The 72,089-nt window shown below is 38.2% G+C and overlaps 1 protein-coding gene across 1 annotated transcript; it reads right to left on the reverse strand.

Moving 5' to 3' along the window:
- Positions 1-25,444: 25,444 nt before the first annotated feature.
- Positions 25,445-54,303, reverse strand: LOC145097409 (protein DETOXIFICATION 14-like). The gene is made up of 7 exons (XM_079034959.1): positions 53,951-54,303; positions 26,731-27,275; positions 26,563-26,649; positions 26,407-26,463; positions 26,088-26,326; positions 25,807-26,012; positions 25,445-25,713 (listed from the first exon to the last, which is right to left on the reverse strand). Exons 1-7 carry the CDS (start codon positions 54,182-54,184, stop codon positions 25,660-25,662), a joined length of 1,422 nt encoding a protein of 473 aa, XP_078891085.1. The 5' UTR covers positions 54,185-54,303; the 3' UTR covers positions 25,445-25,659.
- Positions 54,304-72,089: the final 17,786 nt, after the last annotated feature.

Raw genomic sequence — 72,089 nt, forward strand, 5'->3', positions numbered from 1 at the left:
AAACACATAAATCCTGTCTGAACCACGAGGGCATCAAACATACTAACTACTACATCAGATCGAGGTCCGAAGCTGACTGCTAGCTAAACGGGCCGGCATTGTGGCCTTAGACCCGTTCCTACTGGAAGGAAACTCACCTCGTGAACTGGCTGCTGTGCAAATGGCTCTGGAAACTAACTGTTGCTGCTCCGGTATCTCCCCGGCTACAAATCCATAAACACACTCAATCAAATGGTAATCACTGCACTGGGGCAAAATGACTCTTTTACCCTTGGTCAATGTCAACTCTCCCGGTCAAAGTCAACCCACAGTTGACCTGACTCGCCGAGTTGGGCCTCCAACTCGCCGAGTCTCTAGTCTCATTTCACAACCCCACTCGTGGCTACTCGTCGAGTATGGCATCGACTCGACGAGTACCCTCTCGATCCAAGAACTCAGACAATCTGTATCCGACTCGCCGAGTCATATGAACAACTCGACGAGTTGTTCTTGAGCTTAAGAGGATTGCCATGGACTCGCCGAGTTGTATGAACAACTCGTCGAGTCTCTCCATTACTGAGTCTGCCCTCCAACTCACTGAGTCCACTCTATTACTCACAGGCTTCCACTCGACATCACTCAAAAAGGGGAAAAACGGGACTCGCGACTTGACTCGCCGAGTCGTTCTTCCAACTCGCCGAGTCACAACCATGCAACTACACAAAACTCAATTTTGCTTGAATCCAGCGCATACAAATGATAGATTTGAGTCCAATAAGTTGATCTACCACGTAAAGTTTCCAACTTTACGTGTACATACACATGAAAAAGGAGATAAAGGCTAAAAAGGCACTTAGAAGAGTAGATCTGGGGTTCTTATGCAAAGCATCTTCAAAAAGGCAATAGATCCGGGCTCTACAACTCTTAAATGAACAGATCTAGAGATATCTCGACCTGTTAAGGCATCCATACAACTATAAGGCTTGGATAATGCATTAAACTAGCCCTAGAAGAGTTCTAATGGAGGTCTAAAGCATAAAACAGAAGGAATCCGAAAAATACCTCAATGAACTCTGATTTTGCCCTTGGATCTTTGCTCTACACCTCTTCTCCTTGCTCTTTTCTTCTTCTTCTTCTTCAAGCCTTCAAAATCCACACAAAAGCACTTAAAACAAATGAGGGATGGATTAGGGTTTTCTCACAGCTCTCTGAGGGTGAAGGAGGCGAGTTTGGGGCACAAAGCATTGCTTAAATAGTGAGCAACCCGGGGATTTAGGGTTTCTTCCAGACAGGCAGACTCGCTGAGTCCCGAATATGGACTCGCCGAGTCGCCGACTAACACGTGCTCGAAAACTCGACCCTACTCGACGAGTCAGGCCATAGACTCGCCGAGTCCCTCAATAAACTTCTAATTAAATTCCACGGTTACAACATACCAGAGACGGGGCACTACAATTCTCCCCCACTTGTCTCAGACTTCGTCCTCGAAGTCTGCTACGGCTGAATCTGCAAATAATTCCGGGTAGTGCTCCCTCATTTCCTCCTCAGCCTCCCACGTCCACTCAGACCCCTTCCGGTGCTGCCACTGCACCTTCACTAACTGAATTGCCTTGTTCCTCAAGGTCTTTGTCTTCCGGTCCAGAATCGCAACCGGCCTCTCAATATAGTTCAGGCTGCTATCAACCTGAATATCCTCTAAGGGAACAACTGCTGACTCATCCACCAAACACTTCCTCAACTGAGACACATGGAAAGTGTTGTGGATCTGGCTAAGCTCTACAGGAAGATCCAACCGATAAGCAACCCGACCCACCCGGGCCAAAACCCTAAAGGGACCAATGAACCTGGGGCCCAGCTTGCCCCTCTTCCGAAACCTGATGATACCCTTCCAGGGTGAGACCTTTAGGAGGACCATATCGCCCACCCGGAACTCCTAGTCTGAACGCCTCCTGTCGGCATAGCTCTTTTGACGACTCTGCGCAGTCTGCAGTCTACTACGGACCTGTTGAATCAACTCGGTCGTCTTGAGCACCACCTCTGTGCTCCCAACGACTCGCTGACCAACCTCGAACCAACAAATCGGGGTCCTACACTTCCTCCCATAAAGCATCTCAAAGGGAGGGCGATCAATGCTCGCATGATAACTGTTGTTATACGAAAATTCCGCTAACGGAAGATACGTATCCCAACTGCCACCGAAGTCTAGAACACATGCCCTGAGCATGTCCTCAAGAGTCTGAATCGTCCTCTCGCTCTGCCCGTCCGTCTGAGGGTGGAAAGTGGTGTTGAAATGAAGACGAGTACCCATCTCGTCGTGAAACCGCTTCTAGAATCTGGATGTAAAACGGACATCTCGGTCTGACACTACCGATACCGGCACTCCATGACGTGCCACGATCTCACGCACATAGATATCGGCTAACTTTTCTGCTGATATACTCTCCTGAATCAGGATAAAATGAGCACTCTTCGTCAACCGATCCACTACTACCCATATCGAATCTACTCCTCGTGCGGTCCTGGGAAGCTTGGTGACAAAATCCATGGTGATGTCCTCCCATTTCCACACGGGAATGTCTAACGGATGCATCTTTCCGTGAGGCCTCTGGTGCTCCGCATTGACTTTCCTGCAGGTCAGGCACCTCTCAACATACCAAGCGACATCCCGCTTCATGCAGGGCCACCAATAATCGGGTCGAAGATCTCTATACATCTTCGTCACCGCTGGATGGATAGAAAACCGAGACTTATGAGCCTCGTCCATCAACACCTGCCATACCCCACCCCAGTACGGTACCCAAACTCTCCCATGAAGTGTCAGCAATCCCCGACTGTCATAATCAAACGAAGATACTCGTCCCACTATCCTTTCACACTTTTGCCTTTCCTCCTTGAGGCCCTCACCCTGAGCCTCCTTGATCCGCTCCAATAATGGAGTAATCACTGTCATCCTCAAACACAAATCTCTGATAGGGGCTGTCGACACTTTGCGGCTCAGGGCATCGGCCACCACGTTGACCTTCCCTGGATGGTAAAGGATCTCACAATCATAATCCTTCAGCACATCCAACCACCTCATCTGCCTCATGTTCAGACTCGACTGATCTATAAGGTACCTCAAACTCTTGTGATCCGTGTAGATAGTACAACGGACCCCATAAAGATAGTGCCTCCAAATATTGAGGGCAAAGACAACCGCCCCCAGCTCTAAATCATGGGTAGGATAATTAGCCTCGCGAGGCTTCAACTGCCTCGAGGCGTAAGCTATCACATGGCCTCACTGCATCAACACTGCTCCCATACCTGTGATTGAGGCATCAAAGTAGACTACGAAGTCCTCCACTCCCTCTGGCAAGGTAAGGATCGGAGCCTCGCACAATCTCTGTCTGAGGGTCTCGAATGCTGCCTGCTGCTCAGGCCCCCAACAAAATACCACTGACTTCTTGATCAGTCGGGTGAGCGGCACTGCTATCTTGGAGAAATCCTGAATGAACCTCTGGTAATACCCTGCCAACCCTAGGAAGCTCCGAATCTCAGATGGAGACTTCGGGACCTCCCACTGCATCACGGCCTCTATCTTGGCCGGATCCACCAAAATACCCTTCTGGTTGACGAGGTGACCAAGGAACTGCACCTCGCGCAACCAGAACTCGCACTTGGAGAACTTTGCGAAAAGTCTCTCCCTCCTCAAAACTTCCAGCACCTCCCTCAGGTGCTCCTCGTGCTGCTCCTGCGTCTTGGAATACACCAAGATATCATCTATGAATACTATCACTGACCGATCCAGCATCGGCCTGAACACGCGATTCATGAGGTCCATGAACGCGGCTGGAGCATGGGTGAGCCCAAATGGCATCACCACAAACTCATAATGACCATACCTGGTCCTGAAAGCAGTCTTCTGAACATCCTCATCCCTAACCCGCATCTGGTGATACCCGGAGCGTAGATCGATCTTGGAGAACCAAGACGCTCCCTAAAGCTGATCAAACAAATCATCTATCCTCGGAAGTGGGTAACGGTTCTTCACCATTACCTTATTCAACTCTCGGTAATCTACACACATATGATGCGACCCATCCTTCTTCCTCACAAACAGGATCGACGCTCCCCAAGGCGAACTGCTCGGCCGAATGAAACCCTTGTTTAGCAGCTCCTGCAGTTGCGTAGACAACTCCTGCATCTTAGGGGGAGCTAGGCGATACGGTGCCTTGGCTATCGGAGCCGCACCAGGAATCAGGTCGATCCTAAACTCAACCTGCCTCTCAGGAGGTATTCCTGGTAAATCCTCGGGAAATACATCCGGGAAGTCTCTCACTATCGGAACATCAACAAATGACGTCTTGCCCTTCTCTCGGGCATCCAAAACATAAGCTACATAACCAGTGCAACCCTGCTGAAAATAGCGCCTCACCCTTGCGGCGGAACAAAAGGTCGGGCTGCGTTGTGGCCTCTCGCCCTGAATCACTAACTCCCCCCCCCCCACTGGGAGTGCGAACCCTCACTAGCTGAAGCTCACAATCAATCACCGCCCCATTGGGGCTTAGCCAATCCATGCCTACAATAACCTTATTCCCTCGCAGGGGAATAGGAACCAGGTCCACCGAAAACTGCTCGTCAAACAACTGAAGAGAACACCCTCTATGCACTCTGGCGACCCTCACGGTCCGGTCATCTGCTATCTCAACCTCTAGTGGATAATCTAGCTCCCCTGGAGCTCTGCTAAATCTCTTGCTAAGCGCAAGCGATACAAATGATCGGGTAGCCCCCGAATCGAATAATACCATAGCAGAAATGTCGTGCACAGAGAACGAACCTATATAAAACATACAATCATAAGCAATAATTAAACAATAATAATACAGAGATGAAGGGAAGATACATACCCGTCACCACATCAGGAGTCGCTTGCGCCTCCTCTGCTGTCATCTGAAACGCTCTACTCTTCGCCACTGGCGCCTCAGCTCGGCCCTGCCGGCCATCTGTAATCCTCAAGGTAGTAGGGGGCAGGTGCAGCCACCTTCCCTATTGCAGCTAAACTTGGACATTGGGACTTTTTATGTCCCCTCTGATTGCACTGAAAGCAAATCAGATCTGATGCTGCAACAGCAGTAGCAGGGGCCGTACAATCCCTGCTCAAATGTCCAGTCCGACCGCACTTGAAACAGCCGGAACTCCCTGCCTTGCACACCCCATCGTGCATCTTCCCACACCTGCCACATCAACTGTGGCTCGGCTGAGTTCTGGATCTGTGATCTGAAACCTTGGCCTTTTTGCCCGAACCTCCTGAACCCGAAACCGCCTCCAGTTTCCTCTTCTTCTCCATCTCGAGATCAATATCCCTCTCTCGAGCCCTAGCAATCATGTCGTCCAGCGTTTTACAGTTGGACCGGCTCACAAACTGGCGGATATCGCTCCGCAACATCTCATGATAGCAGGCCTTCTTCATCTCCTCATCGACTGTATACTGAGGAATAAGAAGAGCCCTCTCCCTGAACTTGGCGGTGATCTCCGCCACGGTCTCTATAGTCTGGGTGAGGTCCTGAAACTCTCTGGCTAACTGCTGCACCTCAATAACTGGTGCAAACTCTGCCCTGAACCTGGTAGAGAAATCAGCCCAGGTCATGGCATCCAATGCTGCATCATCTCCCATGGTATGTCCGACCTCCTCCCACCAATCCCGTGCCCTGTCCTTCAGAAGACAGGACGCCAATCTGACCTTGTCCCCCTCGGGACACCTGCTAGTGCGGAACGCGTTGGCCACATCCGCCAACCATCTAGTACTCGCTATGGGGTCCCGCGCCCCATGATAGTCTGGAGCTCCACATGCCCTGAACTCCCTGAATGTAAGTGTGTGCGACCCCAACATGGCCGCCACCTCGGTGCGGAAGGTGCCCAATCTCTCATCCATCAGCTCTAGGATTCCCTCCTTGATCGAACCGAAGATCACAGGAGTCTGCTCTAAAATGATACGAGTAATCTCTGAAGAAAGAAACTCTCTGGTCTGCTCATCCATGTGCTCGTTCCCCAAGCCTGATCCTGATCCCTCCCCGGCACCTCCACTGTCGGCTGCTGGCCTTGAACACAAAACCACCATTCTAAAACACATCATAGCAACATCAGAAAACTGAAATATCTCGAGGGATCATTGATACTACTACTAGCTTCCTGGTCTTCTCTCGGCCTTCCTTGATTCGAGTACGGATCCTCTACTTTCAGTAGTACGGGCCCATACTACCTTCCACATCTATTCGTACTTTCCTCAAGAGCTGCCTTGACTCCACCAAGTCACTTCTACTACTAATGATCTCTGCTACTCTCATCATAGGCTTGCCCTAGGGAAATCTCTGACTCCACTCAAACCAGTCCTCAGCTGCTGAAGGCCTCCTTGTAATGCCAATTAGCCACCACCTGAATACCATCACATGTGATGAGGCTCAGATAATCCTTCGAGTAAAAGGCTCGTCCCTACAACGGTTGGACTCAAACAAGAGCTGCGCAATAGGGCCAAACCCAACACTCTGAGATTATTCAACCCTGATCACATGTGACGTGATGTATTCACCTAATGGCTAACTCCCATCACTCAGAGTCCCATAAAGCACAAAGCAAGCAGCATTCGGACACAAGAAACTATTCAAGCAATTCTATCCTCACAACAAGAAAGCTGTACTAGCATACAATGCTAAACTCATACTATCAGGCATAACCTAAACAGGCTATCCTACTGCTGTCTACTCAATACTAGCATGCAATTCTCAATAAGCTGAAACACATATAGTAGGCACATAAGGCATCCTCCTAGATCCTTAGTCCTATACTAGCATGCTGTTCTACTGAAACAGGACTGAAACTGAAACTTGTATGGGTAATTTGGGAGTACTTACTTGAGCTCGGCTGATCGCATGCACCACACCCTTATCTTGTTTAAAAATTCTTTTCTTTCTAAGTGTTTTTCAAAATTTCTTTCGAAAACATTTTCCTTTTGAAAATATTTTTATCTTTCCCTTAGTTTGAGTTCAGATACACCCAGAAGTGTATCCAAATCCCTCAAACCAAGGCTCTGATACCAACTTGAAACGACCCAAAAATACGACCCGAAAATTTCATTTTTCATATAACTATAAATCATAAAACTGAGTATAACATAATACAACCATGCGTTGCGTATCTCAAAACCATGCTAAAATACTGTGAGAAAACTGTGTCACAACTGTATCAAAACATGTCTAAGAAAACTGAATCAACTCCCAGGATAAAACTGAAGCTGTGGTGTGTGCGATGCCATCATCCCGAGCTCTTCCCTTTGCTTGCGGAAGTACCTGAAACCAAAACTGAAACTGTAAGCACGAAGCTTAGTGAGCTCCCCCAAACTACCACATACCACACAATAACATATAAAGCACATACTGGGCCTTGACCACTGCATCGGACCGAAGTCCGGCTAACCGAGGCCTTGCCCCCTACATCGGACTGAAGTCCGAAGCTGACTGGGACCTTCGTCCCCTACATCGAACCGAGTCCGAAGCTAACTAGGACATCGGACCGAAGTCCGAAGCTGACTGAGACATCGGACCGAAGTCCGAAGCTGACTGGGACCTACGTCCCCTACATCGGACCAAGGTCCGAAGCTGACTGGGACCTCTGTCCCCTACATCGGACCGAAGTCCGAAGCTGACTGAACATAGCATAAACATATCAACTAGCATAAACACGTTGTTTTCTGCTGACTGAACATAGCATAAACATATCAACATATCATATGCTTGGGTAGCTCAACCAAAAATACCTTGAGGATAGGAGGTTTTCTGCGGATGGATTCGGAGGGATGCATAAAATAAGCATTGTTCGGGATAAATGGGCGAATGTTTATGAGGATTGTGAGTATTTGGAGTCTGGGGGTATTTAGGAAAATTTTTAGACACAAATGTATGCGTTGCGGTCTTGGCATAATGGTTGGGTTAGATTGGACTTGTCATATGTGATTCTAATGTATTAAAATTCAGTTTTGCTTGGGGGCAAGCAAAAGTCAAGTGTGAGGTATTTTGATATTTGCATATTTAGCCTCATAATAAGTATAGATTTTTACCATTTATTAGCTAATTTATTGCATTTCATGGACAAAAGGTACTTAAAAGTGTTTGAATTATGTTTTCAGTCCAAAAGTGAAGCTCGGAAGAAAAAGGAAGCAGGAGAAGCGGTTGGGAGCTCGGGGATTGATCAAAGAAGAAAAACACCAAAAATAGCACCTACTCGGCGAGTAGGGTCGCCTACTCGACGAGTCCTATCGAATATTCGAGAAGATAAGGACTTAGAGACTCAGAGGCTTATCGCATACGGAGATTAAGAGATGGACTCGGCGAGTCAGAACCTGACTCGACGAGTCGTTTCGTGTATATAAAGATAACTCCTCAGATCGACCGGGGGGAATTCTGGAACCCTCCTGGAGAGATCAGTTGCGATTGAAGAGCCAGAAGAACCCTAGAGAACAAAGATACAACCTAGAATCCAATTCTGAAGGAGATTTGAGGCAAAATTTTCATCATTCTACTTAATCTTTTGTTTTCCATTATGGTTAGACACTTAGAATTCGTTTGTTTGCTGTTATTTACCTCAATCATGAGCTAAAACTCTTAAACTTCTGTTTGGGGATACAAAATTGAGACTATGGTTTGATTATTGGTAGGATTAATTCAATGTTGGTGATTTTTGTTATTTTTAGCTTGCTAAAGAACCTTGTGTGTGAATGATAATTAATTTTATGTTAATAGGAAGGTAATTAAATAGTATGAACATCTTTTGATTATCAACCTCATATGTTTATGTTACCACTTTATCATTCGTCTAGAATTAATGAACATGAAACTAGAATTAATAAGAAAATTAAGTAAATTTATGTGCGAGCTTGTGTGATGACCATCAACAAGAAGTTAACTAAAGGACCAAATTAGTTAACCATTGCAAGTCTAAATTAACCTGAATAATTAATCTAGTGAATTTAATTAAATTAGACAACTGATCACTATTTGAGTTAGTTTATTCACTAAGAATTAGTGTAGCGAACGCGAAATTAATCACTTGAGTCGGTAGCCAACAAAAGAGTTAATCCATTGCACTATTACCATAAAATCAACCATATGATCAATTGAGTTGAACTAAACAGAAGTTCCGTCCCATTATTGAATCTAGTTAATTCTTTGCTTTTCTAGTTTTTAGATTAAGTGATAGTTAGTAAGTTTCTAGTCTTGTAAAACTAGAGAAAACACCCACTTATTAATTAAATTAGATAGAATTAGTTTTTAGTTTTAATTTACCGTTCCCTGTGTTCGATACCCTACTTATTTAGCTATACCATAATTGATAGGTTCACTGCCTTTGTGTGTTCATTTTATAATTAAAAGTAGGTTTAAAACTAAGTTGTTCCGCACACATCACGCGAACTAAATGAGAGTTAAAGATCTCATTAAGAGGAACTCAACGGTAAAAAGATGGACGAAAACGGAGTTCGTATGAAGGAGTTACGAATTCTTCGCGGTCATTTAACAGTCTAAACGCCTCCTACTGTTAAATTTATGATCGGTCGAGAATTAGCCGACGGAGTCAAAATGAAAGTTGTAGATATTGTTTTTAACTACGTATGGATATAAAGAACGTCGAAAACGGAGATAGTATGAGATAGATATGGACGAAGCTTAGTCTCTACTCTTCGAGCGCGATAAATTCGATACAGTTTTATAAATCCGAGATAGAATGAGAATTAACCAACGGGGTCTAAATGAAAGTTGTAGTACTCGTAAATACCAACACGTGGATATAAATAAAGTTAGAAACGGAGCTCGTATGCGAAAGATATGGACGAAGCTTAGTCGCTACTCTTCGAGCGCGATAAATACAATACAGATTTTGTAAATATGAGATAGAAGGAGAATTAGCCGATGGGGTCTAAATGAAAGTTGTAGTACTCGTAAATACCAACGCGTGGATATAAATAACGTAGAAAACGGAGCTCGTATGCGGAAGATACGGACGAAGCTTAGAGACTACTTTACTATAAAAGTCCTATAAATACAAGGGTGAAATCCTCAGATTTTCTTCACACCATAAGCCTCTCTTTCTCTCTCTAACTTCTCTCTAGCCTCCCTAAACCCCTAACAAGTCTAGGGAACCTCCCTAGCATGAGAAGAAATCATCGGAGCGCCTAACGGCTCCGAGAAGAAAAGCTTTTGGCTCGGAAACGCTGCTCTAGCAAAGCCCGATTTTTAATAAAAATCCGTTGTAAGTGAGCTACGCCTATATACTATATTTAATATAGATTTTATTTAATTGTAGTAACATTATTAGGACCTTAGAATAATTATTTCGGCTATTATTATGAGTTATATTGAGTGTTGTTTAACGCTTATATAATAGTAATAATAGCTAGACTATTAATTAGTCGCGGTTAACGTTAAAAACTAAACACTAGTGGTATTGATACTAGGTTTTGTCGAGGAAAATTGTTTTGAGATAACGAAGTGTCGTCTGAGTTCGGAATCACCACCTAATCAGGTGAGTGCATGGTCCCTTTCATCTTACACATAGATATGAAGTATTTAATATATATTACGTGTTCTGAGTGTATGGTCTCTTTCATCTTACACATAGATATGAAGTATTTTAATATAAATTACGTGTTATGTGTGCATATTGTCTGAATACTTGCTGTCTATGCTGGTGAAAGATTTTTATACATGTTATAAATGATGTAAACTGTATAAAGTATTTCATGTCTACAAAATATGTTAGGTAAAAAATGGGTAGATGAATGATGAGGGATAAAAGCTGAAATAGAGGAACATTAGTAGTACGGACCTAGTGCCCTATAGGTATACATTGGCAGCAGTGGACCTAGTACCCTATAGATGTGCACTGGCAGCTGTACCACAACCCGTAGATGATTTAGATCTACGGTAAACATCCTAGCAGTTGCGCTCTAAGGACAATATCGGCAACTGCACCTAATAGGGAGCCTTATGACCATGACAGTAGTGTTTAAAGGTCAATACCGGCAGAAGCGCCTCATAGAAAATGTCCAAATTATGGTAGCTGCGCCTAAGTGACAATATTAGTAGTTGCGCTTGACCAATGTGTCATTGGCAACAATGGACTTCATGTTGTTTCCTTAGGATGATCCTTAGGAATGAATGAATGAGAAATAGCTGATTCTTAAGGTAGATCCTTAAGAATAAAGAAGACAATGGGGATGGGTAATTGGGTTGAGTGTTTGATTGTTTAAACATAATAATTATATTATTGTGGGTTGAAAACCCTATGTACTCACCAGGTTTCCCAACCTGACCCACTCAGTTTATTTATATCACAGGTTTTGATATGAAGTCACAATACACAGAGAGATTTAAAAGAGATATAGATCATTAGTGTAAAGGAATGTAAGTTCTGTTTATGCTTATGTTTCTGTATTGACGATGACATCCCAAATGTTTTAAAAGTGAATAAAAATATATTTCTTTAGAAATGCTTTCATAACCGATTATCATGTTCTTCTGGGAACAAATTCCGCAACCTTTTTTATTAAAAGAGATACTCTGATTTTTATAAAGCATAAACAAAATCGGTATTTTATGGCCGTGAAAATGGGGATGTCACAGTTGGTATCAGAGCATTAGTGTAAGCGAACTAGGAATAATGATTTATTTCTAGACTTAAACTTAGAATGCTAAGCGATGATCGTGAGGAGTGTGGCGAATATATTTTAGGAAGTACACCTGAATAGACACAAGCACTAGATTAATTAGGAAAGATGCGTAAAATGCTTTTATGTGCTAAATGATTTGTGAAGCTTTATGCTATCGTTTGATCGGATCTATGGTCTGTTGCCGACCGGATCTGGAAATTTTATGTGTTCAGATTTCTAAACGTTTAATTACGATATTTGAACTGGCATATAATTTTTCGAGGTAATAAGGAGGAATACGCGTCTAAATCTTCCTTTATCTTTATTCTCGTCTCAATACACCAAACGACTACTCTGGTGTGCAGAACATGATGGTGAAGACTGGTAGTGAATTGAGTAAATGAGGAAATGAGAAGGCTTACGATAGTGAATGATACCTATCAGAAGATATCGTAAGAGTGATATCTTACCTTTAGAATGCGTCTAATAAATAATACGTCTAGTACGGGAGAAGTACATGTTCGATTAGTTGAAAGAAAGATTTTTGGTATAATCCATGAAGTTATCCCATCGTCTGACATTTCCATCACCAACCGAGTTGAAGCAGAATTGATGATTGAAGATACACGTGGAAGAAGTCCTAGTAGAGTCTAGGGAAAATTATATGATTGTTTGGACACATTTGTGTTTATATTGTTTTTGTGATAATAACTTTGAGAACTGTGAGACAATACTTCAGACGAGTATGAGTAGGTGTGAATGGTCGTAGAGGCCTATACTACCGGAAGCACAGGACTCACGCTTGGATCATGGAAAGTCACAAGGTTACCAAGAAGCTAGTAATTGATACTGTTTTATTCAAATATGTCGTTACCATCATTTCGGTAATGACCAAGAGAATGATTGTTATTCCAACCCTAATTGTCATATCGAATTGAGTCCGACTGTGATAAGTATGTTACGTGGTTCAGAGAACCAAGTTTGATGTAGCATCTGACATAAGCCGGAAGATTGAAATAGAAGATAATCAAAGCGACCGGTAGAGGTATCGCAATTGTTGCTTGTAGCTAGAAATGCTACCTTTTAAGATGTAATTAGAACATGGAAATGTATAGTCTGTTGTGGAAGACTCTAAGAGACCTGAGTCTATGCGTGGGAACATACGATGATAAGTCATTAGAATATGACACATCGGTCCATTTTAGTAATAAAATAACTTATCTTATGTTTGCTAAGAAGAAGAAGCAGTCTCCAGTAAGGATCGAGATTGTGACTTGAAGGTCATAATTTGGAATCTAACGTGAGATAGGAAGCAAGTACAAGATCGAGCACCGCCTGCAATCAGGAAGTCTTAGAGTTAGATATTCATTTGAAGAAACATAGAAATTGCAGTTATTACCTAGGACGAAGAGATAACGTATGGAGTCATTATGCTGCCCTTTTTCGTTGATGATTCCGGGACGTAATCATCCTAAGGGGGAAATAATTGTAACGCCCATAGATCCGGGCTAGTCAATTTTTGGGATAATAGGGGTCGAAAACGACTTTTCGGCAAAAGATTATCCAAGTAAGGACGGTATACCCTATTCATTAAGTCCATGAATACTGCGGGTGCATTAGTCAATCCGAATGGCATCACTACAAACTCGTAGTGTTCGTAACGAGTTCGGAAGGCTGTCTACGGAACATCCTCCTCAAGCACTCGTAACTGGTGATACCCGGATCTCAGATCTATCTTTGAAAAGTAATTCGCCTCTTGCAGTTGGTCGAACAAATTGTCTATGCGAGGCAGAAGGTAATGATTCTTAACGGTTAGCTTGTTTAGTTCTCTGTAGTCGATGCACATATGAAACGATCCGTCCTTCTTCTTGATGAACAAGAACGGAGCTCCCCAGAGTGAGAAGCTTGGTCTTATAAATCCCTTGCTGAGCAGTTTGTTAAGTTGACCGGATAGTTCCTACATCTCAGTCGGTGCTAGACGATAGGGCGAATTGGCTACTAGGGTAGCCCCTGGAACAAAGTCGATTCGGAACTCGACTTGACGTTGCAAAGGTAATCCTGGGAGTTCTTCTGGAAAGAGGTCGGGAAAATCGCGTACTACTGGAATGTTCTTTCGGTCTTTCGCTTCTTGGCTCATATCAACAACGTGAGCAAGGAATGCGCGATATTCCTTATGCAAGTACTTCTGAGCTTGAATGCTTGAGATGATACGAATGCTCCTGTCGGGTTTATCGCCATAGACTACTAGAGTTTCGTCATATGGCAGATTAAGGCAAAAAGCTTTTTCATAACACATGATGTCAGCACGTTGCAGACTCAACCAATCCATGTCGATAATGACGTCGAAACTTTTAATTGAGACCGGCATGAGGTCGATTGAAAAAGAATGGCTATCTAGAGTTAGAGTACATCCTATGTATATACGGCTAGTGCTCTCAGTCTTTCTGTTAGCCATTTCTACAATGAACAGTTCTTTAATTGTTTGTGATTTTTGCTTAAGTAAATGACCAAATTTTTGGTTCACGAAACTCCTCTCCGCTCCACTATCAAATAGAATGCATGCATAAGAGTTATCGAGGAGAAACGTACCGGTGACCACTGTGGGGTCGGCAACTGCTTCCCCATGGCCTATAGCCAAAACTCTTCCTACTCCATCGGCATTCCCTGCCTTCGGGCAGTTCCTTTTGTAGTGGCCCACCTCGCCACAACTGTAGCAAGCCTGGCCCACACCAGCGTTGGGGACTTGGTTGATTGGCCTTCCGGAGATTTGCAGAAACGGGCAGTGTGCCCCTTCCTGTTGCAACTAGAACACTGAATTTCCTGGCCGTCTCCAGTATGGTGGAAGCTGCATTTGTTGCACTTCGGCAAACTCCCCACGTACTGCTTTACTAGAGCAACAGCGGCAGGTGCTATCGCAGCATGAACCGCCACGACCTGCTGCTTTTTGGCAGCCTTCTGAGCAACATTCTTCTTCTTCTCGTAATCCCAGAACTTCCGCTTGTTGTCAGCGGCTTTGGAGGGTTCCCAGATGGCTAGGGTTGTTGTTGTTGATGAGGTACAAACCCCATGGTCAATGAGCCGTTGTGCCAATCGCTTGGCACTATTGAAGGTAGCGGGGTATGAAGCGAGTACATTCCCCTGAAATGGAGGCACCGGGCCTCAGATATACCTCTCCACCCTCTTTGCTTTAGAAGGGACCATTCCCGGACATAGCGCTACCAGATCGCTGAACCTGGCAATGTAGGATACTATGTCGGAGCCATTCATGGTTAGGCTCCAGAGTTCCTGTTCAAGTTTCTAAACTTCGTCCCTCGGGCAATATTCTTCGATCATGAGCTCCTTAAGAGCTTCCTAACCGATAGCATTTTCCACTATAAGAGATAGTGACTTGACATGGCTATTGCACCACGTCAAAGCTAGGTCTGCGAAGGTGCAGGCGGCAAACTTAACCTTGCTCCCTTCCGGACAGGAGCAGATCTCAAAGATCGACTCCGTCTTCTCGAACCATTGCGAGAGGGCAATGATTCCACCAATTCTATTGAAGGCCCTGGGTTTGTAGCTGGTGAAGTCCTTGTACGAGCACTCCCTAGCACGTACTAGAGCTTCGACAATAGTGGGAGGCACATAAGTCCCACTCCCACTAGTATCGGTAGTGGTGAATTGTGCTAGAGCTGTTGTAACAGCCGCATTCACATCAGCTTGGATAGCTGCTAGGTTATATGGAGGAGGAGGTGTCGGAGTTTGATTCGGAGTTATTGAAGTAGTGTGTCTCGTTGATCGACGGGGAGGCATCGTGTAGCTATAAGATCACAAATATAAGGATATTGGTAAGAATTCAATATAGAGATTGATGAGAGTGACTCGTAGACTAACTCTCCATAGCCCCACAACACAATTGAATAGTATGATTGAATATAGATCTAGTACTAGAAAGATGAAAGCACTTGGATAATAATTTCCATGAGATTAGATATCTTTCAATAATACTGGTATTACAGATGTAACAAGGTTGGGAAAAATGACCTAGAAGTAGGTCTTACATCAGACCAAGATAGAAAATTTTACAGGGCTACGACCTAACAAGACTTAACAGATTCAAAGTCTTCACATAGATAGGAAATTAAACTAGAGTTTTTACATATTATAAGTTATATCCAAAAAAGAAAGTTGAGTAGGCTCTATCTACGACGAGAACCTCTAGAATGAGTCCTTGATTTTGCCAGACGACGCTCCATATCCCTCATGCGTTTTTCATACGCTGCTTGCTGAGCTCGAAGTTCCCTGACTTCAGCTTGGGTTGCAGCAAGATCTCTCTGTAGAGCCTCATTGGCTCTCGTAGTCCCATCCAGAGCCTCTTCGAGGTGGCAAATATGGACCGTGTTAACGCCCGAATTAGTATCAATTTCCATGACTCGATCGATAGCTGCTCGACCTTGTTCATCATTCCGAGCAATCATGCGGACCATAATGAGCAGGACTCAGTTAGTTGAGCCTCCCTCGCTCAAATTATAGAAGCTTCGATCTCCGTTGTAAGGTAAGGTTTGACACTGTTCGTGGCTCCATCTGTTCAAGTTTGTTGCCCATAGAGGTGTGGGACCTTGAAATGTTGGACGAGGGTTAGCATTAGGGATTTGAGCCACTGAGGGTAGGTTATTGACTTCGGGTTCAGAGTCAGAACTCTCCGAAAAGCCTTCTGTGAGGTGATCATCCAAAGGGATTGGATGATCATCTTCTGGCTCAGCTTCAAGCCATCCAGCATTGCCTTCGCTTGGGAAGTACGGGTCGCCAGGAGGATGGAATCCAACCATGATATCTATGCGAGAAAGGGGTATAAAAATCTTATAAAAATAGACGTACTAATTTAGATAATTATAAGATGATCCTTACTAGTTACTTTAATACTTGCATAGTGCATACCATTCATATGACACCAAAATAGGATAGACCTTCGAATAAGTAACCCTAACTCCAAACGCACAACCAAACAAGGAACAGGAAGTAAAGTAAAGATCACAGATTCTAAGTCTATGACACCTTAGTCACATATAACCTTAGCGTATCCACTTAGCAACTATTGACCTACTAGTAAAGTCCTTTTTAGGTCTCAAATAAGTGATTATAGTAACACAAAATACTCCTATAGTATTTTAGGTTTATGTTCTGTTCTAATGTCCTTATCGTAGTAGTGTTGGTAAGTTTTTAGACTTGTTGCAACCTCACAACCATTCTTAGGCACATGCTAGTCACTCCTTGGAAAAATATAGTTGATCAGGCTATATCACACCCAGATTTGACTATATGTCTCTAAGCCTAATTGTGTTATTCAACAACCGTAATACTTTTGTTCTATCCTAGTGACACTGATTTTAGTATGAATGCAGGTATGTATACTTGGTTAAATATTTTATTATTTAAAAGTAGAAACTCTTGGTCAGAGTATTTTATTCCCGTTGTGCTTATAGTTTGTATATCTTTTATTGGTTGATATACTCGATTCACTATAAACAATGCTCTGATACCAATCTGTCACACCCCAAAACCAGAACGGCGGAAACGTTCTGGGGTGGAGGACGTCATGTAAATTATCACAGCAAAGCATAATAGTAACAAAGAAACAACATCATCCATTGCATTAATAATATAATTTAATACAAGTGTGTTCTGTATAGTTTATAAGACACCAAAAATACGAATCCAAATAAGAGATGAGTCTTGACACCTCCATCTTCTTTGAAACAAGTTATTTTGAAAGAGTTTATCAGCTTTAAAGCTGGTGAGTTCATAAGCATTTTAGTGTCATTGTTTGTATGAAAATGTTTGTATGAGTTTGATGTATAAGTTTGTAAATGTTTGTAGTAAATGTTTGTTGTAAGTGTTTGTATCTCCTAGAAAATCATATATTTTCTACTAAAAGTAGCCTTCTACCAAGGCATCAAATGTTCTGTATGTTTGTTTCTTGTAAAAGTGTGTATTTTCCCAAGTGTGACTACCATTAAGAAAATATAGTTTATACATTACCGTTTATGTGAGAAGATCATAATGTGAATGCAATGGGAAAATAATAAAGTAATGTAGTGTTGTATTATAGTGACTACTGCTATACTAACAACATTAAGACAATTTTTATTTAAGGTACAATGTGATAAGATTGTAACCATACTTGATCGACTAGTAAAACACGACGCTCGAAGACGTCGAAATGGTATGACATTCGTCAAACATAGACCTACATGTCCCGCTGTAGCTAGCAGCAAGGTGTAGGACGGTCAGTCTCGTATAGATCTATACACAAATTTACGCTCTCCCTCCAAGAGACTCTGGTTACAAAACGAGCCATAGAAGTGATGCCATGCCCCGAAGTGGTGACTCACATTTATGTTATAGTATTCTTGTATATGTATTGTATATACTAGTGTTCTCTTTGTCTAGTATGTACTACGTTCTCTTTGTTTCTCATCATAGTATGTTCTCTTGTATAGTGTATAGTATGTATTGTTTCTCGTTATAGTATTCTATATTTGTTTCTCTTATAGTAAGTATTGTTTCTCGTTATAGTATTCTGAATCTATTTCTCTTTATAGTATTTATTTACTTATGTATGAACTAACTCTTTGTATGTTTCATTGAACTAGAACTAGTGAATAGTGACTTCCTAAACTATACCTATTATATTTTACTAGTAGAGTTGTTTGTATAGCTGAGTGTGTTAAACTGAGGAAAAATCTTTTATGCCAATACATATATACATAATATATAACTAAGGATCAAATGACACTTGGACAAACAACAGAGTACTCTAAGTCCATAACCAAACAAGGAAAAGGAAATATAGTCAGTTATCAGTCCTAAGTCCTTCCAACCTTACTTATATAACTATATATGAATTAGACATGGTTTTAACAATATATAAGTTTAATAAAGAGTTTAACATGTAAAAGAGTTTAATAAAAATTTTGAAGTAGTTTGTTCGATAAAGCAGTTAAAAGTATAGCAAATCCATTTGTTTGAAAGTTATTAATCACATGTGATTGATATAATAACTATAATGTTTCAACTTGTATCCCCCCCATAAAAGCATTTAAAAACATTTAAAAGGTAGATTAAGAGGTATGAACTCACCTATAGTGAGTGATGCGAATGAAAGATCGGTATAGGATGCTAAGCGTCAAGTGAAGACTTGAGCACACACGGATCCTATTTAACATATAATGACACATATAAGCATCTAATTAGTGTTTAAAACATCTAATCTTGAAATGGAACAACCTTACGGACTAGGAAACACTTGTTATGAAGTATTAAACCACATAGGGTTGCATATAAGGGGTGTAGCGCCTCACATAGGAGTTTACGGCCCAAATGGCATTACCCACATGAGTTTACGGCCCATGGGTTTATGGCCTAATGAGTTTACGGCCGTAAACTCATGGTAATTTGTACCATTTTGTGTTTTAAGGTCTTATAATTATGATGGAAGTGATCTAGGGTTTAAGGCCAAAGGAGATTGTGTTGGCACCATTGCACCATTAATTAGGGTTTAAGGCCAAAGGAGATTGTGTTGGACGTAAACACCTCATGTTCTTGGGAAATTGCTTGATTTCAAGGAGTAATTCAGTGGTTCTAATAAGATAGTAAGTATATAAGAGGGTACTCACAATGTAGAAGCTAGATGGAGTAGTTTTCAGCCCAAAGAGCAAGTGTGTTCTTGATGTTCTTGAATGATCTTGAAGATGTAGACTCAAAAGATGAAATTAATGGAAGAATTCAAAGGGTTATCAAGGATAAGTGGTTTGTTAACACATAGATGGAAGGATTTGTTTACGTTTTTGAAGATTGGAAGCAAAATCTTATGATCCTTGAGAGAGAATCCGATTTCTAGCCTTGGATATGTGAAAAGTGATTGAAAATGACTAAGTGTCATATATATACCCTAGAGTTTACGACCGTAAAATCTAGTTATGGCCGTAAACTCCAAGAATTGGAGTTTTATGGTTTGAATGATTGGTTAAAACTTCAATTGGCTCTTCCTTTCACTCATTCCTTTGGTGTACTTAAGCTCAGAATGCTCAAACAAACTTTAAACAGTGCTAAAAGTTAGCAAAAACAAGTCTGACTTTGATTGAAGTGAATGGTTTGTACAAGATAGAAATTTCCGGTTGTCACGTAATCACATCAAGAACCTATTTATATAGGTAACACTATTTACCAGTTTTAATCTATATTATACTTCTAGTTCTATCGAGATTCATTAACTTATGTCAATGTCATGTTTAATCCCTACCATGCTCATGTTTTCTCATGACATGGATGTTGTGGATCATGAGCTTGGATGGTAAATCAACCATGCGAAAACCATGTGACATTTAACCTAAGATAGGCTTGACTTATCGTGAGTATTACATCACTTTAAATAAAGTATAACTGACGAATTGGAAAGATGCACTTCCCCATGTAGAAAGACTAAGTAAAGTTTGTGGTTTTTTATGGGTAGCATGTGATTTGAATTTTATAAAAATGGGTTTTTGTTTTCTTTTTTTACTTAAATTTGGAAAACAATTCATTTAAGTTATTCAATCAATTTTATATACTATTAAAAAATCCAATGGTTGATGTACGGTTTAACTTTTTTAGGTTCCAATCTCCATGGTCGTTAGCTAGTACTGGAGGGCCTTTATTTTGTTACATTTTCTATTTTAATAAAAATTTCCTAACAACTAAAAGGAAATTAGTATTACAAAATAAATAACCAAAGTGACAAATAATTCACAAAAAAAGACCAAAATACCAAACAAAACAACACAACATATGTCTAGTTGAGGCAAGGTGTTACTGGATCCATGAAAAATGAATTACACTTATTTTGAACTTACTTTACAAATTTTAGATCATTATGTTAGGCTAATAATCATAAAACTACAAATAAATTTATATACAATAGTTTTTATGATTTAACATGTTTGAAATTATCCAAACAACTATATAGAAATTTCGATACACTTCTGATTTCAAAACACAACATACTTCTAGGCAACTAACTTTTGTAAAACATTTGGTTTACATGAAGCTCAAAACTGTGAGCTTACTTGTAGCTTGGAGGGCCTTTCTTTTAAGTGTTATTAAATCTTTTAAACCCTAGTAGTTTATTATATGCAAACTGTGGCCATGTACACAAAAAACAAGAGTTACTTTGATTACTACAAAGCAACCCTAAAACTCGTGAGTTTTCCTGCCAAAAATCGAAGGTTTTAAGCAAAAAAACTAAAATGTGTTGCAATTTTTATGGAAGCCCTAGATTTTTAGTCCATGCAAGTCGAAGTCATGCACACTCAAAACGTGAGTTTCAAAAAAAATGTTATTTTTCTGCAATTAAAAAAGCCAAGAGCATAAAAAAATATTAAAATCATGGCTTGTTCTTTCAAGTAAAAAATCATGAAAAATAATTTTCACACAACCATTTATATTATTGTACAAAAAGACATGAAACAATGTATGATGGAATATATGTACAGATTAAAACAAAACCGCAAACGCAACGGAAGCGTATAAAGAACATATTCCATACAAAGGATCAATGATCCATGTACCATTTGCTACAAGAACATACAACCCTTGAAGAGTTTGGTTTATTTATTCTTGCTTGGGTAGTTGTGTTCTATGGATGAGATAGAACCCAAACGGAGATTCCTATGATGAATTTGTACCCAAGAAGAAGTGCCTTGCAACTCTTGAAAATCCCAACAGTACGTGTGATCAAACCGTGAACACAAATCCTAGACAATTAGGGTTTTGGATTTTGGGGCTCAAAACCGAGAGGAGCGAAGGAGAGAGAAGAAAAGTTGAGAAAGAGGAGAGATTCAATAGGAGGGACGGATTTTCCTTCTCTTATGACTAGGATAGAATAAATACTAGTTTATCTAGTCATTATCTTGACTAAATAGACAAATTATCTTCAAGTATTTGAAATTTAAAAACTTTCAGTTTAACCACTTAAGATCTACAAGTTTCTCATTAACTTATTGTTGACTAATTAATAAGCTAACAAACTAGATCCTCATTAACTCTATTGCCATTTTATGCTTAGAACTTTTCTTGTGTGTAACTTAAAAAGACTCTACTATTAATAATAATCACAAACTAGGCATGACCATGGGCATGCTTCCAACCAAGGTTGTCAAGATTGCAATGTTGCCTAAGATGATTTTACATTTTACAAGATTGTGGTTGTAATATTGGGTCGGGATAAGAAGATCCTACTAAAATGAACACATATTTAAATTTGCTCAAAAAGGACATCAGTTTGTAATATACATTATAAATCGATGTTAATTAAGACGTTAATAGTGAAATAAATTTAATTTTTTAAGAATTAATGAAAACCGTAAAAATTAAGAAAAAAACATCTCAAGTAGAAAAAGAAAAAATATAATTATGTTTATGTACAACTAAAGGCATAAGATTACAAAGAAAATATCATGGGTATGTTCTACCTAATATGAGATGAATTGATGAAGCGGTGATGCTCTATTAGACTTCTTGCAACTTGAAATGCTTAATTTGAAGTTGAAAACACAATTTAGGCTTGAATTTATACTAAAACTAAAGAGGTGGGATCGGATTGTGTAAGATCTTAAAATCCTAGTCGGGATCTTAAGATCCTAATATAGATCTTGCTTTGAGATAGATCTTGGTGTGACCATAATCGTTTTTTGCTTGTAGGATCTTTAAATGATAAGATCTTAAGATCAAAAACAAAATCTTAATAACCATGCTTCTAATAGTAAATGCACTCGAAGTTGTGGACAATGTGCTCCAGGCTTGTTATATATGATCTACCATGAAGGATGATCCCCTATTACTCATGAATGTGTTGTGTTGATCATGAAGACTCAGGGATGTGTTGGTATGATGTTGAACGCACTCCATGCATGGTGAATATGTTGCCTAGGTGCATGGAAGATGGCCATGCACATTTATAATGCCCGCAAGATGGGTTAGATGATTAAAAAATAATAGGATAATTATTCATCGTGGCAATAAGTCGATGTTTATAACATAAGGTTATTTAGAAAAAATAGTCTAAATGAAAGTCATAGTAGTCGTTAAACCGAGAGCATACATATAGATATCTTCCAAATCTAACTTCATGAGAGGAAGTTATGATTTTTTAAAGTCTCAGCGCAGCAGTGCACAACAAACAAACTAAAATAAAATTCGGTCAATTGTTAAGAAAAGCAATCTAAGCGAGAGTTGAAGATCTCTTCAATACCTATTCGTCGATAAGAAGGCAGTCGAGAATAGACATAGTATAATAGAGTAATGATTTTTATACAGACTTTAATAGTTTAAGCCCATCAAAAACATAGCTTTAAAAATAAAGTAACAATTAGCCGACTGAGCCTAAATGAATGTCGTAGATCTCATCGATAGCTACACGTGGATATAAAGAACATCAAAAATGGAGTTCATATGAAGAAGATATGAATTTTTTTAGGTTTCCCGAGTGCACCTCGCGCAATAGAGGCGCAACACACATCTTCTGGAAGTTGTGTGGCAGGACCAGCCAAAATTCGCCATGTGTCATGTTTTAAGAGGAAGGAGTGTCGAGAACGGTTGGGCGCGGCACAAGCTTGGTTGGGCACAGCGCACACTTGTCATATAAATACTTCAGACCTCTCATTTGATTTCCACACCAACCCAAACATCCTCTCTCGAGTTTCTCTCAATCTAGAGCCCAGATTCCCTTAGTTTTAAGTATTTGGCGAAGCCCTAAGGTCCTTGAGAGCCTAACATCTAGTAGCTAGCAGGCCAGGGTTCTACTGGTATAATTTTCGGACTTTTGTCTAGGAAATCTTTGTAAGTTAAACTACACTCAACTTTATTTTAGTGTAACTTATATTTATATTCATAGTCTTTGCTAAGAATCTATAAATAAGATTTATTAGTGATTCCGAGTCATTATATTAATTGATCTACTTACAGGGATGATTTCTAGGCTAGATTTAGTGAGGTGTCTAAAGTGGTATGCCCAAACAGTATACTCTATATACCAAACGGATGGTACCTCCGATATGATCTTACCTGGTTGTTCTTACTTGATAGATCCTGATGTAGACATTAGGATTAGTGAGGAATGTAGACTATCATTAGTCGCCAGGAATATAAGACTAAGACTTTGTAATATTCGAACGTAGGTCACGTAAGAGGAAAAACTAAAGTACCAAGGCAAAGTTATGCCCAAATTCAGAGGTATCTACATTGATCAAGTGAATGCATAGTTACTTTAATCGTACACATAGATATGAATTATTTAGATAATTAAATGTTATGTGCACTTATTATCTGCATTATATGTTGGGTGAATATGATATAATTTTAGTCGATTTTATTATATAAGTATTTTCATATACAATATACAATATATATATATATATATATATATATATATAGAGAGAGAGAGAGAGAAAGAGAGAGAGAGAGAGGTATAAATGTTCCTCACATCTATTATGTGCTAGAATGCACCAATAGGAATTTAGTATTAATTATATGTATATTAAATGCTCTCCAGAATGCTCTCGTTCTTCATATTCCATACAACTTTATTTTATTTTAAGTGAGTGAGTCCTGAAACAAAATACGAACTCATATAAAAAAACCTAGATGCGAATTCATTCTGAAAAAATGTTATTGCTGACATTAATGATGAATTTAATTAGTTTTCATAAAAGGAGAATTATAATTATGGATATCATTTAATATACATATAATTATGGAAATCATTCAATATCTATATTTATTTAATTAAATAATTATTTAATTTACTAAATTCTTAGTGGTGCATTCTAGCACACAATAAATGTAAGAAATAAAATAACCTAGTCATATATATATATATATATATATATATATATATATATATATATATATATATATATCGGATAGTGATGGGTGATGAGAGATGAGAGATGAAAGATGGGATATGAGAGATGAAAAAAATTATTAGGTGATGCCCAGACCCCCTTACTGGTGATGATTGTGATGATTGTGATGTAGTCATCTACCAGAGTATAGATGTAAACCATAGACTAATCTAAACAGTTCGGTGGAATACCAGCAGGAATGCAACGTGGTAGGTGATTAATTATGAGTTCAAGCGATGTACGAATTGTGTTTTCATGTGATGTACTCTACTGACATATATTGCGGAGGAATCCATGAAGCATTACTGTCAGTGCGATGATAGACAATGAACATTAGGAGAAGCCCTTAGCGATGAAAATATCAAATGCGATGATTAGACGACGAACCTTAGGAAAAGTCCTTAGCGATGAAATCCGATATAGGTGATGATCCTTAAGAGATGTTCTGAGAAATTAATATAGAAGAAAACGAGGATGGATAATTGGGTTAATTGTTTGTTTGATAATTAGACATATTAACTATATTGTTGTGGGTTGAAATCTCTATGTACTTACCAGGTTTCCCAACCTGATTCACTCAACTTCTTTGTATCACAGGTATCGTTACCAAGGTACATGCACGATGAGAGATTCTAGGAGATTTATAGTGTTAGTCTAAAATATTGTAAAGTCTGTTTATACTTATGTTTTGTATCAGTTACGACATCCTAATTTTTTATAAATCAATGAAAAACATGACAAGCAATGCAAATAAGTTGTTTGTAATGGTAGATTATAAGGCTTTTATGACTAGTGCTACCATGTTAAACGAGACAGAGAGCATGTGCAAATTTCTTTAGCTTTTATTAGCACTACTATGACTTTTAATTGGAACATGACTTAATCATTTAAACTATATATAGTGTTTTCTTTTAACATAATACAAAATAAAGAACAATTTTATACATAACAATTAAGTTCTAACTTTTCAGAAATTTATCCTCATTTTATGTTTCCCTTTTCATTTCTTCAAGAATATTTTTAAACATCATAAACAAATATAGAATTTGATAGGTCAAGTGTATGTTGAGTACCCATTTTCTTGAAGTATCATTCCTCATCATTACTGGCCTCATCCAAAATCCGTTCTCTCGCCTTTGTCGCCTGATATATACACACAAAGATCATTCAAATTTATCACTTCATACCTTAGTAAACTTCTAAAATCGAAAGAACTTTATGGGTTGAATCAATAACCTGTTTTTCCCAACTCGTAAAAGATGTCACAAGAGTAAGTAGAACACATTGCACCATTGATCCAACAATTAATCCACTCCACAATCCTTCCCCTTTTAGATTCAACACAAAACCAAGAACCAAAGCCATTGGGATTCCAGCAAGATAATACGATCCAAGATTAATGTAAGCCCCAATATGTTGCCAACCACTCCCTCTAGCAACTCCTGTTTACAAGAAGCAACTTTCATTATCATTTTGAAGACCAAATCTCAGTAGCTTTTGTTAGGGTTTAAGCTTACCCGAAAGAATTGCTTGTATTGTGTCTGTAAATATGGTGAAACAAAGAAGAAAGGTGATGTCTTTCACATAGTCGACTAGTTGTTTCTCTGTACCAAATGCATAACCCAGAATAGAACGTGAGCATAGGAGAGTGGTTATGGCGATGATTGCTTCCACTGCTCCAAGACCTGATGCAGCCATGAGAGCGGTTTTTGCAGCATCTGGGTTCCCAGCTCCTAGTTCATTGGATACTCGTGTGCTGAAAACGATTAGAATTTTAGTCTGGGAATTGGATGTATGTTCACTTTGGCAAAACGTTCGAACAGGTTAAGTGCAAACCTTACAGCAGCTCCGAATGAGTAAGGTATGAAGTAGTGTATGGTGCTAATCGTGAGGCTGTTACAAAAAAGATGATACGAGAGATGTTAAATTTGTATGAAATGTTCAAAAATCGTAAGTTTTATAAGTTTGTGCAGAAGATTGAAAGAAGATTACCAAATTGAAAGCACTGAAGTCTCTAATTGAGGATTTGGCAACAACCCAGATAACAAAATCACAATCTCATATGACCACCATTCAAGACTACAAAAAAAAATATCCATGAATTACATCTTTCAAATGGTGTAAATGTTAGAGTTTTTTGAAGGTTCTTCGAGCTTTTACCAAATCATGACAGCAGATGGAATGGCAAAGCGAAAGAACTCCTTGATGCTTGAAAAAACATCTCCTGAGAACGTTACACGAGTCTGTTCGCATGATTTGGAGTAACACAAGTAAAGCCCAAGAAGAATCGCATTCAAAGTATATGAAGTTCCAATGGCTAACGCGGCTCCAGCTGTCCCAAGTCCGAGCTTAAACACTAGAACCCAACATACGGGTACGTGAAGAACAAGTACTACAACTGACGTCCATAGCATCGGAAAGATGAGACTTTGTGACTGGAGGTAGCGAGTGATAGATTGGAGTATGGCATAGGGGAAAAGCGAAGGGATTAGCCAGACTGAGAATTTACGTGCTTCGATTGAAATTGAAGGGTCTTGGCCCAAAAGGATTAGGAGTCTGTCGATGTAAATCCACAAAATGGAAATGGGGAAACAGATGAAAATGAGTGAAATTATGGCGCCATATGTGTAGGTACCAACCCTCTCGTATTGCTTTGCTCCGTATGCTTGTCCGCATAAAGTTTCAAGGGCACTTGACATTCCAAACTATAAAATTTTGAAGTTTTAAAATTGATATAATATTATATAAAAAAAATATTTTTCTACCTATTTAAAACCGGTAACAAATTATCTTAGAATTATTTTTTAAATTGTTATAAAATATTGAAATTTTCTTGAAAAAATTTATTATTTTATTGATATCGTTGTTGTTGTTGTTGTTGTTATAGTTATAGTAAAAACTTAAATAAACATTGTTTTTAATAATTTTATTATATATATATATATATATATATATATATATATATATATATATATAAGAAAAATAAATAAAAATTTGTCTGTAAGAAAAGAAACGTCACAATATTTCTTTTTATACATGTCTAAAAACATTTAACTAAAAAAATTATTCTTAATTTTTTTAAGGTATATATATATATATATATATATATATATATATATATATATATATATGCGATTTTGAATGTTTATAAAGTCAAAAAAAAATATACCTCAAAGTATTTTTTATGTATTTCTATTGGTTTTCTAGGATTTCTACGTTTCTAGGGTTTTTGTGTTGTAACATCCATTATGCAAGTAACCTTCCATTTATGCCCTTATTATGAAAATTACTCCTTTGGTCCTTAAAGAGAAAACATGTTGGGCAGCCTAGTACATTGGGCATACGTGGTTGATGCCAAAACCCTAATTTGTTTGGACCTTATATAAGCATCATTAACTCCCAAAGATTCATTCCCTCATCACCCTCCAGCTCCATTTCATACCTTGAAACCCTAATCCACCTTTGTAAGCATTTTAATCCTTAGAGTGTATTGTTGGTGTTCTTGAAAGGAGAAGAAGGAAGTGGATTCCCCTTAGAAGCTCAAGACCATCTAGATCCAGAAGTATCTTGCCCTCAGACATCTTTTGGAGGTATAAACTTCAGACTTTGATGTTTATTTGCTTTGGATCTTGTTAGCTCTTAAGATTTATGCTTTTCGTCCTTTGTGCTTGGTGTTCATGAGTATGAATTACTCCAACCCATAAAGGTTGTCCTTCCTTGTGTTTTTAGGTGTTTAGAACCACAAAAATATGATCTTGGTTCCTTTCCTTTCTTCATGCATGAGATATGAGTTGATGGTTTATGCAATAACTTAGGGTTTAGTTATTGGACCCTTTCTAGCCTTGGAAAATCATAAAGTTGGAAACTTTATGACTTAGGACATTATTTTGAACTAGATATGGGTTTTGGACGAAGTGTCCTAACGGATTAAGCACTTACTAGAAATGAAAGTTGGCAGATGCGTACATTGGGCGCACCTGACGGTACATTGTGCAAACGTGGTCAAGACCCTACAATCTGGTCAAGAAGTGTAGTACGTCGGGCGTAGTAGCAGAGTAGACCGAGTGTACTTAGTCTGAGTTGATTCAGTTGACTTTTTGACCTTTTACATTGACCATGATTTTAACCAAGTTGACCTAGGGTATTTTAGGTATTTTCAGCTGTGAATTTAGTCTAGGTCACTGTTTTCTATATAGGTGACACGTAGAGTTGACAATTTGAGGAGCATTCTTTTCTGCTATCTTTTCAGACTGAGGTGAGGTTTCCTCACTATACTTGTGGGTCGATGGTACCAATGTCGGCACAGTAAATTGTGTATTCTAGTTTGAAATATTGCTCTGCTATATTGATATGTTAAGATCTACATGATTATCTAGTTGTTATTATGTGTTTTATCTATTATATATGTCGACATAGTGTGGTGGGGTTGAGATTGTATTGCTTTGTGTGTTAAGTCAACAAACCTGGGCAATCAAACTGACAAATTATGGAACTAGGGTAATCCAACTGGGAGGTTGTGGACCTAATATGTATTAGGCAATCTAACCGAAAGGCTATGGGCTAGGGCAATCCAACCGGAAGGTTCTCGGCCAGGGTTAATCTAACCAGGAGGTTGTGGACCCAGTATATGTTTTATATATGTTATGTTGTGTGGTATATGAGGGAAACACACTAAGCTTTAGCTTACAGTTTAAGTTTTATGTTTCGATTACTTCAGATAATCGGGGACAAGCAAAGGCGAGATCGTGTACATCCTTCTGATTTTATGACATTTGATTTTGGTACACTCTGATATGTGATAATTATCTTCGGAAACAATTTTTTGTAAACAATTAACGTTGCGATTGGCTATTTAAAATGAAATTTTTTTCCTTGATATTTAGGATGCTACAATTTGGTATCACAGTCCTGGTATGACAGAATTAGATGAGCATCCGTGTGAATCCAAACTCAAACTAAGTATCTACAAAAGTTTTCAATTTATTTTCAAAATTGTGTTCAGCTTGTTTTCAAAGTAACCAAGGAAGGATGGTATGTGTACGATCCGTCGGAGCAAGAAAGTACCCCAATTTATCCACATTGTTATTTATTATTAATGATTATGTTAGAACTGCATGCTAGTAGTAGGCTAGGGATCTTCAAGAATTACATGATAGGGTTTCCTGAAAATGTTTCTTATTCCTTGTCTGGTTGTGGGCTTGGGGTAGAATCAAATATTCAACTATCTATAGAATGCAACATTATGTATGATTAGCATGCACGAGCGGTTGCAGGGTTGGTGAAAGTTTCATGAGTGAGAATGTGGGTGTAGAAGGCCACTTGAGGAATGCTTATCCACTCTCGAGAGAGTGATGATAGGATGTATGTGTATCCTAGTTGTGGGTTGTTTTCGAGCAGTTTGTGATGATCCATTGAGACAAATATGGGTAGGTGTGGAATGTAGTATTGGTTGGTACTATTGGAAGCACAGGACCCATATGTGTAGCAAAGAAGTCACAAACTCTGAGGGTTTAGTCTATCTATGATTGTTTGAATTGTGGAATTTTTGATATATTTTGGTTCATTTTCAGTATGGTATTCACGAGAGGATCTGGAGCGGGTGGCCAGGATAGGACAAGGTTGACTAACGACCAGATACCAAAGATTATTGTCGTTGAGGTGGCTACTGTTGTTCTGGGTTCAATTCAGAGCTGTGTGGATCGATAAAGACCATTATGATCAAACTATTTGATAATCGATATGCTGCCCTCACTAAGGTTGTTGCTGCTGCAGCTACCACGCTTGTTACTGCTACGGGGATTTAGGGGGAGAGATCATTCTAGTATCGGGACTTCAACAACATAAATCCCCCAGAGTTTGATGGGGTCAAATAGCCTATTCTGGCGATTAGTTGGTTGTCTGATGCGGAGGTTTTCTTCTTCATATGTTCATGTCTAGATGACCAAAAGGTCAAGTACGCCATGAACCTTCTTTGGCTAGGGGTGAAGCATTGGTGGAGATCGGTGTCTGGTTCTTATACTCCTGAGTAGAGGGTTACTGTTACTTGATAGCAGTTCTCGAAGATGTTTCGTATGAGATATGTTCCCCTTATAGGGAGGGAGATATTGTCTCAGGAGTACCTGGATCTGAGAAAGACTATTGAGACGGTGACAGAGATCACCAAAATGGTCACGGAGAGGGCTCTTTTTGTTGGATTAGGTGTCTAATCCAATAAGTAAAATGATATATACTTGAATTCTTAACAAAGTCCTTGTGGGTTGCTCTCAAACCTACTAATTGAATAAGATAATTTTTAGAGAGAGAGACTGATTAATTGATTTATTATATGATTATTAAATATAAATAAATGAATTTATTAGTATGTTATGAGAATAATATATTAATTAGAAATAGTGTTATTTAATTAAGAATTAACTAGAATTAATTTTGGGATTAGTTAGATTAATTAAAAGTGTGAAGACCTAAGTTATATTGTTCAATAGTTGGACGCGAGAGGATGCTAGAATAGTCCTATGATGGCCGAAAATTAGAGGCTTCCTTAGGGTTCTAGAATATCCCTTGGAGATAATTAGGAAACTAGATAATTACCTGATTTAAGATAATATTATTTTAATCAATTAAGGGTTATCAAGGGTTTTCCTATCAGCTATAAATAAGGATCATTAGCCTCTAAATTTTGCCCATCGCTCCTATTCCTAAGAGCCAACCAAAATTTCCCATCTCCTCTTCTCTCTTCAAGTTTCCTAGTTACTAGGGTTTGGATGTGAACCATGAGAGGCATGAGATTTCTGGTGCTAGCATCCAAGAGTTTTTCAAGAAGGATTGCTTGATTCTTTACTACAATAATAAAAAAGGTATGTAATCCCTAACTTGTTTAGGAATTTTGAAATTAGCTAGTGTATAGGGTTTGTGCTGTTCAATAGAATGTTACTTCAATAGTGTTATGACTAGATCTATTAGGTTGCATGTACCCTTAAGTGTATAAGGATTTATCTACGTTATTGCATCTAAAATCCATCAGTGGTATCAGAGAGTATGGTTATCTAACAATTGATAGTGCATTGCTTTAACTTGATCAAAATCCAACTAGGAGATATTGCAGAATCGTCATTACGCAGTGGCCCCACGTCATGGTCCTCTTCTGCCACGAAGTGTGGATCTTCATATCTGCATTTTTCTTTATTCTACCATAACGTGGTAGTTGATTGCCACAACGTGGTGAACCTTATCAATAGCGAAATTGTTCTTTGCTTAATTCAAAATTGATTACGATAATTACTTTAGATAATATTATTTTAATTGTTTAACACCAAAATATTTATCTTGGTAACCTGATATCCCATATCATGAATTTGTGAATTATCCTTATGGTTTGATTAATTTAATTAATTGTTAATTAAAAGATAAAGACTAAAATCATAATTGGTTTACTTTAAATTATATTAATTTTTATATTAACTTCGAAAATTTAAATTTACAGCTAGTATTTTAAAAAAGTATTTAAAATACACCTTATATGTATAATTAAAAGTTTAATATATAATATGTATAACACAAGTCAGTAAAATTGCAAGTACGCCTCATTTACGAAGGTAGTCTATAAGGGGAGTTTAAGGAAACGACCTAAAAAATGACCGTCATTGGGTATCTACTCTTACCTACTGCTCTCTTGCATGGTGGAGAGTCGTTAGCCGAACAGGTTTGATATGACATAATCTCATTAATAAGTATAATATATAACTATTTTTAAAAAATCTCGCTCTTAGTTACTTTAGGAAAAATGTGAAAAGTACGTTAATCCATAAAATTGCACAATATACTTTATAAGTAGTTAGTGCAGCATTTGTGGTTAACGGGCACACTAATAGTGACTATAAAGAGTAACAATGAGCATCTTGAAAATTATCATTGTTAATTGAGCGCGTGTGGTTAACTGACACATTAATTAGAGATGATAAATTACTTTAAGAGTGGCAAGCATATTTGTATGGTTATTCACATCTTATTTGTGATCCTCGGCATCCCAGTCGCAAATAGACGAGAATAATCAGATATTAAACATGTCATTGATAAGAATCAATGAATCTCAAAAGATCTAAGGATTTCATATTTGAATTTGGTAAATTGCCTTTACCTACTGATAACATCTATTTTATATGTATGTTCATGACGTATTCTGATTATTTTATACTATGTTTTTTATGCTATTTATAGCTAAAAGGTACTTAAAATGTTTAAATTTATATTTTACAAGTATAATTGTTGCTAGAACGGAAACGAAGTGAAAAAGACTGGAATTGGGTTGAATTTCAAAAAGAGAATAAGTCGCTGAAGAGGCTCATTAGGCCCAGCGTAATGGGGGAACGCCAGCATTCGTGGCTGGGTCGCAAAGTCAGAAAACGCGTTGATTTACAATGTACGCCCGTCGTAATTCATGAATTCCCAAAGTTCGTAAGGCGGTTCCAAAACCTATATATTGTGATCTAGGCTGGACTAGAAGGGAGATTACAAAGTTTATACTTCCTTAGTCAATAAAGAACACATATTCTGATGTTTTGAGGGTGTAGAAGGCGGCCGAAAGGTCATTAAGCTGACAGGAGGGAAGATCTGAAGGATTAGGGAGCGGATTCATGCCAAAGATCATGTGGTTTGTTGTTCTAACCATGATTAGCATTCCACTATGATTCCATTTTGTGTTTACTTTCTGATTTAAGTGTTAAAACCTTTTACTTCATTTTAATGATTTGATGAATCATATGAGTTTTTGGTTTAATTGCAATTTGGATTCTTTATTCTTATTTAATTTATTTTGTCAAGTTTGATTGCAAGATCCATATGTGTTAAAGATTGTTACTTTTTTCCCTATTTCTGAATTAATAGAGTCTATATGGCCATTCTGATTGTGTTAATTTGAATCATAGTTGTCCATGACCATTGGTAATTATGAGTAGTGTTGGACCAAAACCTAAGGTTAGGAAATAAAGTAATGAACTTTAATGTGTGTGCGTAAGTAGATGACCATTATATGCATGATTTAACTTCTATGACTATTAGGTTTAATAAACATAAAATATTGCTTAATACGAATTAAATAAAGATTTGCATGATTGTTTGTTCATTTGATCAATGAATTAACAGTTGTGTTAAAATCAAAGGACTAGTAGTCTGAAAATGATGCTAGTCATATTAGGAATCGGTGAAAATGAATAAATATACATTGTATTAGTAGTTAGCCATTATTTTGAGATGTAATTTGCCTAAACCAAAGTACCTAAAGAGATTTGTCTTCCAGTCAGTTTATCGATATGTGATGTTAGGTTGTTATTTTAGTTTTAATTTAACAAAACCCCTTCTTTATAGTTTTTTTTTGTCTTTTGTGTAACCTATAATCATAAATTCCAAATTAGTTCACCATCGTTCCCCTTGTGTTCGACAACCTTGCTTATCAAAATTATATTATGATCGATCAGGTTCACTGCCTGTAAGGTGTGACTATATGTGATAGACTAGGATTTATAAAAAAAAAAAAAAAAAAAAAAAAAAAAAAAAAAAAAAAAAAAAAAAAAAACAAACAAACTAGTGCATTAAAATATACACAACAAGTTTTTTGAGCCATTGTCGGGGAAGGGTTTTCAGTTAATTTATTTTATTTGATTATTCGTTATTTGTTTTTGCATTTTTAGTTTTATTTTATTTGATAACATGTCACTTATCGGGAATATTTTTTTGTTATTTTGTAGGAATTCGTGATCATATGCATTGTTTGGTTTTACTTTTATCATAGGTTTCGAGATTGCAAGCGATTAGAGAATTCTTGAGTTGATTAGTCTACTAATTTGGTGATTTGTCTAACTCAATCCATGAGGCGTAGTATAGCAAGGCATGTACAGGTGGTTAAGTGGAAGAACGAACTCTTGCCACTATTGACTAGTTGATTCAACTCTTGTTCTACTTATTAGTTAATGGTGCAAGCAAAAGAAAGGAAATAGTATGACAGGTCTCAAAAGTTTTTTTTCACAAACCACAACTTGCATGCAAGAGATTTAATCAACAATTGTAGCTTCATTTCGATGAACACGAGTGATTGTGATATCCTTTTTTTTATTTTGGTTTGCTAATTTTTAGTTATTTTAGTGAGTTTTTTTATTTTTATTTTTATTTTGTTTTCCATGTTCATGCTCTTGATGTTTTAGATCTTTGCATAATTTTTGCCCTTTAGATGCCTTCAATAAGTTCAACCGCTAGGTCCGACTACTATTTTATCACAAGAGAAAAATTTGTGTGAGAGTTTGAAGTTGACAATCGTGAGCCATGACTTTCAATAAGTGTGGGGTGCACGGCGATTTCGTTAGGGATTATTTTTCTAAGAATGGTGTTCCTGACCTAATCGAGTCCTATGGTATAGAAGAGTTGTTCCCATGCCATGGAGTTTTATTCCAACACGACTAGGTCTGACTGCCATGACATGGTTGACACTTTTCTATGTCGTGGGGGAGTTTTTCATCGCGAGAGGAAGCTGCCATTCTAGAGACCACGACATGGTCAACACTTACCACGTCCTGGCCAAGCTTTTATTCGCGATTCTGATTTTTCCTCATTCGAAGACACGATGTGGTTGAAACTTCCCAAATTGTGTTCACTGTACATTGCATTAATTTTCAATTCTTTGCACCACAATCCAGAAATCGGTGTTATTGGTCTTATTTTCCAACACGCTCAAAAGCAGTATTCCAGTTTCTAGTCTTCAAGCCAATTTTGGAGCAACTTTTCGAAGCCCCCATTTGTTTCGATCAAGTCACTACAACCCCAGGGGAGCCTGTTCCTTTTTCTCCCTCTTTATTTTTATGTTCTTTAATTGTTTAACTATATAATAGGGACATTGCATCAAATAAGTGTGGGGTAGGGGGCCGAATATAAGAATACAAGCTTATTGATTAAAAATTTGAAAAATGGATAGAATTTATAAAATTTTAGAAAGACTTGTAAAAATAGTCTAATTTTGAAATTCAAGTACATTTAAAAAAATGTATTTTTATATTGACATCTAGATTATTAGTGTTGTGTGCAACGATCCGATGCAAGTCTTGATATTTAATCGAGCCAAAATATGTTATAGTATATATTTGTGGCTTACCTGTCCTAGTGAAATCGTGAGACAAAAACACGACCTTGCCCAGTTTGAGGGATGTAAAAGTTTTGGCTTTGGGAAACCCTATATCTAATAAAAAGCTTACTAGTGACTAATTTATCTCCGGGGTCCTTTCTGTCAAAATAAAGTGAGTCGGTTTATCAAGTTTATCTGTTTACTTTTCTATATTGTTGAGTCTAGTTATTATATAAATAAAGTAATAGTTCATGAGTGGAGCCAATTTGTGACCTTTGGGACTTGGCCAGTATTCCCCACGAGATATTTTTATATATGTGTCTACCTGCATTACGTTAACGCGGATCGAAACAGGAAGAGTATCATTACACCGGTTGCATTGAAAGTCATGGGCTCCATTAATGACCTAAGGGATTCCGAGTACTCCAATGAATCTTTTAGAAACTCACGAACTATAGTATTAGTAAAAGTTGCAACTAAGTTTAAGTTTAAGTTACTTGTTTGCTAATATGTTATTACAGGAAGCTAAAATATTGAGAAAAGATAAAAAAAAAATGAAAAATGAAAAAAAAAAAGTGAGAAAAAAGTGAAAAAAGAGAAAAAGTTCCAAAAGAAAATGTTGCAACAAATAAAAGTATAGTTATATTTTTAGGATAATTATATTATATATTATTTTCCTTTTTGTTGAGTCACTTGGCATTTGACAATAACTTTTGAGATGAAAAGGGGGTAAATAAAAGGGCATAGGAGGTAAGAATGCCAAAAATGAATGTTGTTCAAATTGACATGGAAGTGTTTATGAGGATCGTTAGTATTTAGAATTGGGAAAGTTCTCACAAAAATTAGATAAAAATATATGGGGTCTTGATGCAATGGATGGGCTCAAAATGGATTGTTATGTGCGATGTTGGTGACTAGGATTTTGATGTAATAATATAATAAAATTAGTTTTGCTTGAGGGCAAGCAAAAGACTAGTGTGGGGTAATTTGATAATGGTCTATTTTATACATATATTCATGATGTTTTCATATTATTTTATATTATGTTATTATGCTATTTAGAACCAAAAGGTACTTATAATGCTTAAATTTATATTTTACAGGTTTAATTGTTGCTAGAGGGGAAATGAAGCAAAAAGGACTAGAATTGGAGCTAAATTGAAAGAAGAGAAGAAGTGGTTGAAGAGGCCCATTAAACCCAACGTAATGGGGGAATGCCTAACATTCACGGTCGGGTCGCAAATTTAGAAAATGTGATGATTTACAACGTATGCCCAGCGTAATTCATAAACGACCAACATTCATAAGTCAGTTTCAAAACCTATATATTGCGATCTAGGGTGGACCAGAAAGGAGATTACGAATTTTATACTTCCTTGGTCGATAAGAAACACACCTTATGCTGTTTTGAGGGTCTAGAAGGCGTCCAGAAAGCCGTTAAGCAGACAGGAGTGAAGATCTGAAGGATTTGGGAGCAAATCCATGCTAGAGATGATGTGTTTGTTGTTCTGACCATGATTAGCATTCCATTGTGATTCCTTTATGTGTTTACTTTCTGATTTAGGTGTTAAAACCTTTTACTTTGTGCTTATGATTTGATAAATTTTTTAGTTTATGGTTTAATTGCTATTTGGATTGCTTATTCTTATTTACTTTATTTTTTCAAGTTTGATTGCAAGATCCATATGTGTTAACGATTGTTACTTTGTTCCCTATTGCTTAATTAATAGAGTCTAGATGACCATTATGACTGTGTTAATTTGAATCATAGTTGTCCATGACCATTGGTAATTTTGACTAGTGGTGGACCAAAACCTAGGACTAGGAAATAAAGTTATGAACTTTAATGTATGTGCATGAGTAGATAACCATTCTATGCATGATTTTACTTTTATGATCATTAGTATTAATAAAGATCAAATCTTGCTTAATACGAATTAAATACAAATTTGCATGATGGTTTGTTCACTTGATCAATGAATTAATACTTGTGTTACAACCAAAGGATTAATAGTCTGACAATGATGCTAGTCATATTAGGAATCGGTGAAAAATGAATAAATATCCATTGTATTAGTAGTTAGCCATTAAATTGAGATGTAATTTGTCTAAACCAAAATACATAAATAGATTTGTTTTCCAATCAGTTTATCAATATTTGATGTTAAGTTGTTATTTGAGTTTTAATTTAATAACACCCTTTCTTTATTGTTTTTGTGTGTTTTGTGTAATCTATAATCAAGAATTCCAAATTAATTGACCACCATCCCCTTGTGTTCGACACCCTTGTTTATAAAAACTTTACTATGCTAGATCAGGTTCACTACCTGTACAGTGTGTTTAGATGTGATAGACTAGGATTTATAAATAAAAAAATAGCACATTAAAATATACACATCACATACCTTCATAAATTCGTGATAAGAATACGAAATCCCTGTTCTTAGTTGTGAATTGTTATTTTGGATCCTAGCCTTAAATATTAATTATTGGTTAAAAGATTAAGGATTATTATCATCAAACTAAAACTACTTTCTTTTCTCTATAGATTTCTACTTCAGGTCATGCTTATGTTCCTTAAAATTCTTACCACAACTTTCCGCTTATCTGGATCATGTCCAAGGTGACATTGGATGGAACCAACTACAATGATTGGATATGCAACGTCAAGATGGCTCTTCAATACAAAGGCAAAGAGTAGGTCCTTGAGAAACAACTCGTTGACATCAATGAGGCCAATGCTACTCCTAAAGAAATAGCCTCCTACAATAAACATGATGACGACGCGACTAAGGTTGCTTGCATCATGGTTGCCACCATGATTCCTGAGTTTCAAAAGTTTTATGAGGACTATTGGCCATACGAGACGAACTTGGATCTTGTGGAAAAGTTTCACAAGAGCTATCATCAAGAAAAGTATGAGATCATCAAAGCATTAATGGCTTGCAAATTGAAGGAGGGAGAGTCTGTCTACAACCATGTGCAAGGAATACAAAGATATGTGGAGCACCTTGACATGCTAAATTTGAATTTCAATGAGGAGAAGGCCATAGACATGGTCCTTAACTCTTTACCACCTTTTTATGATCAGTTCATTTTGGCTTATCAATTGAACAACACACAAACCATAATGGCTCAACTCCATGACTTATTGCAAACAGCTGAGTAAGGATTAAAGAAGAATCAAACTCCTACCTCTAAAAATGCTTATGTCCTTGCCATTGGGAAAAACAAAGGAAAGAAAAGGAAAGGTGCTTCTAAGTAGAACTGGAAGGGCAAGACCCATGTTGGTTCATCTAGCAATGACCCTAAAGCGAAGCCCAATTATGATATTCCTTCTGTTAGTGATCCCAAAGAGGCTATTTGCTTCTATTGTAATGATAAGGGCCATTGGAAACGAAGCTGCCCCAAGTACTTGCAGGACATCAAGGATGGAAAAGTAAAGCCATCGTTGGCAGGTATTTACACTATTCACACTAATAACTCACAACCTAATCAGTATTGGCTCCTTACAGGATGTGGTTTTCACATTTGTGGTGATTTACAAGGACTAAGAGAAAGTGAAGAGGTGGAGCATGGAAGGATGAATCTGATCATGGGTAATAGGCAATCTCCTATTACCAAGATTGGAACTTATAGTCTTATTTTTAGTAGTGATGTTAGATTGGATTTAGTTAATTGTTGCTATTCATTAGAGATTTCACGAAACATTATTTCTTTTCCTGCACTTTTTAGACAAGGTTTTCAATATTTGTTTAGTGATATGAATGGATCGATGTTGTTTTATAAGAATGGCATTTTTACGTTTTAAGCTTTACCTTGTGATGATGTGTATTAAACTATGATTTGTGTTGATAGCTTAGGTAATAGTGTATTTCATATTTATTCGTCTAACGGTTTAGACAAGGCATGCTTGTGGCATTCTCGTCTTGGCACATTAACACGAAACGCATTGCCAACTCCAAAAGGATGGAGTGTTGGAATCATTTGACTTAAGGCCAAATAATGAATTTGAATCTTGTCTTTTAGGGAAGATGCCAAAATTGCATTTCACTAGATCTTTTGAAATGGTTGAGGGTTTGTTGGATCTCATACACACAGATGTATGTGGACCCTTCAGATCCACCACAAGGGATGCTAATCAATTTTTTTTGACATTTACAAATGACTATAGTAGATATGGTTATATCTACTTAATCAAGCATAAATTAGAAACCTTTGAAAAGTTCAAAGAGTTCAAACATGAAGTTGAGAATCAATTAGGCAGGAAGATAAAGATGCTCCAATCTGATAGGGGCGGATAGTATCTTAGTAACGAATTCTACGACTATCTCAAGGAATGTGGAATAGTTTCACAATTGACTCCTCTTAGGATACCACAACTTAATGGTGTGGCTGAGAGGCGTAATCGAAACTTGTTATACATGGTTCGTTCCATGATGAGTCGAGCTTTTCTTCCTATTTCTTTCTAGGGGTATGCTTAGAGACAGTCGCACATATCCTCAATCTTGTCCCTACCAAGAAGATTGCCAAAAATCCTCACGAGATGTGGACAAGGAAAGTTACATCATTAGCACATATCAAAGTGTGGGGTTGTGAAACTTTTGTTACACATGAGAATCATGAAAAACTAGAACCTAGAGGTGAGAGATGTATTTTCATTGGTTACCCACAAAAGTCTTTTGGATATTTGTTCTACAGAGCTAGTGAGAACGTGATCTTTGTAGCATGAAGAGGAGTCTTCCGCGAGAGAGGTATCATATGAAAAGAGGATAGTGGAATTACAATCAACCTTGAAGAGATTCAAGAGCCAAAAAATGAAGGAACCTTAAAAGATACTAGCACACAACCAGAGGATGAGACTCCAGTTGAACCCATTGACCAATCATTACTTCTTCACTGATCTAGTAGAGTTAGTGTGCCACCTGAGTTCTACGGTTTCCATATAACTGCAGACAGTGACATGTTTGCCAGTGATTGTACACTAGCAAATTTGGATGAGCCAGCTAACTACAAGGAAGCAATGGCAAAACCTGAAGCTGCCAAGTGGAAAGAAGCAATAGACAGGAAGATTAAATCCATGTATGATAACTGTGTTTGGAATTTGGTTGATCAAGAACCTAGTCGAAATACAGTTGGTTGCAAATGGATTTTCCAGAAGAAGACCGACCTTGATGTAAAGGTACATACTTTCAAGGCACGACTGCTTGCAAAGGTCTTTACTCAAAACCCAAGGAGTGACTATGATGAGACTTTCACACCAGTGGCCTAGATAAAGTCTATCAGGATAATGCTCACCATTGTTGCCTTTCATGATTATGAAATATGGCAGATAGATGTCAAACCCGCTTTTACTTAACAGGAAGTTGGTTGAAGATGTTTACATGAGTCAGCCAGAGGGTTTTGTAGATGCAAATTTTCCTAATAGTGTGTGTAAGCTTGAGAAATCCATTTATGGATTGAAACAAGTGTCTAATAGATGGAATCTTTGCTTCCACGATAATTTCAAATAATTTGGTTTCTATATGAGTGAATATGAGTCATGTGTGTATGTCAAGGCTAGTAGGAGTATAGTAACCTTTCTAGTATTGTATGTTGATGACATACTCCTTATAGGAAAGGACATTCCAACTTTGCAAGAAGTAAAGTCTTGGCATGGAAAGTGTTTTCCTATGAAGGATCTAAGAGACAAAGCCTATATTCTTGGGATAAGAATCTTAAGGGATAGAAAGAAAATACTGGTTGGTCCTAGTGAATGTACATACTTGGATAAGGTACTAAAACGGTTCAGTATGGAATATTCCAAGAAAGGAGAGTTACCTATTCAGAGTAATGTCAAGTTGAATAAGCCTCAAATCCCTAGTACAGATGAAGAGATAGCAGAAATGAGTTGACTCCCATATGCTTTGGTTGTAGGTTCGATCATGAACATCATGACATGTACTCGCTCTAATGTGTCATTTTCTTTAAGCATTGTCAATCGCTTTTAGGGAAATCTTGGCAGATCTTCTTGGACAGCATTGAAGAATATTATCAAGTATCTGCGAATGAAAAAGGATCTGATTCTAGTCGTTGGTGGCAGTGATACATTGAGAGTAAGTGGGTATAGTGACGTCAGCTTTCAAACAGATAGAGACAATCTTGGTTCTCAATCTGTGTAGATGTTTCTGTTAAATGGAGGAGCAGTTACTTGGAAAAGTTCCAAGAAGGACATCGTGGCTAATTCTACTTGTGAATCAGAGTACATATCAGTGAGTGAAGCATCAAAAGAAGTGGCTTGGCTGAAGAACTTTATCAGTGATCTCAAAGTAATTCAGAACATTCAGGAGCTAATGAAACTTAAGGAGAGTTACCTATTCAGAGTAATGTCAAGTTGAGTAAGACTCAAATCCCTAGTACAGATGAAGAGATAGCAGAAATGATTTGATTTTAGTCCCATATGCTTTGGTTGTAGGATCGATCATGAACGTCATGACATATACTGGCTCTGATGTGTCATTTTCTTTAAGCATTATCAGTCACTTTCAGGGAGATCATGGCAGAGGTTATTGGATAGCATTGAAGAATATTCTCAAGTATCTGCGAATGACAAAGGATATGATTCTAGTCGTTGGTGGCAGTGATACATTGAGAGTAAGTGGGTATAGTGACGTCAGCTTCAAACAGATAGAGACAATCTTGGTTCTCAACTTGTCTAGGTGTTTCTGTTAAATGTACGAGCAGTCACTTGGAAAAGTTCCAAGAAGGACATGGTGGCTGATTCTACTTGTGAAGCATTGTACATATCAGTGAGTGAAGCATCAAAAGAAGTGGCTTGGCTAAATAACTTTATCAGTGATCTCAGAGTAGTTCAGACCATTCAAGAGCCAAGAGAACTTTTCTGTGATAATGAAGGGGCAGTTGCTTTGACCAAAGAACTGATAGATCATGGTAAATCAAGATATACTGACAGGAAGTGTCATTATATCATACATAGAGTTGAAGAAGTTCATCTCATATTAAAGAGAGTGTCTTTAAAAGACAATCCTGCAGATCCTCTCACAAAGGCTCTCAGTAGGGTTAAACATAGTCAACATGCTAGGAGCATTGGTTTGAGATATGATATTAGTTTTAGTAGTTAGATGATCAGTTTGAAACTTGTAATAAAATAAATGTTATTGATTTTGGTGATTGAGTAATAAAGACTATTTATGATTTTGTTAACTGCCTTTGTCAATTATTTACTCTTCTGTTTCATTTTGCATGTTTTACTTCCTGAACAATTTGATTATTCGAAACTCCATAGTCGCTCATACTTTAGGAAGTAAGTAGTGATTGAAGATTGTCCTGAATTGGAATGCAAATTATATAAGGACTTTAGACATAGCAATTGTGTTGTTACAACATTCATGAGTACTTAGAAAATGGAGATTTGAGTATTGGATAAACCCATGCTCAGAGAATTACTTCATGGATTCTATCACGAGTAAGTTTGAGGCGATAATATCTTATATTGTTAAAATGGAGATATATGAGCTGTAATTTACAAGTCGTTTGTACATTCATATTGCGAAAACGCATCAGTAACTTGGTGTTATAAAACATAGTGTCATGTACGATTTGGTGAGTAAAGGATACAAGCATATGAGTCAAAGTTTATTTGTTCCTTTTCCCCTAATAGGAAAAGCGATATCTTAGGGCCCCTCGGTGTTTTGGTGTTGACTCATAGTGTTGGGCCCAACCAGTACTAAATTGATGAGTTCAATTAGAAGTCTTATGAGGTTATTACAAATCTGAAAATCGGGTAACAAAATTTTGGAAAATGAGATTGATTCTAATATATGTCTCGTGTCCATATGATATCTTGTAGAATGAAGAAATATTTGATCACTTATCTTAGGACTAATGATTAATCAGATCAAAGGTTGGAGTTACTTTTGAAAGCACCGTTTGCTAATCATTTAGAAGTTATATACTACAAAATTGTAGTTATAGAGATATCCAAGTCGGAGACTGTTGGATTAGGTGTCTAAGCTAATAACTAAATTGGTATATAATTGAATTATTAAATAAAATTCTTCTGGGTTGCCCTAAAACTTGGTAGTTAAATAGGATAATTTTTAGAGAGAGAGAATGCTTCATTTATTTATTATATGATTAAGAAATAGAAATTAATGAATTTATTAATATGTTATGAGAATAATATATTAATTACAAATAGTATTATAATTAAGAATTAATAACAAATTAATTGGATTAATTAAAAGTGCAAGGACCTAAGATGTAATTATTCAATAGTTACACAAGAGGGGGATTGTAGAATAGTCCTAAGATGGCCAAAAATTAGAGGCTTCCTTAGGTTCCTAGAATATCCCTTGGAGATAATTAGGAAACCAGATAATTACTTGATTTAAGATATTATTATTTTAATCAGGTAAGGGTTATCTAAGGTTTTCCTATCAGCTATACAGAGGAACCATTAGCCTCTAAATTTCTATCAAAACTCTTATTGCTAAGAGCCAGCCAAAATTTCCCATATCCTCTTCTCTCTTCAAGTTACCTAGTTGCTAGGTTTTGGGTGTGAACCATCAGAGGCACGGGATTTCTAGTGCTAGCTTTGAAGAGTTTTTCAAGAAGGATTTTTTGATTGTTTACTACAACAATAAGAAAAGGTATGCAATCCCTAACTTGTTTATGAATTTCGAAATTAGCTAGGGTTATAGGGTTTGTGTTTTTCAATAGAATGTTACTTCAATAGTGTTATGACTAGATCTAATAGGTTTCATGTACCCGAAAGTGTATAAGGATTTATCCGTGTTATTGCCTGTAAAGCCCATCACTTTTCTGCCCTAAGTTTGCTGCTACGGAGCAGGCCCAGATGACTAGGTACTTGAGCATGCTCAAGACAGATATCCGACAGTTTGTGTCTACCTAACAATACGGTATCGTCGATGAGCTTCAGGATGTCGCGAGGAGACGAGAGATTGAGATAGAGACCCAGACGAGGAAGTAGCATCATGCTCCAGTTCAGTCCCAACCGACAACGAAACAATTCAAGCCCACTGTTTATGTTCAGGAGGACAGAGGGGTTGTACTTATGGAAAGTATTGCAAGGTTCATGAGGGTGTTTTCTGATCTTCTTCTAGGTGCTACAAATATGGCAAGGAGAGACATTATGCAAAGGACTATCGCCAACAGGCTCCGCCACCGATTTCCAAGATTTGTTACCATTATGAGCAGGTAGGCCATGTCAAGGCCCAGTTTCCCTTTCTTGCTGCCATACCCGTACGGGCATCAGCTACTTCTACCTTGAGGATGAAGGATGGATGCCAGGGTAAGGCGGAGCCCCCGAGGGCTCGAGGTCGGGCGTTCCAGCTCACAACAGAGGAGGCCATGGCAGCACTGGATATCGTTACTAGTATCTTTTCATTTATTATTATGTCAGATTATTTTATGGGATGCTTATATTTATGATTCTGATAGGTAGCTTCTTAGTGAACTCCTTGCATGCTCTTGTGCTTTTTGACTCGGGTGCTAGTCGGTCTTTTATATCTCAATCTCTTAGTAGGAGTTTTGATATGACTCTTGGAGAGTTGGAGTGTCCATTACAGGGTTCTATCGTCATCAAACATGGGGTTTCTGCATAGAGCATGTATCAAGGTTGTGTTTTGGATATTTTTGGGGTGTCTTACCCGATTGACCTGATCCCTATCCCTATGAGGGATGTGTGCATGATAGTAGGGATGGACTGGTTGAGCAGGTTTGGCGTGATGAATGGATGTGAGGGTCAGCAAGTGGTAGTTCGAACCCCAAGTGGGGGAGAACTGGTTAATTATGGAGAGGGTACCAGGGTTGGATCAAGCATTTGTTCTGTAGCCAAGGCTCGACAATATCTTCAGCATGGGTGTGTGGGTTATCATGCATATGTGGTCGGCACCTGGATTACAAAGGAGGTTTCGGTTTCGGATGTGCCAACGGTTAGAGAGTTTCCAGATGTGTTTCCGGAGGATTTTTTTGGTGTGCCTCCTGAGAGGCAGGTGGAGTTCAGGATCGATTTGGTCCCCGAGGCAGCCCTGGTTGCTATGGCGTCGTATTGATTGGCAGCACCAGAGATGTAGGAGTTGTCCACTCGGCTTCAGGAACTTTTGGGCAAGCAGTTTATCAGGCTGAGCAATTAGCCATGGGGAGCACCAATCATGTTTGTGACTAAGAAGGATGGGTCTCACCGCATGTGTATTAACTATCAGGAGTTAAACAAGTTGACAGTGAATAACCTTCCCACTTCCATGGATTGATGATCACTTCGATCAGCTGCAGGGTGCATCTTGGTTCTCCGAGATCGATTTCAGGTCAGGGTATCACCAGATGAGGGTCAGAGAGGAGGAATTGCAAAAGACGACGTTTTGGACTCCTTATGGTCATTACGAGGTTGTGGTGATGTTGTTTGGGCTCACCAATGCTCCTGCGACATTTATTGATTTGATGAATCGAGTGTGCAGGCTGATGCTTGATGGATTAGTTATTGTTTTCATCGATAATATCTTGGTTTATTCCAAGATCAGTAAACAGCATGAGGAGCACCTTCGAGATTTTTTGGGGAGTTTTTAGGCAAAAACGGTTGTATGTCAAGTTCTCGAAGTGTATTTGTTGGTTACGGGAGGTCTAGTTTTAGGACACCTTGTTAACTAGAACAAAATTTTGGTTGTGCCAGCCAAGATTCAGGTTGTTATGCAGTGGGAGGTTCCGAAGCCTCCCTCGGAGATCAGAAGTTTTTTGGAATTAGTAGGGTATTATCGGAGATTCATTCAGGATTTCTCCAAGGTTGTTGTACCCCTCACTCGTCTCATGAGGAAGGACGTGGATTTTCGCTAGGGGCGTGAGCAGCAGGGTACATTCGAGACATTGAGACAGAAGTTATGTGACGCCCTTGTATTGACTCTCCCTAAGGGTGTTGAGGATTTTTTTTCGTGTATTGTGATGCTTCCATCACTAGTCTGGGGGTAGTTCTTATGCAGTGATGGAGGATTATTGCTTATGCTTCTTGACAGCTGATGTTGCATGAGGTTTGGTATCCGACGAATGATTTGGAGTTTAGAGCAGTGGTGTTTGCTCTCAAGATATGGTGGCATTATCTGTATGGGGTCTGATGTACCATCTACACGGACCACAAGCGTTTGAGATAGATCATGAATCAGCCGAATATGAATATGAGATAGTGTAGGTGGCTTGAAATGGCCAAGGATTATGACTGTGAGATTTTGTACCACCCGTGGAAAAAAATGTGATTGTGGATGCTTTAAGCCACAAGTCGGCTAATTCTAAGCTTGCGTATGAATATTTTGACTGATTCGCCACTTCTGGATTTTATTATGGAGGCTCAGGCCGAGGGAGTGAAGAAGGAAAATTGGAAACCGGAGAGAATTAGGGGCGAGATTGACATGTTTTCTATTAATAGTCGTGTATTGTTGACCTGGTGCGGACAAGTTTGGGTGCTAGATTTCGGTGGGATTAGACAGACTATATTGGAGGAGGCACATAATTCTAGATTTTCGATACACCCTTGAGCCACAAAGATGTATCGGGATTTGAGACTTAGTTATTGGTGGCCATGCATGGAGAGAGAGATAGTCTGGTATGTTGAGAGGTACTTGACATGTCGGATGGTGAAGAATGAGCACTAGAGGCCACATGGCAAGCTTTAGCCTTTGGAGGTTTCCATGTGGAAATAGGAACAGATCACCATGGATTTCATCGCCAAGTTAACTCGGACGACTAAGGGGTTTGATGCGATTTGGGTTATAGTGGACCATCTGACCGAGCGTGCCCACTTTTTAGCTATTCAAGAGAGCTCATCGATAAAGAAATTAGCCGATGTGTATGTGCGCATGATGATCGCCAAACATGGTGTTCCGGTTTCTATTCTATTAGTTCGGAATGTTCGATTCACTTCACGATTTTGGCATTGGTTCCACGAGGAACTGGGCACGAGGTTACATTTTAGCACTGATTATCATCCGTAGACTGATGGCCAAAGCGAGAGGAACATTCAAAAAATTAAGGATATGTTGAGATCTTTTCTCATAGATTTCGGTATGAGTTGGGACTTCTACCTTCCCCTAGCTGAGTTTTCTTACAACAACAATTATCACTCCAGTATCGGTGCGCCACCATTTGTGCTTCTTTATGGGAGGAAATGTCGTACCCATGTCTGTTGGGGAGAGGTCGATCACAGGGTCACGGGGAAGACTGAGGTAATTCTTCAGACAACAGATCTTATTCGGCAGATCAGGTAGAGACTACAAACAACACAGAGTCGGCAGAAGAGTTATGCCAACAGGCATCGATCTGAGTTGGATTTCAGGTTGGTGACATGGTTTTACTAAAGGTATCACCCTAGAAGGATGTAATACTCAATGGGAAGAGGGGAAAGTTAGGACCCCCAATATATTGGGTTGTTTCGAGTGATTACCATGGTAGCCTATCGATTGGATCTGCCCGAGGAGCTCAGACAAATTCACAACACCTTCGATGTTTGCAGCTTCAGAAGTGTGTGGGTGATGATTAAAAGATTGTTCTTCTGGATGATATTCAGGTTGATGATACCCTGAATTATGTTGAGAGACCAGTGGTTATTCGGGATAGGAAGACAAAGCCTTGCGCAACAAAGACGTATCATTGGCCAACGTCTGGTGGCAGCATCAGAAGTGTTCCGAATGGACTTAGGAACCAAATGCGAAGATGTGGGAGCACTACCCTGAGTTGTTCATAGCACTGGACTTCGAGGACAAAGTCTTATTCAAGTGGGGGAGAATTGTAACATCCATTATGCAGGTAACTTTCCATTTATGCCCTTATTATGAAAATGGTTTGCAAAAGTAGTCCCTTGGTCCTTAAAGAGAAAATGCGTTGGGCAACCTAGTACGCTAGGTGTACTCAATGTATGTTGGGCATATGTGGCTGATGCCTAAACCTTAATATTTAGGGTTTGGACCTTATATAAGCATCATTAGCTCCCCAAGACTCCTTCCCTCATCAGCCTTCAGCCCTATTTCATACCTTGCAAACCCTAATCCACCTTTGTGAGCATTTTAAGGCTTAGAGTGCGTTGATGGTGTTCTTGAAGGAGGAAGAAGGAAGTGGATTCACCTTATATATTCAGCCTTTGGAGGTATAAAGTTCAAACCTTTATGTTTATTTGCCTTGGATCTTGTTAGCTCTTAAGCTTTATGCTTTTTGGTACCCTTTTCTTGGTGTTAATGCGTATAGATTACTCCAAGCATAAGGGGTGTCCTTCCTTGCGTTTTTAGGTGTCTAGAATCATAAAAATATGATCTTGGTTCCTTTCCTTTCTTTATGCATGAGATATGAGGTGATTGTGTTTGCAATAAGTTAGGGTTTAGTTATTAGACACTTTATAGCCTTGGAAAGTAATAAAATTGGAAACTTTATGACTTAGGAAATTATAAGGAACTAGATATGGGTTTTGGACGAAGTCTCTTAATGGATGAAGCACTTATTAGAAAGGAAAGTTGCCAGACGCGTACGTTGGACATACATGATGGTATGTTGTGCCTACGTGGTTAAGACCCCACAATGTAACACTTGTTTCCTAGTATGTATTTAATTCAATTAATTCTTATATTTTCTCTGGGACTCGACGAGTTGGGGGCCCAACTCGTCGAGTAGACTCGTGATCCGCGGGAAGTTTAAGTGACTTACTCGACGAGTTGGGAGACCGACTCGGCGAGTAGATGCTGTTCGAGTGAAACCCTAAATTTGAGGGTTTGCACCCTATTTAAACAACTTATCTCAGCCTCCATCGTCCCTTATACTTCCAGAAGACATTAGCCTGAAACTGTAGCCTTGTTTGAGTGTTCTAAGGCCATTTTTGTGCATTTTGGTGGATTGTGAAGCTTGAGAAGAGGCAAGGAGCTTGGAGGTTCAAGTTAAAACTAGAAGATCCAAAGATTGTTGCCTATTTCCAACCCATTTAAGGTAAAAAGCTTCTATCTTGACTTTCCAAGTGTTTAATCATCTTTAGGGTTTGGTTTTTGGTATATTTAGGGCATTCTAAGCCATTTTTGGGTTGTGGGGTGTAATATGGAGTTCTCATGGCATAAAGGTGCCAACTTTATGCCCATGAGAGCCCCATGCATCTTGTAGACCACTTTTTACGGCTTTTTGAGCCAAAGGCCCCATGCATGTACACCAAGTTTGAAGCTTTACGTATAAAATGGACCCTAGGAGACTAGATCTATGGTTTTGACACGTTAAGACCCTTTATAATCGATTGTATAGTTTTGGACATAGAGGGACTCGGCGTGTCGTTCTTGGGACTCGACGATTCGGGGTGTATTTTCCACAAAATCCTTTCTGTTTTGAACCAGTTGTTAAGATCGAAGGTTCCCCCAGTTGTTTAGGTTCACTAGGGACCTGGAAATCATAGGACTCGACAAGTGGATGAACAGGCTCGACGAGTTCAAGGCAATGTCCTAGCCACATGAAGACGGAGTTGGCGAGTTCAAAGGTAACTCGGCGATTCATAGCCTGAACGTCTTCTTATGGATGAAGATGAACTCGGCGAGTTCAAGGACGAACTCAGCGAGTCAGTTGAAGATTGTTCGATGTGTTGCTGAAGGCGAACTCGTCGAGCTCTTACTAGAATCGACGAGTAGGGACGGGATTATGGCATTTTGTGGATATTGGGACTCGACGAGTTGACGGGCTCACTCGGCGAGTCGAGTCAACCAGGTGTTGAATTTGACCATAGATTTGACTTTAACTTTGACTTGGACTGAGTGAACCTTGTAAGGGTTACGAGTCTGAGTTGATAACTTAGAAGAGTTGTCGTGTAGGGATTGAGAAGTCGGGGAGGGTCGATTTCCACACCGAGATCAGTGCAGACACCACACGACTTCGAGGTGAGTTTTCTTCTAGTAGGGGTGGGTCTATGGCCACAATGCCGGCCCACAAGTGAGAGTGTTGGATAGATGACTGTCATTGTGATAATTATCTAGGACTCATATGTGATATGCTTATTGTGCTTGATATGATTAATGTGCTTGATATGATTATTGTGTTTAATGTGTCTTAGCAGTAGTAGGGATGAGATAGTCCCTGGTTACCGGTTGAAAGATGTCGAAGGGGAGGTTAGCTCCCTGTTACTGGTTGAATGATACCGAAGGTTAGGTTAGTTCCCAGTTACCGGTTGCAAGATACCGAGGGGGAGTCCAGCTCCCGGCTATGCCTGACGGTTACCGGTTGAAAGATACCGAGGATTATGCACTATTTGGTATGGGTATGATGGGGGAACTCACTAAGCTTTGTGCTTACAGTTTTTAATTTTGGTTTCAGGTATCTCTTTATCTAAGGGGAAGGAGCTGGCGGTGTAGCAACGCATCACACATTTGCACATGATTTCCGCATTTGAGAAGCATGGGGTTTGTACTCTGATATTATACTATTCGTCAGAATGTTTTTGAAACTTATGACTTATGATTTTGTGGTAAAAGGAATTGTAATGTTGTTTTCGATGAATATTTTTATAAGTAATATATTTTCAAACAAAAAATTTTGGGTCTCGATTTTGGAATGTTACACACAATCTAGTCAAGAAGCGTAATACGCCAAATGTAGTAGCTGAGTACGCTGAGCATACTAAGCGTGAGTTGACTCGGTTGACTTATTAACCTTTAACTTTGGCCAAGTTGACCTTGGGGTATTTTGGATATTTTGAGTTGTGAATTGATTCTAGGTCACTATTTCTATGTAGGTGACACTTAGAGTTGACAGTTAGAGCAGCGTTCTTTTCTGCTATCGTTTTAGATTGGTTAGTTTTCCTCACTAAACTTGTGGGTCGAAGGCACCAATGTCGGCCCAGTAGATTGTGTATTCCAGTTTGGAATACTGCTATGCTATAGTGATCTGTTAAGATCTACATGATTATCTGGTTGCTGCTATGTGTTTTATATGTTATATATTTCAACATAGTGTGGTGGGGTTGAGATTGTACTACTTTGTGTTGTCAGTAAATAAACTCGGACAATTCCAGCCGAGAGGTTATGAGCTATGGGCAACCTAACCGGGAGGTTGTAGACACAATATGTATTAGGCAATCCAACCGAAATGTTGTGGGCTAGGGCAATCCAACCGCAAGGTTATGGGCCAGGGGTTATCCAAGCAGGAGGTTGTAGAACCAGTATATGTTTTGTTATGTGGTATTTGGGGGAAACTCACGAAGCTTTGGCTTACGGTTTAAGTTTTTTATGTTTCAAGTACTTCAGATGACCGGGGAAAAGCAAAGGTGTGATCGTGCACATCCTTCTGATTTTATGACATTTAATTTTGGGACACTCTGATATGTGATTATTATCTTTGGAAACAATGTTTTGTAAACAGTTATGGTTGTGATTAGAGGTTTAAGATGAAAATTTTTTCCGTGACTTTTGGGATCTTACATGTGTTTTCTATTGAACCCACCCCTATGTATCAGTTTTATCCCTGACTTTTGTCTTAATCCTTATATGTCATTGTATTTTGGAAAACTGTTTATGTTTGTTCCCTTGGTCCGTCACTAATAGTTCATAATGACGTGTCAGTTTGGATGACATGAAATATCTTTTCATCATTTACCCTAACATTTATGTATAAGTTTACATTTAGACCAAACATTTTCCCATTTTCTACTATTTTTAGAAAAAAAATCATTTTATCCCATAGACAATCATGAATTGGTATTATTGGTGTTTGAAGACAAAAGTCAAAACTGTCGTTTCTCCTTGAAGGGCATGACATGTTAGCTTGTAAGTCAATGACTCTCTAATTTGTATTACTGGTGTTTGAAAAAAAAATTCTAACTCATCTAATAAACAATGTGACATGCTACACCTTGAGTCAACCAAAACAATCAAAATTGTTAAAATTTATAATTCATCTAAGAAACAATTGGTTATCTCTAATGATATATTTGTTGGGAAACCAAGTAAATGAGATGTCAGTAGAGTTTTAAGGGTTAAATGCTAGAAATAACATTGAATGTTCTTTTTTTGTTATTATAGTTTTGTATTTTCATAGTTTCTTATTAAAACACATACCTTCAAATTAATTTCTATTAGGATATTGTACTTTGATAAAATATACTTATTATAGGAATAAGTAGCTTGTTGATTCGAATTACGTTGGTTTGGCACAATTTAATAGGTTTTTATGCAATAACAAAGAGATCTCTTTGCTCACCAGCTAACACGCCCCGCCTCTAAGAAGTCACCACTTCGACTCTTTACTTTTTCATCTTTTCCATTTTAAGCTATTTCGTTTTAAAGTAGTTATTGGTGACTGACCAAAGGATAAAACTAAAAATAATAATAATAATAATAATAATAATAACAAATGGGGATAAAAATGTTGGGGGCTAACAAATGTATAATATAGATTTGGAAATGGAGGTGGGGAGTGATGCGATTCTAAAGTAGTGGAATATGGAATACGGAGTATAAGTATAACAAGTAACCTTATAGATCAACAAACATACCAACAAATGTATCAAATATGGCTTATTGTCGTAACCAAACCCGTTTTGGACCGATCAAAACTATTTCAGTGTGATTCTTTTTTCTACAATTTTCCAATAGTTATTTATTTGTTCGGTGAAAACGAACTAAAGTTTTACGTTCTTAAAAAATAGCTGTCGTTTTATGATTCAATACCATTAGTAGTTGAGAACTTGAGATATAAATTTTATATTGAATGAATATGATTCAAAATCTTACATCTTACATGTTTAATATATTGTTCGCACGTTCAAGATTTATTATCAAAGAGGCGATCCTAAGCAAGTTCAAAACATTTATAGTATGTCGTCAATAATATACATGTTAATATTGTTTTTTTTTTCTAATTTTTTCTTTTATATATTTTGGTATAGTGAAGTCAGCTCTAATAAATGCTAGTAATAATTAATTAATGATTATATATCAATACCATCAATTATTTGTAGGATATTTATTAGTTTTCCACATCTACTAAATGCATTTGGACCCGGAAAGATTCAACCTATCTTTTTTTAGTTTCCTTACTTTATTTTAATAAAAGATTGTGGATTTGAACATTAAACTGAAGAGTTGTCTAAATTGCTGAAACTTAATCTTAATTCTTAGCAACTTAAAGCTTATAAATTAAGATCGCATTTCATATATTTTTCAAACGCGCCAACGAACAAGAGTAGGAAAGAAAAAAAAAATCATCGTTTTGAGTATAGTTTTTTAGATTCTTTTAAGGAAGTGAGACATTAGGACTTACAAGGAGGCTGAAGCCAGTGACGTTTGTGAGGGAAGTAGCAACGGCGGTGCCGGCGAGTTCAAGTTCACCAAGATGACCAACCATTGACATGGAGGCCACCCGCAGAAGGTTTTGCGACACAGTCACCACCACCATTGGCAAGGCGATGTAAGACGTTTTCTTCACCTCCTCGGCCAATATAACCTTCCATCTCCGACGTGGTTGCTTTGCAGTCGGCAACAGCCCTTCCTCCATGATCACTCTCTTTCCTTTTTGTGTAAAGATATGAAGGGTCGAGATTTATGCTGTTTATATTTGTAATTAAGTCAACTGAGTTCAAGCCCAAATCACACGTAGTCAGACTATAAGTAGAGTTCGAGGCCAGGTCAAATGGATTTTGGATTCATGCCAAATAAAATGCTTATAAATACAGTATTTGAGTAAATTAGAAGCGATGGTTTTTAGTCTATAATTTTTTTTATTAATTCCGACAATTTTAATAGTATATTTTTTACGTTAGTCCCTACCAAATATAAAACGATTATTTTGTGTTAGTTATTTTTTTATGTTATTTATTTATTATTTTTAATGTAATTAGAAAATAAAATAATATAAAACCCATTGGCCCACCCTCCCACCCTTTTACCTTTCTAAAGAGATTTCCAATCATCTTCTCCCTTTTACCCTAAACAACCGAACATCTGTCGTTCTTCTCCTCTCAACCGGTAACCATCTTACTCGAAATCGACGACCTTTGCCCAACCATAGTCTCCTGCGATAACCACAACCCACCTCAAGTTCATTGCAACAAAGCGAACAAACAACTAGGGATGAGCATATGGACCGGGGAACCGGCCGGAACCGGTACCGGAACCGGAACCGGCACCGGAACCGGAACCCGATGGAACCGGTCGGGCAGGGACCGGGACTTTATTATTGTGGATTTTTGGAACCGGAAACCGACAGGAACCAGAACCGATATAACTGGAACCGGTAGAACCGGCAAAAACCGGAACCGTATGATGCTATTTTTTCAGGACCGGTTCCAACATTTGAAGACACGACAAGAACCGGTAGGAACCGGGAACCGGTAGAACTGCCGGGCCGGTTCGGTTCTTGATTTTGGCCGAAGCCGGTTCCCGGTTCCGGCCGGTTCGGTCCTTTTGCTCATCCCTACAAACAACCTTGTGTAGGACCCGACGTCCGACAACCATGTCAACCAACAATTTCTAAATTGTGATTTCTTCCCCACATGTTTAATTTAAGATTTAAAATGTCAGACCATGGTAGACTGTAACAGCCCGTTTTCACTTTTAAAGATAATAGAGTATAAATGTTTGTTTATAAAATTGAAAGTGAAAGTATATTACCTTTTAGCAAAGGTAATCTAAAAGAAAGTTGTAATTCACCCAAAAACAATTCTATGGATATAAAAAAAGTTAAAAGCAAAGTTTGTATGCGAAAGTTATGACCAAATGAAGTTAAGGTTGAAATTTGTCATATGTACGCACGCATCAGGTTCTAGGCGTACGTGGTGTGTCGACGTGTCATGCTCATGGGAGATGAGTTAGCAGATGAGGCACACGTGAAAGGCTTAGGGAGTGTCACTTGGACGCGACGTGTCCAGCTCTGCGTATGGTAAATTAGCCTATAGATAGGGCACAAAATCTCACTTTTCAACTCACACTTCTCTTTCTCTGTGTGTGTGTGTGTGTGACAACCGTCAAATTATGGTCAATTCAAAGTCAAACAAAGTCAACCAGTCAAACCGGTCAACTCAGTTAACCCTTGTATACTAGGGTTTACGCTATGTAATTACTATACAATTCGCAATTCTAATGAGAAATCATCAATTGAAAAGTTCGTATATCTAGATTTCCTTAACCTAAAATTGCGGTAAGTAATGAACCAAACCGATAAAACAATGTTGCATACTCATCGGGAGTGTGTAGGACCCTTACACATGGCTTAACGGGGTTTATGGACCTTGCGTTGCGAAGATGGACACTCAAAGATGTCACAAACGAAATCTCTCTCAATCGTTTTAACTCTATATCTCTCTATTTGAAATCTCTCTCAAACGTTCTCGTGACTTTTTGTAAACATTTGGGTCATCCCGACCCTTAACCGGGTCGAAAACCGCTTAAAACGGGGTAAAAATGAGTAAAATAGCGTTAAAGAACTGAAACCTTCCTTTAAGGGTTGAAGCCTCTCGGACCGAAACTAGGAAGAACCGAAACCTCCTAAGACCGAAACCTTCTTAGAACCGAGCCTCGCCTGAACCGAAACTCGCATGAACCGAGCCTCGCCTTCGGCTCCTTTCCTTCCCTTCGCACCTTCGGTTCTCCTTCCCCTTCTCTCGGTTCCTCTTCCAAGACCGAACCCTACTCTCGGTTCCCCCATCTACTTTCGGCTCTAAGAGCTGGGACCGAACCTCCGGCCCAGAATTTCGGAAATTGACCACTTTTGCCAGGTTTTCAATATTTTTAGCATTTTAGGCCCGTTTTTCATCATTTTAACGCGGGATTTTCACCCAAAACTTTATTTTAACATATAAGACCCCATATTTATTAATTAATCACGTTTTTGGGGATAAATCTTATCCAAGAAGAGTGGGTGAAGTACAAAGGGTGGAGTGTTGACTTTTCTTTAGTTTACGACACAAGCAACCACCAATACCCACTCTATGACCAACCCACACCCCTCCCCACCATACCTAGTCACTTCCTTGTACTTTCTCATCATTTTCCAGCCATTGCCACGTTCTAAGAGCTGGAACACCCACCATTATTTCTCACACTTCACTCATTTTCACTCATTCCACCAAAAGATCAAACCCCTTTTTCTCTCAACTCTCCTCTCTCAAGTCCGAGAATTTCAAGAACATTCCAAGGTTTTTATTCTTCATTTGGTAAGTATCATAATCTTCCTTGTGATTATTACACTTCCTTCTAATCCAATCATAGATTGCTTACACAAATTCCATCCATTGGTGTTAGATTCTCGAATCTTCAAAGCAATCCTCCAAGTGTTCTTGAGTTGAACCCTTCTCTTCTTCAACAATCATCCACTAAAATCACATAAGGTGAGTTCATACCCCTATCTTTTCATGTTTTCTTAAGTTTTAGGAGGGGAATACAAGTTAAAACACCAAGAACATAACTAAACTCATCCAACATCTTCATCAGAAAAGTTTAACTCCATTCACGGACTGTATTGGTCAACTTAAACATTTTAGTTTTCAAAACTATATTAGATGCAAATATTTCAGGTTTATACCTTTAAAATGACTACTTGCACATGTTCATAATATTTTTCCACAATTTATGGCGATTTTTACAACACTGCCTATCACTGTAGCTACGAATCTGGACCAGTCTGTGAATATGGACATTTTCTCACAAGTTAGAGACATCTAAAAATCATGATAAAATTTATGAACAAACTAGACACATTTTCTAAGCTCCCAGAGTTTAAGGATTTAGTTTTCGACGTCATATGATTTTTCTGGGATTTTTCCAAAACAGTACAAAAATGTTAAAAACAAGTTGACAGCTTGCAACTTTCATCACACTTTGTAACATGTTGAGCAAAGTGTTAATCTTTGATGGTTTCATATTTTACCTATGTTTTCTTTTGTGGAATGTTTATATAAAAGAAAATACTCACGGATTTGTAAGAGTCTTGTGTCATTACAAATAACACAAGATAAGGCATGATAGACATAGTTATGTTTTTGCTATACATTCAACTCACAGAAAATGGGGTTCTTTTGCATTACAAATATTATGGATAAACTATAATAGGTATAGTTTATGATACATTTACATAACAAACTCATTACTAAAGGGTATATTTATACAAAAAGGGTTTTTCATCTCGTTACACGTAAATTCGTTAATGACTTTTGTGAGATATTCGCTTCACTTTACAAATAAGTCTTGTATTGTAACCAGAGTCTCCTGGAAGGAGAGCGTGATAGTTGTATATAGATCTATATTGGATCCGACAAACCCACATCTTAGTTGCATGCAACACCTAGACCTGCAGGTCTGGGGTGACAAATGTCATAGCATTTCCGACGCCTGAAGAACGTTGTTTCAGGCCATCTAGGTCATAGCATGGTTATAATAACTAACATTTAGTATTAACAAGCATAGGATTTACGGGGATTTCATTGATATCAAACGAGTTTATGTCGATTTAAAATTGCATTATTTACTATAAGTAGGGAATGTTACTTATACATTTTAGTCTTGGGTTTTAAGACTACATTTTTTACGTATTAAGGAAAATATTGGATTTTCTGGAATGAACACTACTTTTACAAGAAAAGGTTTTCATAACTACATACCAATGCTTATGGACTCACCAACCTCTGTGCTGACACTTTTTCAAAACAACTTGTATTCTCAGGAAATCACTAAACAGGTAACCAAGTGCTATTGAGGATGGGACGTTAAGGCGTCAAACATTTCTTTTGTCAACATAATGTAATTGATTTGGAAACATGTAAAACTCATACAATGATGTAACTCTTTCAATTATAACTATGTTGGTTGTGTTTACTATAATCACTATTGCAAATGTTGTTATGATACTATACATGAAGTCCTACACCCCCGGACGTTTCCGCCATCCTTGGTTTGGGGGTGTGACACACACTCTCTCTCTCTCTCTCTCTCTCTATCTCTCTCTCTCCATTGTGATTTAATTTCTCGTTCTTGAGCTCGTTGTTGAAGCGCTAAAGCACTAGATTAGTTTGACAAGAGAAGGATTAAGTGTGGAGGTTATGTTTGTTGGTTTCCGATTCATTCGTCAGTCGAGTAAATTATACTTTCGTATAAGGATAATTCGATATAAAATATACTCATGCTCGTTGTTAAGAAAATATAAATGGGATTACCAAAGGATCTAGTTATTAGTTACTAGATTCCATTGTTATTAATTAGAAATAATACTATATGTTAATACGTGCTTGGTGTGCCTGCTCGCCAGTTGAATTGTAGTTACCTATTCAAGTATTTTTCAGGTGAGTTACACTAACTTATTTATTATGTTAGTTTTGCCTATTTATGTTAATTATTTTCCATGGATACCCTCTTCAGTAAAGTAAAAATAGATTTAAGGAATGGACTAATTGAGGATATCTTTCGCGGAATTAGTTAGAGGGAGAAACGGTCATGATTCTAGTGTGATCAATATTCATATATAGGTATAAGTTAGAGGGATTGACTAACTGAGGATATCCTTCATGAAATCCATTGGGGGGAAGACGGTCGTGACGCTAGTGTGACCAGTCTTTATATATAGGTATAGGAGAAAGGGATTGACTAACTGGGGATATACTTTGCAGAATCAGATAGAGGTAAGACAAGCACGACAATGGTGTGATTAGTCTTCCCTTATCATGATATGGATGTGTAATCAATCCTCTTTAGTGTGTGTAGTATATATAAGGATTCGTATGTTGTGTGAACCTATGTATTATTTGGAGTTGTGTGAACATATGTATTATTTGGAGGTATATGATTAATATAATGGGTGGGTTCTGTGTAGGCTCACTAAGTGTTTTCCTTTACTCGTTTTTATTAATGTTTTCCAAGATTATCAGAAAAGAACCCAACTTAATTGCAGCAACATCAGCATTACAATTTTTAAACTACTTTGAAAATATAAAGTCTTCCGATATTTAATCTCAATGACAATGTTTTATGTAACACTATAAGGAATATTTTTTATGAATGATATATTATTATCTTCTTTTAATTGGGAGCAAAAACAGATCATTTATCCCTTTGTAAACATGGTGCTACATGAATCTATAACCTAGGCAGAAAGAGCTAAACTACATGGCCATTCCATCCAACCCTACTTTTGTAAACGTGGAAATATATGTGGAGATCGGGAACGGGAAAGTTCATATGACAGTGAGAAAATAAAACATGTCAATGGAATATATTGTTCTTGGTTCACTTTTGATAATGACTCCCGAAACTTCGAATTGTGTCGGGGTGGATGGGGAACGACTGGAAAGCTTCAAGTTAGACCCCTCCGATCCACTAAAACGACAAAATCAAAGGGAGAATATTAGATGCAGTTACGTTGAATCCCGAGCTACCTTCATTAGATTGTTAAATCTCAAATCTTTTTGTTACAATTTTTCTAATTATCGGTCAAACTATCGAGTTTGAATGGCATAGTCTTGTCTCTTTAGTTAATTCACCTAGGATTGTATTTGGGATTTTTGCATTCATGATTTTTGTATCAACGATTTTGGTTTTTGATTTGAGGTACATGTTAAATTTTAGATTTATTTCAGAATTACTGTTGAACGTTAGGTAGATTTATGGTTAGATTTGTGTTGAGTTTGGGGTGTGTGATTTATATGGTACTAGATCTATGGCCAAAGCTGGTGCCAAAGAACTGGATTTGTGGTCAAAGATGGTGACATGATGTGGTGTTGGGAACGAGAACAGGATTAAGGTGGGGAGGACCGGTAGGTCCCATTTTCAACAGTTTACTTTAGTTAAAAATAATTGAAATAATAATAATAAAGAATTAACAAACTAAAAATATACATTTTAAGTCGTTTTAAGTCTGATAAGTCTTAAAATGACTCAAAATAGTCATTTTAAGTTTGATAAGGACCAATCGCACAAATAAAACATATTACAGGGTTTGTCTAACTTAGAGACCAAATATGAAAATTACCCCAAATCACACAGACCATCAATATAATTTAATCTAAATATTTTAGTGTGGCTCTCACTACCGGATGAAAATAAATATCTCAAATCATATCCAAAACCAAAAGTACTCGCTTTAAGTTTTATGGTTTGGGTTTATTTTTCTTAGGTCATGGGGTATAAGTACTATTTGACCACTAAAGATATGTTGTCACATTGCCAAATCATGTTAGTACCACATCATTTTGCACTTGGTATATCCAACATATCATATCTGCAAAATAATTTAATTTTTATTTTTTAATTAAATAAAAATATATTTTTTTAACTAACTAAAGGAAATAAAAACACTAAATTTTCATTAAACTAAAACATTATATAGATTAACATAAATCAAAAAAAATCAAACATAGAAAAAAAAGGTTATATTTATTTAAATAAAAGGAAAATTACTTAGTATGAAATATAATTTTTCATCTTCAAAACCATCTCAGAAAATTACATATCTCATACCAAGCATTGATATAAGGAAAATGTAACATTTGTATTCTAGGTGCAACTCTTTTATTTTGTAAGTTGAGAATTTTAGGATTTCCTAACACCACAACGGTAAGGCATGGGCCACTTCACAGGACACATCACTAAGTGGTGACGCGCTCAAGTCCTTACCACTAAATGGTAGCGACTAAGGATCAAAACCCTAGGCCTCTGACCTTGAGCCCTATTTAAGGGCTCTAATTTCTATGATTATGTCATTTGGTAGCCCCATCCTCTATGAATGATCCCATCTCAAACCTTAGCCCCCATATGTGTATTTTGAGTGGTTGAGCTTCTTTTGTGAACGATTGAAAGAATAAGGAGTCTAACTTGTTGCTTGAGAGCTTTGTTCCAACTTAGATCTATCATCTTCCTTTTATTTATGGTCATTAGAATGTATAAAGCTTCTAACTTGACCATCGGCTCATTAAATCTAGTTTATACCACTTTATGAGCTTTTTGTCCCATATTTGTGTGTTATTGGAGTTTTGGGAACTATAAAACCTTGTGGTTGCATTATGTTGCTTCTAGACTTGGTTGATGTTAGAAAGATGAGTCTACAAGCTTCCTTTTTAAATCATGCACTTGGATTAACCATCTTGGGTAAACCTTGAGCTTAGGGTTATATATCTTGGCTCATTGTGATGTTCAAATGGATAAAGTTTCCAACTTTATCAATTAACCCCTTAGAGGAATCAGATCTAAGATTTGGAGCACTTGAGATTAAATATTAATGGCTTAATCAATTAAGTTGTTTTAGACACTTACCACAGTGTGATGAGCGATCCGACGCGATGTGGTGGTGGGTCTTGGCCATGTCTGTTCCGTCGTCTAGTCGCCATGACGTGGCCATGTGGATGACCACAGTGTGGTTGTCTGACCATTGAGTTTTTGACCAATTTGACTTTTGGTCAAACTTAGGGATTTCAAGTAATAGACTGAGGTTTGACCTCTAACAAGTTAGGAGTTTCTTATAGTTGTTTGGCGAGTCGTTGAGTGTTGATCGTTCATCTTGTGTTTCAGGTGAGTTTTCCCACTATACTTTACACTACACTATGTATCCTTGTATGTTAAGACGGTGTTATGTTGTAGTGAGTTGTTTGATAAGTAGAAAAGTCTAGACAATTACATGTGGTGATGGATTGTGTTATTATATATATGACGACAAATCTTGTGGCGAGTTGAGGACGATCTGACTTTATGTTGAAGGTCAAGATACTTGGGGCAGACCAAGTTTATGCTGAAGGATGAAAAAGGAGGGCAGAACGTCCTTGGTTCGAAGGCCAATACTTCTGAGGATCATGGGAAGGTGAAGGCATGACTGTACATATTCATCAGCAGCTTTCATATTTGAGATTCTGTATTGTTATGATACTTTGATTTTTGGGTTTATGTTTTTATAACAATGGTTTTATGGATAATTGGTGTTAGGAAGTAAAGTGGATAACTAGCAAAACCAAAAGCATACAAGACACATTATTTACGTGGGTCGATCAAGGTGACCTATGTCCACAGGCATGAAGGGGGGTATTATTTATTTCCTAGTTCTCAAGTAGGGGTTACAAGTACAATTTCATAGAGATTCGCCATTCACTCTATAATTACAGACCCTTCAAATGAATTAACATGCATCCATATTTCTACTTGAGGGATCAGACCTAAAACACTAATGGGCCAAGCTTATTGGCCCGTAGGCCCATGAAAGGTGTCAACTAATCACAATTTGCCATGAAGCATCTTTTCAAACATTAATTCATGCCATACAACCCATTAGCATCAGCAACACACATGATGGAGCATCATGAGCCATAGTGGCACATCATGAACACTAGTGGCGCTACATCCATCATGGTGGCGCATCAAGGTGTATTCCTTGAACATCTTCAACTTCATGCATCCTTAGACAATCTTAAGCATCATAGAGGACTTCATTGCATATCGCTCATCAAGGGATACCTTTTCATATCAAGGAACCAATTGGTGTATCCTCTCCTAGGTTGGCACATTAGGCATGTGGATGGTGCATCTTGATCAAGGGATGGCACGTCCTCACCTAGGTTGGCACATCCTCTTCCAAGTTGGCACCCCTCCTTCATAAATCCAGCATCTAGACTTCAAGTTGGTGCATCATATCTATAATGGCACATCCTCTTCATGAATGGCATATTTTGTCACTTGGTGGCATATCCTCTGACTTGGTGGTATATCATGTCACTTAGTGGCATATCAAGTCACTTAGTGGCATATCAAGTCACTTCATGGCTTCTCCTATCGCTTTGGCATATCATATCCTTTGTTAGGATATCCATTCCTTTGTCAGGAGATCCATTCCCTTCTCATATGATTCATTCCTTTATTACATGCCCCATGAATCCCAAGTGCTCCATTTAGTTCTAATGCTCCATTGAACTTAAATGCTCCTTGCGAATGCTCTAAATGATCAAGTTACATTTAACAATCTCCACCTTGACTTGATCATCCCTCTAAAACCCACCTTAAACAAGAACTTCCTCTCTATTTATGCCATTCATCCCTAAAGGAACCCAATTCCTGTGAACATTAACTAATTCCAAGAAAAGCTTGAACTTCTTCCTGGACAATGACTTTGTCAACATATCTGTTGGATTTACCTTGGTATCAATCTTTAGTATTGAGATCCTGTGTATTTCTAGCATTTCATGAATGAAATTCAATCAATGTGCTTTATCTTCTCATGATACATAGGATTCTTTGTAATATTCAACACACTCTGACGGTCATGGCACAATATACGCTTCTCTGCCTTCAGACCAAGACTCAAAATAAGCCCATGCAACCATATCTCCTCCTTTATTCCTTCCGTAATAGACATGTACTCGGATTCAGTTGTAAAAAAAGCAATCATATCTTGTAACATTGACTTCCAATTGATGGCACATCCAAACAAAGTGAAAATATAACACGTACGTGACGTGTGCTTTAACAAATCACCAACGCGATCAGAGTCTACATATCCAACCAAGTCACTTTTCATATTAGCTCCATACACCAAGAAAACATTTTTCGTTCCCTTCAAGTATCACATGATCCACTTGATAGCTTACCAATAATTCTTCCCTAGATTGCTCATAAACCTGCTTACCACACTAGCTGAATTAGCCAAATCAGGTCTGGTATAGATCATTACATACATGAGACTTCCAACAACACTAGAGTAAAGAATCCTACTCATGCACTTCCTTTATTCATTAGTTGTAGGTATAGTATCTGGACCAAGTTTAAAGTGAGTCGCCAAAGGAGGTCCAACTGGTTTGGACTGATAACGACTGAAAGACTGCAGAACTTTCTCAATGTACTTTTATTGAGATATACACAACCTGTAACATCTTGATGTTGAGGTAATTCCAAAATTTGAGATTAAGATTTAAGAGTATTGCATTTTAGCCCTTTTGTATGAAAAATGTTGCAAAATGGCCCATCATGGCTTTTTTGTAATATTGTGGTTGAGCTCACGTACGTTGGGCGTACGTGCTTGAACTACAAACCCTAATTTTTAGGGGTTATACCCTTTATAAGCATCATTATCCGACCATGCCTCTTCCCTTCATTCACCTCCAGACCCATTAAGGCCATTCTTGAGATTTATGTATGTGTGTGTGTTTTGGTAATCTTGAAGGGGGAAGAAAGAAGAGGAGATCGCCCTAGAAGTGTCGAGCACCTTGGATCCAAGACCACATCAACTTTGGACATTCTTTGAAGGTAAAAAGCTATTAACCTGATGAAGTTATGCTTAGATCTAGTTTAGCCATGAAGTTTGTACTCTTTTGGTCCCATTAGTTTGGTATTTTTAGTATGAGCTACTCTAATCCATTTAGGCTGTCTTTTCAGATGATTTGAGAGGTCTAGATGCATAAAAATATGATCTTGACTCTCATCTATTCCCTATGCATGAGTTTGGTGGTCTTAATGGCTTAAGATGTTGGGGTTTTTAGTATTTAGCTCATAATGGCCATGCAAGACCATAAAGCTGGAAACTTTATGGCTAAGGAAAACATTTGGTTCACGGATAAGTAAGTATTAAGCACTTAATATGTTAGGAAGGATTCCAGCTGCGTACGTTGGGTGTACCAAGTGGTATGTTGTACGTACGCAGTCAAACCCTCGCACCTGGTCAATGATCAAGTACGCCCCACATTCAGCTGGAACACCCATCGTACTTAGTTGGGTTGACTCGGATGGTTTGTTGACTTCGACCAGGATTTCACAAATTTTGACCAAAGGATATTTTGGGTATTCTGAAATTAATTTCAGTTGGATAATGATTTGAACAATTGATGTTAGGTAGACCCGATATTCAAAATAGAGATTTATTCATCATTTGTTTGGACTGTGAGGTGAGTTTTCCTCACTTCACTTGTAGGTCGAAGTCACCATAGTCAGACCATTGGTTTGATAACCTTTTATATATTTCTTGTTGATATGTGCGGTAGATCTATATGACTATATGATAGCTGTTGATAGGGGTTAGACTAGTAGATCTGTAGGACTACATGTGGTTATTGGATGTATGATTATCTGTATTTTGAGTATGTTTGTTGTCTATTATATGAAGACATGTTATGTTGGGTTGAGACTACTGCTTTATATTGTCAGTCACCAGACTGGGTCAATTCAACTGGGAGGTTATGAGCCAGGGAATTCCTACCGTGAGGTTGTGGGCCAAGGTAATCCAACCAGGAGGTTCTGGACCTAGTATGCGGTATACAGGGCAATCCAACCGGGAGGTTGTAGACCCAACATGTTAAACTTTATATATATATATATATATATATATATATATATATATATATATATATATATATATATATATATATATATATAATGTTGTGTTGTGGTACTTTAGGGGAACTTACTAAGCTTTGGCTTATAGTATCAATTTATTGTTTCAGGTACTTCTGATGATTGTGGGAAAGCGAAGGTCTGACCGTACACATCCTCCTATTTTCATGATATTAATTGTTGGGACACTCTGAAATGACTTTATTTTTGAAAAAAAAATGGTTCCTTTTTTCAAACAATTATGGATAATTGTTGTCATTGAAAATTTTAATTTTTTATGATTTTTGGAATGTTACACAGCCACCCTTCTCTTTTATCCCTTTGAATCTCCATCACAAGTATCTTCTTTTCTGCTCCTAAATCTTTCATTTCAAACTCATTCTTCAGTGTCACCTTTAGGTCATTGATTCCGACCATGTCCTTGGTTGTGATGAGCATGTTATCAACATATAGCAACATATATATGTAGGAATCTGGTGAGAATTCCTTTTAGTAAACACAATTCTCAAATTGGTTTTGAGTGTAGCTATGCGAGATCATGAATGAAGAAAATCTCTTGTACCATTGTCTTGGAGACTACTTCAAACCATACAATGATTTTTTCAGTAAACATACATGATCCTTTTTAGAATCAAGAAACCCTTCTGGCTGGGACATACAAATCTTCTCTTCTAAGTTCCCATGAAGAAATGCAGTTTTCACGTCATGTTGTTCAAGATCTAGATCAAATGCGCTCAACATGGCCAAAATACATTGAATTGTCTTGTGCTTCACGACCGGCGAGAACACCTCGTGATAATCACTTCCTTCTTTCTGATAAAACCCTTTCGCCACCAAACTTTCCTTGAACCTAGCTGGTTCAACTCCTGGTATCCTTTTCTTCTTCTTAAAGATCCATTTGCATCAGACTAGTTTTTCTCCTTTTATTAAGGAATTAGATCCCTTGTTTCATTCTTCTCCACTGATTGCATTTCTTTATTCATGGCTATCAACCATTTTTTTGCTTCTTTACTCGCCACTTCATCTTTATACGATTGAGGCTCCTCAGTGTCAATGTCTTCTCTAGTTGCTAAAGAGAAAACAATGGAGTCAAGATCACCATAATTGACATATCCCACATATCTATTACGTTTTGATATAACCCTCTTCGATCTCATCCTTGCTATAGATTCATACCCATCATCCTTCCCGACATCAACACCACTGGACGAAGATTTCATGGGTTGCTCTTGGGTTTCATCTTGTCCAAGTTGTTCACTACCACCTTGTTGTTCATCATTTATCACAACTCTGTTTGGAGTTTCAGATGCAAACTCCACCTTCTAGTTAGCGCCCTGATCTTTTTTCCATACTTAACTTGTATCACCTCCTCCCTGGTTACCCATGGCGTATTCATTAAAGTTTACATCTCTGCTCATGATAAATTTAGGAATTATTCCTTCTTCTATACACCATAGTCGATAACCTTTTATCCCTATTACATATCCTAGAAGTATGCACTTGATTGCCCTTGGCTCAAGCATACCATCATTCAGAAGAGCGTACACGAGGCATCCAAATATACGTAAGCCAGAATAGTCATAAGGTTTCCCAAACCATAATTCTTGAGGAGTCTTCAAATCTATTGCAGTTGATGGTGATCTATTCACCAGATAGCAAGCAGTGTTAACTGCTTCTGCCCAAAATTGCTTAGATAAGTTAGCAAATGTCCTCATGCACCTAGAACACTGCATGAGTGCTTGGTTCATCCATTCTACCACTCCATTTTGTTGTGATGTGTGTCGTATAGTGCGGTGCGTCACTATCACTTTTACCTTGCAGAAATTATCAAATAGAACATTGCAAAACTCCAACCCATTGTCAATCCTCAGATTCTTGACATGTAACATCCTGTTTCGAGAAAGTTTCTTATTTTTGGGATTATGGAAAATGAATGGATTAAATAAATGTCTTGGGATACAAGGGAATAGGGTTTAGACCTTATTAGATGATGACAATGTTGCATAAGTGATTAAAAGCCTTGGTTTGTGTCTTCGAGTCTGTTAGAACAATGTTCTATCAGGATCGTATGATTCTAAGCAAAATATAAATAAGAACGTAATGAAGAACACAAGAATTGCACTGAATATGTAGAATGATTAATGCAAAGATACCCCAGAAGAGCTCGATAAAGAACTTCAATCTGTAGAGGTATTATAGGGTTACAAGAAACAACGTAATCGACTATCTTCTTATACGCATACATGCATGCATATATTTATAATAAAACCCTAACAACTTATCTAGATAAAAGGAAACTATTCTAGATAACTACGGATGGACAAGCCCAATCCGATTACAAAACCAAGAGGCCCAAGACACAAGAATAAAATACTTAACAATCTCCCCCTTTGCGTCCTTGGAGCATAAACTTCATCCCCTTTTCACTACAGAGGACTTTTTCACGGTTTCAAAGATCCTCGGTATAATGGCCAGAATATGATGTCTAAACGTTATGTACCACCGAAGCATATATGTGAAGTTCTTTTTATCCATTGCTGAGTTCTCCTTGCATCGATGAATAATATTGATTATATGCTCCAGACAGTCTGTTGAAAACAGATGCTTGTCAACCAATGCAAACAGAAACTTGATTCTCTCACCCTTCGTGAACATGACAGTCAAATTTGTTGAATCAATCTGCCCTAACTTCATCTGATTCACATCACCGGGCTTAGACATCGGCTTGACAGACGGTTTCTTGTTCATCACCTTTGCTATCTCCTGATCCATAGTGGCAAGCTCATGGACATAGGAGGCCAACATTCTTTTTAGATGTTTTAGAATCGGCTCATACTCCCTTTGATTTGAGAGCAAAATGTTGTATAGCAGAATCCAATCATGTGGATTAAGGTTGGGAAGATCTGCCAGAGAAATAAAGTATTCCGTATTTGCTGTACCACGGTTGATCTTGATGTTTACATTCACAAACCTCCCAGCAGGTGATGGTTTCAGTACCTTGACTTTTGTAATTTTCTGCGCACTCCAAGTCAAGTACTGTGGTTGACCATTCTTCAAATAAAAATCTACTAACTCTCTATCAACCTTCGGATTCGGATGAGGAACCTCAACAGTTACATCGAAACAATGAAACGTAAATGCTTTTCTTGTGATTGGCATGTCGAACTGCGAGTCCTTTGAATTATCACAATCAAACGAAGCAATCGGTTCCAACCAGTACATAGCAGGAAACTCAATCGCCTGATTGATGATTGTATCTTTGTCCCATTCTGGAAACAGAGACTTCTTGCATTGCAAGACATCCTCCTCTTCCTTATTCTTTGCCTCTTGTGCTACCTTCACCGTTTCATCAAGCTCTTTGTCCCTCTTCTTTCTTTTAAGGGCTTCAGCGATAGTCTCTTCAATATCACTATCACTATCAACTTGAACTTGCTTTCCAGAAACCGAAGCTAAATTATCCTTCAGTTTTGTTTTATCTTTCAGATCTGCACTCTCTTCTCCTCCTTGTTTCGGAAGAAATACCTTCTCCGAGACACCCTTCATCTCACTGAGAATTGTAATTGCAGGAAGGAGTTTGGACTGAAGATGTTTCCGGATGGTTAAGGTCAATAAGGGATCATGAGCTTCAAGAAGAGTAGTCAAGATATTCTTCACATCACCAGCACAACTTTGATAAACTGCCCTTTGAGTCTTTAACAGAGAGATCTCTTTTTCTGCCTGGTCCAGTTGAACTTTTTGGAGATCAATTGTGGCTTGGTGTTTGATCAGGTCCTCATTCAACGTACTTTCTGCAGAAAGAGAAGCAAAACGAGAATCCAGAGATTGGAGAAAAGATGTGGATTTTGTTTTGAGATCAGTACGAAGGGCTTCAAATTTTTTGGTTTCATCTTGAAGAGTTTTAGAGAAGGAGTCCACTGAAGCTTGATATTTTGCCGCATTTGTGTCAGTATGAGCTTTCAGAGAATCAAGGAAAAGATGAATTGTGTGAACAACCTCAGTAACCTCCTTTGTGGCCTTGGAACAAGAAGTGGTTGACTTATCAACTGTTGCTGTGGATTTCTCAATAGCATCGGTGTATTGCTGAATGGCAGTCTCCAAGAAGGCTTTTAAAACAACACTGCCATAAGCTTTGCTATCAGCAAGCAGTCGATCCAACTTTTCGTTGATGTCCTGTATATGTTGACTGGTGACAGGAGCATCAGGATCATTATCTGTTGGAATTCTATAAGGACTGTAATCCAGTGAGTCATAGTCCTCATCATCTCCACCAAAAGTAGCACCAAAGGTAGAGGATGGGGTTGGGGATGGTGGTATGTTGATAACAGGAGTATCAATCACAGTAGTAGCCCCTGTATCAGATACAATGACTTCCATTGGGATTTTGGGAATGGTGATAGTGATGGATTCGGTTGTGAGAGGAGTTAAGAGAGGTATAGTTGAGACAGGAACAGAGGTAATGATGGTTGAAGGGGGTAGTGAAGTTGGTTCGGTGAGAATGGGTGGTATATCGGTGGGAGCAGAAAGTGGAGCTTTATGTTTTGGTGATGTAGGTGGAGTGGGAATTTTAGTAGTTTTGGGAGAGGCTGGTGGAGTTTGGATTTTGGTACCTTTAGGAGATGTAGGTGGGGTTGGAGATCTTCGAGGTGTTTGCGCTCTGGTTAACACCTGAGGATTCTCGGCTTCTGCGTCTTGATCTTCAACCGTATCAGATCCAGGAGAAAAGTTCCCCTTGGGTCTGTTAGCCATCTTCTTTATCTTCTTCGGTTTTGATTGAGAAGAATCCCCTTCAGTTGACTTTCGCTTTGAAGATTTTGGCTTACCCTCCTTAGTTTCTTCTTTATCTTTCTTTATAACCGATTTTCCTCTGTTAGCAGGCTGATCCAAGGCATCCAGTGCGGCTTGTTGTTCTTCAGACAGAACCCTTGGACCAAGAGGAGAGTGTTTACGGTATTCGGCCATCACATTGCTTTGTGCCGAAACACACCTGTACATGGATTCCGGAATCAATCCATAGTGATGAAACTTACTTGGATCGGATATGATGATCTTCTTTGTATGGAATGAGGCAATAGAGGCAAGAAGAACATCCATCATGACAGGTATCTCCAAAGAATCCATGGCCTTCTTTGTAATCAGGGTCCAGAAACGACCACAAGAGATCTCTGAATGACGGGTCGTTGTGTTTAAACTCTACACTACTTGGGACCAGATTATAGTGCCATAATCTAGGTTGATCCCGTTGTATAAACTATAAAGAATGGTAAGAAAGCCTTTGCTTGTTGTGTCTGAACCACCACATCTTTCCGCCAAACCCTTGATTAGCAATGTCAGCAACCCATTCCATTGTGATGGTAAACACGATTTCTTGACCTTTGCAATCGATGTAAGCACATCTGTGTATCCCATCTCATACATCATCGTGAATAGTTGTGTTGTCGTGACGAAGTCAGGCGAGATGATCGAAGAATCAACTGCAAGCACCAAAATGGAACAAAACTTCGCCTTAGAGATCGAGGATTTCTTGTCATGAATGGTGAAGTAGATGCGATCTTTATTCTTGTCATAAGTCGCCGATGAGTAGACTTGAGATAGCAGCGACATTGGAACCGCTTCAACCTGGGTTAGAGCCAACAACAGGGGGGAATACTTTAAACATTCCACAACATGCAGCATATATGAGTTATATAGGAATGGTGTCATTTCGATAATCATGTTTTGGTTGGGTTTGATTGCAAGCAAGGAGGATGTTGCAGTTTGATCATGTGCAGAAGATGAAGTCGCCATTGATAAACGAAGAAGAAGATGAACAGTGTGAACGTGGAGGAGGAGGTAATTCGTGATTGGTAAATGACAAATGAAACGATCTCCCCTATTTATACCGTTTCCTGGAGAGCGAAAAACATGATGATGAGGTTGCTAAAGCGTTGCCTTAAAAAGCGCGATTTGACAGTTTGGTAATCCCAGGAAAACGTCAGCACGCGTGGGTTTTGAAATGGAGCAAATGTACGCGCTGAAATCTTATCTTCAAATCGTTTGAAATTCCATATATCCCCTTGTTTGGTCGCAACCGATAACCAAAACTTATACCAAACAGCAATAAGAATGTTGGAAAATAT

The sequence above is a fragment of the Lactuca serriola genome, chromosome 4 (assembly GCF_051521515.1).
Source record: "Lactuca serriola cultivar US96UC23 chromosome 4, Lser_US96UC23_V15, whole genome shotgun sequence".
Lineage (NCBI taxonomy): Eukaryota > Viridiplantae > Streptophyta > Magnoliopsida > Asterales > Asteraceae > Lactuca > Lactuca serriola.

What these genes read in the sequence shown, in the direction of transcription:
- LOC145097409 (XM_079034959.1), bottom strand. Translation starts at nt 54,184, where the DNA reads ATGGAGGAAGGGCTGTTGCCGACTGCAAAGCAACCACGTCGGAGATGG. An exon ending in CCATCTGCTGTCATGATTTG is followed by an intron (nt 26,650 to 26,730) that starts GTAAAAGCTCGA and finishes TTTTTTTTGTAG; the next exon opens with TCTTGAATGGTGGTCATATG. An exon ending in ACTTCAGTGCTTTCAATTTG is followed by an intron (nt 26,464 to 26,562) that starts GTAATCTTCTTT and finishes TTTTTGTAACAG; the next exon opens with CCTCACGATTAGCACCATAC.